Here is a 71624-nt window from a genome sequence, read left to right on the forward strand (position 1 = left end):
AATGTGAGGATTGAGAGCGTAGGGTATTTTGAATGATTATATAACTAAGATGCAAGCATTTGGTTTGCATAGGAGTGAGGTAGAGCCAGCCTTGAGCTAAATCTTGTGTTGCGGTCACTTTAGGCTTCCAAAAAATTCTGAATTGTAAAGGCCCCTCCTACTTTTTTATCCCTTACTATAGTCCAACAAAAGAGGTCTCATTTTTATTTTCGCTTTAAACCTCTGAAAAGTCAGGGCCAGCTCTCATTAAGGTGCATGGTTTTTGTAGATCTGTCTTTTCAAAACCAAACACTCACCATTGTAGTTTGTAATTTTAAAATTGCTAATGCCACATCATTTTCGTGCAGATTTATGTACACCAGTTCTAAACGCATTGTATTTTGCGATGGCAGACCAATTTGGTATGTCACTATGTATGCATTTCTTGTATGCTTTAAGTTGGTTATATGTGTGTGAAGCCAAAAAGTGTAATTGGGTGAATACACACTCAAATGTACACACAGCAGGGCAAACAAGGCTTTCCCATTCCACTAAGGCTGCGTCCTTAAGAACTTAACTTAAACTTAACTTAAATTTCGGAGTTTTGTCTTTATTTGAATTTTTTTTCATATTTGTTAGTTCTGTGCCAAACTTTTGTGGGTTATTGATTCGTCTCGACGAGAGGAATCGAAAAAGTAAAAAAAATTTACTTTTACCCAAGTATTTTGAGAAATAACCACTTTTTAACAACAATTTTCTCGTCGAGACGAATCAATAACCCACAAAAGTTTGACGCAAAACTAACAAAAGTGAAAAAAATTCAAATAAGAACAAAACTCCCAAATTTAAGTTAAGTTCATAAGAACGCATCCTAAGGGAAGTAAGTACATACTTTTCAAATAAGTACGTATTTTTAAATTAAAGATGATGTATTATGAGAGAATAACCTATCTCGTAAAACAGAAAATAGGTACTTAAAAAATAAAAACTTTAGCAGAACAGGGTTCATGGTGATGAAAAACATTATTCCTCTACTTTCTTGTCCAAATATAGTTCCCATCGTTTCATTTGGAATTGACCCGTTCGTTTTGAGATTTTGGATTTGTAGGTAATGAGTATAGAGAGAAATAGAATAATGATTGAAAATAGGGGTAATGATTTGGGAGAAAAATGAGAGTAATAATTGGAGAAAAATAGATAATGATTAAAATAAAAAATTCAAAACCCTTAAACGAACAGGTCAAGAGTTTTTGTTTCTAAAGGGGGTAAAACAGATCGTATTACTTGAACAAAACAAATAAATAGGAACAAATTAATCATTGGCTGTTAAAAAAAAATGTTACCTTTGCTTGTAATGAGACATGAAAGAACAATAGCGATGAAAAACTTGGAAGGAAGCCCCACCGTTGCATGCAGAAAGAGATACGTACTTCAATAATAGATCTGGTTATTAATACACTATGTATGCATATGGAATTAAATTCCATAATCAATTTCCAAATATGTACTGATTATCTGCAAGTATTTTTTGAACGTTAATTGAATGGTTGAAAAAGATAGAAACAAAAGGGTAATGACGTCGTACAAGCATTAGGAAATACAAAAGGTATTCAAAGATTAATAAAATCTTTTTTTTTCTCTCTATTTTTTCGGTTTTTCGTTTAGACTTATCCAAATTCTTACTATCTAAAGGCTATGTGATGGAACAACTAATTAATTGCATATTCTATGCTGATTTTATTTCCCAACGGGCAAAATGTTTTGGTGACAAAACAATTTCTTTTAAACGTGAGAAGACTTATTAGTTTAGACCAAATGAAACGTCGATAAGATTCGTAAACTCTACTCCTATTCGCGTTACTAAAGGGACAAGATTCGTATTCAAGCGATGTCAAGTTCTATCGACTTCTACTGCTCTGGAGCATGTTCAATTTACGAGATTCGGGATCCACATTTGAGAGGAAGGTTGCTTATAATTGTGTACCGCCATTACCTCTCGTTGATTCTGGGACGAGAGAGTACTCTTCCATTGTGTTGTAGTTCAACAACATTGTTAAAACATCACCAAAGTTGAAAACCAACTTACGAGGCAACCACTGGATGAGAATTCTCTCAGGGATGTGTTTTAGCTTTGAATCTAAAAAGGTGGATCACTCGTGAGTTTTAACTCTCATTGTCTCTAGATCTTTTGGCCTGTTAATGTCATGGCATATGTTGAATGAGAGGTTACTGTTGGAAAAAATTCGGCAATAACCAAAATTCTAGAGAATAATTTCATTGATAACGTTACGATTACATGATTGAAACAAATTACAAATACAGAGATACAAACAGATTTACGGGAATATGAACCGAGTCCTGTGTGATACCACAGTCTCCTTAAGAAAGATTCATCGCCTACCGAAGATGTTGTAGGATTTGTCGGCGTCTTTCTCCCAGGTTTGGCTGGGCTAAACCACAAACCTGATCCAGAACACCTCCGTCGACTACCTTGACGAACTGAACAAACTAAATATTAGAGAAACTTTAGGAATTCGTGACCTTGTGTATCACTTCTGCAAACGGGATACAAAATATATGGGTTCGGCTCCTATCCGGTATTCAAAGGTCCATTTTCGTCCAGTAAGCGGCTAGGATTAGCCCTACGAAATCCAAAGATACACATCGTGCCACGTAAAGTCTCAGAGTTTTGTGCTCAGAAAGGAACGGATAATGTTAACGGAAGTCATGGCAGACTAACCCTGCAAAATTCCAAAACCCCACTCAAGCCAAGTTTCGCCTCGCATATTACATCATGCTGACACTCATTAATGCAAAAATTAATACATTTATAATTGAATGTTCGATTATTCAACACTTAGGCCCGTTCTGCTTAGCTTTTTACACTTTTTAGAGGTTTTGTCTTTATTGATTCATCTCAACGAAATAAATCGAAAAAGTATTTATACCCAAATATTTTTTAAAATATCCAATTTTAAGCCCAAAAAGAGCCAACTTTTTTTACTTTTTATGAAAAGTTGTTATTTATCAAAACTATTTGGGTAAAAGTATATATATATATATATATATATATATATATATATATATATATATATATATATATTACTTATCAGATTCCTCTCATCAAGACAAATCAATAATAATCCACAAAAGTTTGACGCAACAGTAACTAACACAATTTTTTTTGAATAAGAACAAAAACTCCAAAAAAACACTTTTAGTGGAACACCACCTTATTTTTAGTTCAAGGTCTGGTTGTTTGGTGGGTTTGCCTGCACAATTGATAGATTCTCGAGGTTATATAGTCTACAAAAAAAAAGTATTTTTTTTTTGTAAATTGTTTAGTCTCGACATGACTGGTTTGTCTTTGACGTATCGGGGAGAGAATAAGTTGATGTGCGCAAAAGCGGCCCGAACATCCCTAACTGTCGAAAAATAAAACATGTTTATTTGTGTTAGATGTTCAAACTGATTAGGGTGTTTGGGATGAAACATACTCCTAGTGATCCTGAATTCTGAATGAAAAGTTGAGAAAAAATAGATCAACCACTTACACATGTTTAATTCAACTTTTTTTTGGCAGGCTGGCCAACTCAAAAAATTACTCTCCGTCTCAATTTAATAGTCCCTCGTTCTAAAATTAACAAATGAGATTATTCGTGTGGGACCCAAAAATGGTCCCGTATGTGCATTTTTGGGGCCTCTATTTTGGGGTTTGGAATTTTGCAGAGTTAGTCTGCCATGACCTCCGTTAACATTCTCCATTCCTTTGTGAGAGCAAAATGTGAGACTTTAAGTGGCACGATGTGCATCTTTGGATTTCGTTGGGCTAATCCTATCCGCTTACTGGACATAAAATGGACCTTTGAATACTGGATAGGAGCCGAACCCAAAATATATAGCCATATAGGTGACTATAGAGCTGCACAAATAGGATTCAATTCTGTAACTGCTCAAGTTAATTCCGTGAATGAATTCTGCCATCAAGGGGTAATAACCATCTGATACCGCTGGAAATTCAAAAGGCTGGTCCAGATACAATGAACCAACGAGAGGTCTTTTCGGTTGCTTCGGGAGACCCTTCAAATGCCTCTATTTTCATTCACAATATCTGGAATATTTTCAACAGTTACATGTGCTTACAGGAGCTAACCGGGGCGAAACTCCGATTACCCTTGTTACTGTCAGGAAGGAGATCTAGAGAGGACCAAAAAAGAAGAAGGTCCCTGCTAGGCCAATAAGGCAAGTACTGGTCCTCTCAAAAGGTTAATGGTGAGATGGGGATTTCTTGCTGTAGCTCGATATTTTTTTTTATAAGTCTTGCGCATGTCTCGATTAATTTCAAAAGTCAACAATCAGGCAAATCCTCCAGTGGCCCCAAAGTTTGGAATGCTAGATCTCTGTGGAATTCGAACGTGCGACGTCATGGAGGACTAACATAAGTATATTAGCTATACCCCGATATCACATGTAACTAGTGGTTGTGGCAAAAATATTCTGAAAAACCAACTTCTTGAGTAGTTTGTTGTAAAATAACAAGTCTAAATTCATCCAAATATACTAGCCTATATTGGACTGGTATTTACTCTTTTCTGTTTGCATATCACTCCTCTGCTCAATAAGAGCAAGTCCACCTACTCTTCTAGATCTTTTTCCTCAAACCTGTAATTTGCAAAAGGTTCTCGGGATTTCCGATTGCTATTGTAAGATCCTGGGATTTTCGATTGCTATTATAAGATCCTGTAAGGTATATATATTTTCTCTACTGAGGCAAGTATATATTCAAGGAGCCAGTTCTAAGCCCACAATGCTCAATACCAGATAGTCAAAGTCAAGTTTTCTCATACACAAAATTTTAAAAAAAATTGGGTACATAATATGATGGTTTAGATCGATTTTAACCATATATGTCATTTGGTTCCAAAGTTATTTTGGTAGGCTGCGATGGCATTTTGTAAAAAAAATGACAGGATTGCTCCATGTACCAGTGCTATTTTGGCTAAACCACCTTTCCTTTCCCCCTTTGCAACTAGCTTTCCAACAATTATAATTTGAAGGTGCTGTGGCTAATTTTGCAATTGCTAAATTTGATTCCAAATTTGGAAGTGAGAAAGGCGTTGTCAAAATTTGGCGTTGGACGCAATTTCCCCCTTAGTAAGTGTTTTTTTGGTAATGCAAAATTTTCCGGACGAGTTTGCATGCACCTTGTGCTAAACTCTCCAGCCCCTCTTACAACCGTCTCACACGCCTACGCAGGGGACGAGATGGCTTTAAGATTTGCCAGCAAGAAAAATCGAACCTGAAAATAGATACAAAACCCGTATCATTTTAAATTCATGTCTACCATATATTCTACATTCAAGGGGTTTAACAATTTGAAAATAGAAGAAAATATCACCTTTTCAAAGTTGGAAATCTTTCTATCAACTCAGCGGAAATCTGATTCAACAAAATAAAAAGAAAAAAATTAATCAAGAAATAAAACAAACTTTCTCCTCCAACTGCCCAATTTTGTGAACCTAACCACCATTGCCTGTTACTGTGAAATTACAAAAAACCCACCGACATAGGTTAACAGCAGGGGGAGTTGAGGATATTCAATGTACATCTACTAGCACATGTTTTGCCTGTACAAATTAAAGTGGGCTCGGAAAAAAAAAACTTTTTGGGGCAGAAATTTGTATCTCTGTCAAACTTTCTTTCTTTGGGTATTAATAAGTAATTGAGATGCCTTTAGGAACCTTTATCTACAAATTTATCATTGCGACATAATCACTTTAGACTGAAACATTAGTGCCCTACCAATAATAGTAAGAGAAACGTATTTCCGGAGCAGCTGGAAACAGCCTATTTATGGAGCCGTGCAATCACAGCCATCTGTTTCGGCAATTAAAGGTCTGGATTTTTAAAAAACTATTCGCATGAATAGTCTTTTTAAAATCCGGACCGTCCAAAACACTTTTGGGCGGCCGAGATTGAGCTCCGTAAACATCTGTTTGCAGCTGCTCTGTAACACAAGATTTTCTCTAATAGCAAGATTCATATCAATTATGTCACGTTTTTCGGTCATAAATACGTAATTAACATATGACAGAACACTACTACCGATCGAACACACTACCCCGTGGTTTTTGAAACCTGTGAGATACAAATACTGATATTTTAGGATAGGAATTCATATGCACAAGGTTTGTCTGCAGTTTAAATTTGGACCGCAGAGGTGTGGTCCAAGTGATCGCAACTGTCAAATACAATTTTTAACGGTTCGGATAACTGATTTGAACCATTAATTGTCAATATAAACGGTCCTGGTGCCCTCTTGCCTCCATAGTTAAAATGGTGTCAGCATGCAAGTGGAGGGAGAGTGGTTGGACAATCACAACTTATGAGCAATTGCAATGATTCCAAAGGAAAAACTATATATAGGTATATATCTTCAGTAATTCGGAATTCAATTTCTCCAATGATAATCATGTGTCGCGTGACCGCACTGTTAATCGGAACCCTGTTCATAGAGTTAACCTTTGTTGCTTGGCAGCCTCCCCAGCAATGTTGTCACGGCAACAAATAAAGGTAGGAATGGTGGATGCTGCAACCCTGCAAAGCGGTGCATTGCAATAGATGGTTTAGATTTGTATACGGTATGTGTGTGCTCAAATTTGATCCGAAGCGGTTGTGTCGAAATGAATGACCGGATCGACCGCTCTGCACCCATTCGACAGGGAGTTGCCCACCATCATCGACGGTCCAGTATCGCCACCCATTTATTTACTGAAGCTTCCTTTAAAGCTCGTTAAGCTTTTTTGATTTCCGGATATCCCTTTGATGTTGGATAATAAATGAGATTGGTTGAGTGAAAAGGAAAGGAAAGGAAAGGAATCCCTTTTGTGTGATTGAATCAGCCCCATTCAATTCAAAAAGCTGATCTTAACCGAACAACATTAATCTCTTTGACGGCAAGGTAGTTGGGGCTTGCACTTATGGCATACCATATAGGAGTATTAGTTGATGAAAAGACTATTGCATCATTATTGCATACATACCCATCTTCGTGGTGAAATTAGGTCTTCAAGATTAATTGCGATGCGCACAAACTGACCATGACATTTAAACTATCAAACAGGGCAATTAAAATGGCTTTTTCCACCATAAACTTGCTTGATAATGGAGTGACTTTGTGCCGAATGGACATCCGATAAAATTCAAACGATACAAAGAAGATTGCACGACGACGGAGTAACTTTCTGCATTGATTACTCACTTTTTGTGAACAGAAAGCATGTAGGAGTTCTTGAGGCAAAAAGGCCTGTTTGGAACGAAGGATAAGGTGTTCTAAAGACACTGTTTTCCAGTTTTATAACACTGTTTTCCAGTTAAACACAAAGAATTATATAATTATCTATTGGAGTGGGCTTGAAAAAGATGATAAGTGAAAGCTAACCATAATGTGGAAATTTCCTCTCTGTTTATATTTCCCGATATACAGTGGATGAATCAAACACCTTGAATACAAGGCATTTTGTAACACAAAAAAAGAAGTGTATTCAAGAAAATTACGGGAGCCCACCGACAGTCGTTTTCTTGTTTATTTGTAAGATGTGATTTATACAGAATGTATTCAATTTCTCAAGCGTTACTTCTCATGCTAATAAATGCACTTTGGACCTACTCTGAGGCACAGACGGAATTAGGATTTCACATACGAGAGGGCCATAACATAAACGGTTCTTTATTAAATCATATTTTGAATACAAATCAGTTAGGGGGACAACATGTAAAGGTTTAAAAGTAAAACAAAAAGAGTACAAGATAATTATGGGGTTTCCCAGATAGGAGATGGCCCTAGCCTCCATAAGCCAACTCCTGGTTCCGTCTTTGCTCTAAGGGATCTTAGAGTTTTGCTTCGGAACGTGACCTGTTATAATACAGGCACTCTAGATCCATCCTTACACTCAGGTTGCATTCTTGTAAACTCTTTCTTCTTCTTCTTCTTCGTTTTTGTGTGTTTTGTTCGTCTTTTTTGAAATTCTTGGTAGATTTGCGTTATAATATTTTTCAGTTTAATCATTCGTCTCGACGATAGGAATTTAAAAAGTAAATTCACTAAAGATGAAAAATATGAAATAGCTGTTTTTTTTGTCTAAAGTGTCATCTTATACGAACTTTTTTTTAATATTGGTCCATATTTTTATACTTTTCTGACTCGTCTCATCGAGACAAACGATTAATCTCAAAAACTACTACGCTAAACTAACCAAAAAGTTACGGAAAAAAAATTACCGAAAAACGTTATTGACAATTTTTTTTTACAAGAATGCAACCTCGCTTGTGTTCAGGAAAATTAGAAGTGGAAATACTGGCAACATTTTCCTCTTATATAAGTCAACTCCCAGAAGCATTCCTCACTTATATATCTCAGAGACTACTATATGGAAGCACTGATTGGCAATGTGTGTGCAGGAGGCCTTGTTGAAGCCTTAAACACTAGGGTTTATGGAAATGGAACCCAAACCCTAGTTCTCTCTCATGGGTATGGCTCGGACCAGAGTGTTTGGCACTACCTTATCCCTTGCCTTGCTTTCTACTTCAAGGTGGTGGTTTTTGACTTGGCATTCTCACCAAATGTCAACCCCAAATTCTATGATCCGAACAAGTACTCGTCCGGTGTTGGATTTGACTCTTATGCCCATGACTTGATTTGCATTCTTGATCAGCTCAATGTGACCAACACTGTTTATGTTGGTCATTCCATGTCTGCCATGATTGGATGCTTGGCTTCCATTAAGAGACCTGACCTTTTTCAACACCTTGTCCTTCTCAGTGGCTCTCCGAGGTACTCTCTCTCTCTCTCTCTCTCTCTCTCTCTCTCTCTCTCTCTCTCTCTCTCTCTCATCAAGTAGTCTTCAGTAACCATATATCGGTTTGCTTTTGATAACTGAATATCCGGGTCAGTTTGTGTGGATGAACCTCAGCTAATCCTGAATTTCTGAAGTTAACGAGTAATCAAATCTCTAGTGAGCCCAAAATTTGAGAAACTGTATATGTATGTACATTAGATTAGAGAACATGAAATGAAAAAACTTTACGGTCAATACTATTATTTGATTTTTCTCCTCTCTCTTGAATAAAACCCGTCTCTTTTAAAATATATACTATTATTCTACACCTAACATTTTTGTAATAAAGGACGTTACATAGACAAACTACTTATTTTAGATCTGAGTGATAGGTTTGCAACCCCGCTATTAAGAAAAAGAGATACCATTCTCAAGAATTTATGCTTACGAGTTTTTAGTGCAGAAATGATGTGATTGGTGACATTTTGTAATAAACGGTACATTGATCGACTATTTACTTATTTATTTTTAGTTTGACGGTCAGGTGTGTTCCGGCCAACAAACACACACCTCAACTATTTGTTTTGGAGTCATAGGTTTGCAACCTTATCTTAATTCTCACTGTCAGTCTTACTATTTATTTTTGTTTTTTTTCATTTTCTCCGAATTCTCCTTCCCTAATTTCTTAATAATCACTTCCAAACAAGAAACAAAACAAAAGCATAGGGGCAATACTTCTCCTTTTGAGTTTCCTATTCTACCGTGTTATTTAGGTACCTCAATGCTAGTAAATATGATGGAGGCTTCAACGAAGAGGAACTCAACACAATCTTCAACACCATACACAAAAATTTCTCAGCATGGGTTCGAGCATTCGCCCCAGTAGCCATCGGCGTCAATAACAGCCACGCCATTGCTGAGTTTGAAACCAGCTTAGGAAGAATGAAACCCGAGATCGCGTTAGGCATTGCGAAAACAGTGTTTTTAAGTGACCTAAGAAGGGTTTTGCCGCAAGTTCATGTGCCATCCACCATAATACAGTCCAAGAAAGACTTTATTGTCCCCGAGTTTATTGCTTATTACTTGAAGAAGAAGCTTGGTGGGCATGCTAGGGTGAGAATACTGAAAGCAGAAGGCCATTTTCCCCAGCTAACAGCTTACTCTTCGCTTTTACATGTTTTGAAGAAAGTTCTTGTCCTTGATTGAGTGGGAATTTGCTCATCATCTTCCTTCTTTTGAGGAATGGGAGTAGTTGTTTGGAAAAATGTTGTACGAGCCCCGAACAAACTTGAAATCAATAGTGGTGTCGAGTTCCGATTCGCAGTGGCAACTCTGGGAATTTTGTTTGATGGGGTCAAAAGTTAATTTTCACCTATTTGAAATTACATTTAAGCGCCGTCTAAAATGGCACGACAGACATAACATTTTGCACTAATGGCCTGTTTGCATGACGGGAATAAGAGTGAAGTTTGAATGATAGGACTAGTAGTGAAGCGATATATAATCACATACGATATGTAATCTTGTGAAATAATAGTACCAAGACTAATAATACTACCATGCCATGATGGTATTATTTGCACTTTCTTTGAGAGATTATATATCCGATTGGTAGTAGAAGTTTTTAACCAAGCACCTAATATTAATTTCCCTTCAATATACAGTCCAATTCGATGCTAATCAAAAACTCACTAATCAGATTGTTGAGAAATGAACAAGACTTGCAACAAGAAGCCAAAGCTTAAACCAAGTGGTAGGGCTAGTCTTTCCCCGAGCTAGGTCTTTAGTAGGCCCGATAATAGACCAGATCTGACATGAATCCAATCTGTATCCGATTACCAAAATTATCAAAAACCGGTCTGATAATTCGTTCGATCAGAATTCCAAACTCCGATAAATTAACGGAGCGGATTCCTAAGTTCTGAGCTTTCACCCACCCCTCTCCTAAAACACATTTCATGAAAACATCGAGGATAAAGAGCGCAAATGTGAACAAATGCAGACGTATAGACCTGAAAACACCCAAACCTGAAACCTGAAACCTCCATGTTAGCAGGTACACAATATGGAACTATACCTGAAAACACCCAAACCTGAAACCTCCATGTTAGCAGGTACACAATATGGAAGAGGGAAAATTGCGTGATTGCATTATTCCTCAACATGATTACATAGTTTCACCAAAGAAAAACAAGCCCCAAGGAACAAAATTGATTAATCTATACCCCAACAACTAACACAAAACTAAGAAAAATACATTTCACATCTGTAGCTTCTATTTCTCTCTCCTGAATCACCCAAACCTCAATTGCGACCAAAGTTAATAAATAGAAACAAAATTTCGCGCCATTTCTCTCCCGTTGTGGTTGAGACAAGACTATAATTATACACGGGTCTCCCACTGCAGCGCTTTTCCAATGGAATAGATTCTCTCAGCAGTTCAATCAGAGTTCTTAAGCACACTGGGACTTCAAACTACTTCAGACTGCATCAGGGTAAACACTTGATTCTGGTTCGTTTGCATCAGTGGGGAACTCACCCAGGAAAGAAATATAAATCAAGCAAGAGTATTCTCAACATACTCCATCGCTTTCCGCTTAACAGATTCAATCCTTTCTTCATCCCCAAGAGAATTTTCATACTCAAGATACTTTTTGAATAAGAACTGCATTCACAAAAACCAAAGCAGTCACGTGAATTGTCAAGCCCGCCGCTGAACGAATCTAAAATGTGTGCAGCAGAAAGAAGGAGCCAAGCTCCTCTGTACCCAATTCCGTATGTTACCTACCCATGTACCAAGGCCATAGGAACATGTGGTAATCTCAAAACATGGGAATCTTAAAACATACTCTTCTGTCCCCAGGTGTGGTCCTTTCTGAGTAGTCATGTCAATAATTCAATTGAAAAAAATAATTGTATATTCATCATTTAGTTCTTTGATAGAGTTCAGAAGATCTCAATCATAACTTTTGAACAGCATATAAACATTCAAAATTATTCAACAAAATACATCACTTTTTTTCTTTATTATTGTGGCACGGTTACCAAAAAGGACCAACAATTGGAGATAGACAGAGTAATCCGGTGGCTGAGAGCCTGAGAGTGACATGGTACATGCCTACGTGGGTACATATAGTATCAGTTGCGGAGGATCCTTGACCTACAGGGAGAGAAGTGGAATAATGGATCAAAGAATCAATCAATTGTACAAACCTTCATCTTCTTAGGAGGAAGGGTCAAACTTATTGCCCTCTCAAATAAGGCGCGAATCATATCTTCATCACCAACTCGAATCTCCTGTTATGTATAAAAACAAACTTTACTGACACTTCAAAATGTTCGATCAAATGTTAAACAAGAGAAAGGGATTTACCTGATCAAGATAAATGCTCCACAAATCAGTTCTCTTTGGATATTCCCGAAGCATTCCCTCAAAGATGGATCGCCCTCTATCAGGAACCCCACACTTGAACTCAAGGATAGCTGTTTGTGAGAGGAACTTAATGTGCTTATGGCGTGGAAGGCATAGAACAGCACGTTTTACAACTGATTGGACTTCATCCTTATTTTGCTTCAAGAGCCACTGAATGCGCCGTAACCAAACCTAAAAGATTGCAAAACAATGTATTATTTCAGAAGTAAAGCTCGATCAGTTGATGGCATCCCTTTAGGGTGGGTACCCATGAATAATACCTTGCACGAATGCTTGAATTTTCTCATCATCTTGTTGAGAAGCTCATCAGTTAACTTGTGTTGTTCAGTCCTTTCATACATTCCCAATAGTGCCAGGTGCACCTTCTTGGTATCACAATACTGCAGAGCTCTGTGAAATAATTTCTCAACAGCCTCCTGAAGAAAAATTAAAACAAGGAACTCTTAAAACTATCTGAATGCCAATGATGAAGCAACTATGATATAGACGCAAAGTACAAAAAAATTATCTTTACCTCTGGAGGATTTCCATATTCGTTCTCCAGATTAAAGTAAGCCACCCATATATTCAACTTCTCAGATTCTTCTCTGATGTTTATTGTCTTCAGAGCCCTTCAGAATAGAAAAACAAAAGATGAATTTAAAGGAAAAACTGACATAGTTCAGAAGATAAAAAGGCAATCTCAACTCAACCTAAACAAGCCTTTTTCCCAAATCCCAGTTATTCTCAAGTCAATCTCAACAAGTGCTCCTAGTTCTACTGAAAACAATCTTGTTAGAACACCGATGAAAGAAGAAAATCACCCCATTAATAGCATTTTCCTTCTCCCTCTCCGTTTTTTCCAGTTAAAATGACACAATGTCATAAAGAGGCTAATTACAGTTCAACCAAGCCTGATAATGCTTTCTTACAGTTTCTTTTTCGCAACATTCCCCATGAAGATATAAAGTGACCACCAAAATTTATGTTTTGGTACAAAAAATTCTCATGAAACGAGAATTTCAAAAAAACAAAGCACAGCATTCAATTTGTTTTGAAATAGAAAACTGAAATCAGAGAAATAAGAGCTACAGTACCTCTCGGCAACTGAGCGAGCATTCTCAACATCGGCCAAAGAGAGCATAAAGGCCATGTACTTTATCCAAACAAAGCTGCTATTGGGGGAACTTCTAACCATTTTCTCAAATTCATCAGCACTTCTCGGAATATCTTTCTCTACTAGCCTTTGTTCAGCAGCACTAATTTCTCGCTCCCTGTGCAGAACACTTCCATTTTTAGTATGAAAACTGTGAACACTGGAAAATGATATCTGAAAATGAAATTACCTTTCTTCGTTCGCTTTCTTTTTTGCTCGTCTCTTGCTCTTTTCATCTTCGGTGTCTATAGAATCTACAAGCTCTTTATCATGAGATAGAACGTCATCCATGCCAGAGCTTTCTATATCATCAAGAGGGACCTCAAGTGGAAGAATGGAAGCCCTTGCTTCTACATCAGCAAGAATGGGATGCTCCCCATTGCCAAAATCAATAGCCAAATTCTGAATCCCAGATGAGCAGCTCTCTGGCAACAAAGTTAACCGATCGAACTCTATGTGGTCATTTCCGACCACCTCATCATCAGAGTTTTGCTTTGAAGGAGCTTGAATCTCATCATTGCCCTCAAAATATGAATCCTTCATCCCAAGAGTAATTCGATGCTTCTCCTCATCCACCTATCATCGAGTAGAAGAATAGAAGGAAAATATAATCAAAACTACAGCTTATGTGCTGAGAGACAGATGCTCAAACAGGCAGAAACACTGCGGTAGCTGTAACTTTTTGGTCATTTAACCAGAGAAATTATTCATTTATGGAGGTATAAATCCTCGAAGTCTAGAATGCTAGAAAGAGGAATAACTCCCAATTGATTGACCGTGCAGTTATAGAAGAATATACTGACAAAAAATAATACTTCTCCCTACGAGTCTTTTTACATGAAATGTGTGTACCTTCAAAACCATTACGGTGACCCTCTCCCCAGCTTTGTATTTAGATTCAATGTTGTCAACATGATCATCAGAAAGCTCTGAAACATGGCATAATCCAACCTAGGTAAAAGAACAACACAATCATCAAACGCAAACTAACATTCCTTCCACTTCCTTAGCATACTATCATATGATGTAAAGCCTATAGAAAAGGTGTGAATCCACCAATAAACAAGTCCTATAGGCTAGATTGGTGGATTCAAACAAATGTGATGACCATACTAAAACGCTTAATACGATCACACTAAAAGACCAGATGTTGAAATCAATTAATTGAGTTCATTTTTGGCTCATGAAATCTCAGGAAAACCCCAATCAGATTCCAATTCACAAACATGACTGGTTATCGCAAGAAACTTTTCTACGTAGAATTGTCAGATTACTTACCATGTTTGTGTTATCAATGGTGATAAACAGACCATATTTCTCAATGCGCTTAATACGGCCACAAACAATGCCTCCAACTTTGAGACTCTTAAAAAATTGAGATTTTTGTGCATCGCTTGCACCTGGTGTCTTAAGGGTGATTTCAACTCGCTTAGACAGAGGCTCCACAGATGCCACCCTGCATGTGTGCTGTCTCAGAATACTTTATTAACTAATATCCATCCAAAAGTATTAAAACCGCATATCCTTACTTGCCAACAAGAAGTTTCCCAATGGGGAAGTCTTTCTCGGGATTCTTGACATAGCCGTCTGACAAGTTTGAGAGAAGGATTTTCGCATCAAGCTTCCGCGAAAGCATAATGAAGCATCCTTTTGGCGTAACATTCTTAACATATCCCTGTTTGAATCCAAGACAAAACAAATAAAAAAACTAAGGTACTAAACATGCATATTTGAGAACAGGGCAAGTACCAATAACAATAGACGGAAAATAACACTGGTCAGCTAAGACATAACACTGCTAAGATTACGTAAGAAATTAGAATGGATACTTAAATGCATTGTTGGAACATGAACCAGCATACAATAAGAAAAAAGAGTAAATCCAGATTCGAAATGTCGCCATCTGCCAAGATATGTATAGCTGGACCTTCTTTGAGAGGCACTAGCATTTGACTTCCTAAATAAAGTCTGCAGCCAGCACTGGGAGATAGTCATGAGTTTACTAAATATGTTGCTAAGCTTTTTGTATTGTGAGTCATGCCCTTAACTCTTTAAATGAATGATCTTTCCTTCCAGTTCCTAGCAGAATAAGTCATGGCATGTTAGACAGTACGAGCTGTCTTAATAGCACCCAAAATGTAACAACTAAAATGTTCTATCACGACTATTTAAAATTGAAATGAACCTGATATTCTCTACAAACCAAACTACGAAGCTGGAAGGACAGGAAGAAAAAGACTGGCGAAACATAAAGCATCATGCTGCCTTTAAACAGATAAGAGCATCTCCAGAAGAGGTTAGCAAATGTCAAAAATTAAGAGATTTGAAGGTTCAGTCATGTTTTACGAGCCCCAGCACCCTCAAAAGTCAACCTTCAAATTTCTATCCTCTACTTACAAATTTAAAGGTTGAGTAATGTTGGAGTTTGTCACATATCGGTTAATTATTTCCTCCAAAACTAGTATATGAGCATGGGCGGCCTCTCCAATCTTTGCCAATTGGTATTGAGTTGGATGCCTTAACATGGTATCAGAGCTAGGGTATCGGATTATCAGAGGTTTTTCCCCTTTATGTTGTAGTTGCACATTATTTCGTTGTGATCCTTACGTTCCAAATCCTTTGTTGAACTCTCCACGTGCGAGTTGGGAGTCGCACATGCGGGGAGTGTTGGAATTTGTCCCCCATTGGTTATTTATGTTATGAGAAAAAAGGAAAAGTGTATGGGTGTTGTGTTCACTAACCCTAATACAATCAACTCTTATTTATATAATGGGAAATCATAACATAAGACTACATTAACCAATGTGGGACTAATAGCAATACTATATTCTAACACTCCCCCTCAAGCTGGAGACTCTCTAGCTTATTACATATCAACCAACGAAACAATTACCTCAACTACTAACATCAATAACGAAAAACAACCAACTTGTTAAAAACAATGGAACAACATTCAATAGCAACGACTAACGAACGACTTCAACGAACGAAACGACTTCAACGACTTCAACTTCAACGACCAATGAATCAACAAACGAATTCAACGAAATAATTTCAACGACCAACAAAACCAATTTCAACTACCAACTTCAACGACCAATAACAACCAACTTCAATTACCAACCAACAACCACCAACTTCAACGAAATAGACGACAAAATAAGATATGTTACCATGCTCACCAAAAGCATGGCCAAAAAACCCGACCACAATACCCAACAATATTCAACTGTATGATTGTTGCTATTACAATAAGTGCAATGGCGAAGAGCACAACCACGACTACGACTGTGACCGACTTCACCCAGTATATGACCACCTCGACCAGAATCACGGCTAATATTAGGGCCGCCATAACCAGACCTACTACGATCATCTCTTCTGGACTTCCAAAAACCATGACCAAAGCTACGGGAGAACGGGAGAAAGGACTACCCGAATTAGGAACTGAACTAGAAGCCATTCCAAATCAATCTCAACAATGCACCAACCAGCAGTTATTCCAACCATCAATGAACGAGACTAGAAACAGCAAAGTGAACCAAAATACCAACATGTAGTGTTACCAGCGAGTCATAGCATGCAAGGGAGCAGACAGCAAAGCAAACCAAACAAAACTAGATCCGAGAACAAATCAGAATCAGACCCAAACGAAGTGGCTGGAAAAGAACTGACGAAGGGTTTGAAGGCCTATTGGTAAGTGGGTTAGGGTTTTGGATAGGGGTGGCAAATTGGACCCAAACCCATTAATCAACCCAGATCCATCCACTAGAAAATAGACCCAACCCAACCCATTTATTAATTGGGTTAGAATGGGTCTGACCCATCTAACCCATTTACTAATTGGGTCTTAGTTGGGTCTTAATTGGGTTAACTTAAATGACCCAATAAGTCATGAACATGACCTAGCTAATTTTAACCCTTCTCAGTCGATTAGTCGATCTCCTATTAATGTGCACTGACTTTCCTCGTCATCTGCTCCACTCTCTCTCTACTTTCCAATTCTTTCTCTCTCTCTTTACTTCCCAATTCTCTCTCTCTCTCTACTTTCCAATTCTCTCTCTCTCTCTAGTTTTCTACAAATTGTTTTCCGTTTTTGGGTTTTTTCTTGGGTAATCGAAAGAAATTTATACAATCAAAGAAGTTTCCAAATTTTATACGCGTCCCAAAATTTTCTTTGTACCTGCACCTTGAAATATGTTTAGAGAGAGAAAAATCAACTTATAAATGGAAAGTTGGCTTGTTCGTGGCTTATTTTTTTGTCCTTATTCAATTTTTTCCGCATTTATTTGTTTTTCGATAATTTTTTTTGGATTATTGTTTTGTCATGACAGGAGGAATCTAAAAAGTAAAAAATTGAAAAAATATTTTTTCGTCAATTTTTTCGTCTTTATTCAAAAAAAATATGAATTTCGATAGTAATTTTTAACTTTTTAGATTCCTCTCGTCATGACAAAGCAATAATCCTAAAGAAATGGACAAAATAACAAATGCGAAAAATATTTGAATAAAGTCAAAAAAATAACACACTTGGATACGTTGTGATTCGGTAATTAAGAGCGACCAATATGGTAATTAAGTGTACAAGTGTAATTTGGTCATTTTTTAGTAGAGGGTTAGTATGGTAATTTTAGTGTACATGGTATTTTAGTCCTTTAAATTTACGGGGGTAATACGGTTATTTTAGTGTACATATGTATTTTTAGTATATAGTATGTAATTGGGCTAATGAGCGAGGCGGGTTTGCTTTTAAATAAATGGGTTGGGTTGGGTATGGGTAATTAGACTCATAATTAATGGGTCTAAATGGGTCAATGACTCATTAAAGACCCAACCCACTTGTAACTTACCCATTTTGACCCAAACCCGCCCATTTGCCACCCCTAGTTTTGGAGATCAGACGAGAGTGGAGGGATTTCTGGTACTGTTCACGACTGTGAACACTGTTCACCACTACTGTTCATGTCAACAAACACTGTTCACTGTGCTATGGTGATGGATATTCAAGTTAGGGTTAGGGTTTTGAGGGCTGTTGGTCAATAAGGCGGCGGCAGCTGGCTATGGTGGTGACTAACTATGGCGGCTAGTGGTGGTGTCTATCGTGGGGTTAGGGATTCAGTGGGATTTTAGGATTAGGGTTAAGAACCCGCTCTGATACCATGTTGTGAGAGAAAGAAGGAAAAGTGTATAGAGTGTTGTGTTCACTAACCCTAACACAATCAACTCTTATTTATATAATGAGAAATCATAACATAACATAAGACTACATTAACCAATGTGGGACTAATAGCAATACTATGTTCTAACAATTTATAACCTCCAAAACTAGTATATGAGCCTGAGCGGCCTCTCCACTTATTATCAATTGGTTTTGAGGTGGATGCTTTAATATGGTATCAGAGCAAACAATAGATTCTGTATTGGAATCTCACCGCCTACCTAATGTTAAAATATTTACACATGTTTAGTCTGCTTATGGAGGAGACTAGGAGAGTCTGGCTACATGTGATGGGGCGTGTTGAAGGCGTAAATAATAAAGTTACCCCTCTCTAATAGCTTAAGCTTTTAGTTGAGTTGGTAGCTAACAATTTAATATAAACTATAGCCTATTGTTTCGGAGAATTTGTTCCCCTCGTTTGTGCCTTAAGTGCACCGATGTTTGTTGAGATCCTTGTGTTAAGGATCGTTTGTTTACTTCTCCACGTGCAAGTCAAGGGTCGCAGGTGCGAGGGAGTGTTGGAGTTTGTCCCGCATCGGTTAATTATTTCTTCTAAAACTAGTATATGAGCCTGGACGGCCTCTCCACTCTTTGCCAATTGGTATTAAGTTGGATGCTTTAACAAGTAACAACCTTCAAATGTTAAAGAACAAATTTTTTATTCTTTTAATGATTACTTTTTATTTTTCTTTGTTATAATGTTGGTTTGCTTCACGTTTTAGGCTTACTTAAATTCTATTTGATTTCACTGAAATTCCAGAAAAGAGTTTGTATCTTCTCATGTTGACTGTTGGAAACTGGTACAATTTGAATGTTTATCGATTAATTATTTTTATCCTTTTGTCACTTATATTGCCTATACATAGTAATTGTTCTTGGGTTTTTTCCCCACTAAATTTTCAAAACTTTTTCCACTCTCCCATATTTCTTTTTATCTCAACATGAGTTCCACAAATGTTTGAGAAAATGATTTTTATATTTTATACATTTCCCTTTTTACATTTATAAATGGAAACAACAGATTGTAATATCCGAAAAGGAAGGTCAATCAGTTCTTAAATTATTAAAGATATAAAGTGATAAAACCCGAGAATTTGTAGAGTCTGTTGGAGTGTACACTACTAACTCACCCTTCAAATTATGTAGAAAGGTAGCGAAGTACAGTTTTGAAGCTAACTTTTATGAATTCTGCTCAAGACAGTCTAAACCAGAGTAGGGATAGGGTAATGTTTAAGTACATTTCAATCCAATTCGCAAAAATATACATTTTCTCTAGACATAGGAAGAAAAGAAATAAATAAATGATGTAGTCACTTTTATCTTGTCATTAGCATTTTAGTAAGTGTCCTTAGTCGCATGATTTATAGTAGGAGCACTATTGTCGTTATGTCATTTTGTGTCCTTAGTGCTAGTGGGTCTATAAATAGGTGTCTAGAGTCTTCATTAGGTAGATTTATCATTTTAAAGAAAGAATATCAAGAGCTAGACTCTTTTGTATCCCTTTTGGGAGTGTTCTCTCTTAAAAGTTTATCAATGGAGTATTTGGTTTGCACCAATGAATAAAATTCCATAGGTAGGAGAGCAAAAGAACTGCAACAATGGAGCTTGTTAGAGCTTGTCCTACATTAATTAATTATAACCTCCAAAACTAGTATATGAGCTGAGCAGCCTCTCCACTCATTGCCCATTGGTTTCGAATTGCTATCAGAGCTAGGCTTTCAGAGGCTTTTGGACAAGACTCTCTTGATTGATTTGTCCCACATTGGATAATTATACCCTCCAAAACTACTATATGAGTTTGGATGGCCTCTCCATTCATTGTCAATTGGTTTTGAGTCGGGTGCTTTAATAACAAAGCTCTAAAATCACGTCTTAGGAGAAACAAGATTCAGATTGCACTATTATAAAGGTTCCTCCATCTTTTTTGGGTGGCATAGAGATGGCTGTAACTACACAGGAGGAACAAAAAATATGAGGTAGTTACCTCTTGGGGAGGGAAGGAAAGAAAAAGGAACATTATACTATCCAATACCTGCACAGTCATATTAGGATGAATATCTTCAATTCTTTCTACACGTTGGCAGGGAGAATACCTGCAAGTCATTGAAGATCTCAACTCAAAAGAACATTAACAAAGAGCAAGGTCAAAACAATATGAATAAAAGGTAATATTCAACCAGGACGAGATTACATGAGCTCTAATAGCCGCCATCGTGTGTACCAGTAAATATTCATCAATCCTATGCTCGAGCCTTCCAATGATGGAGGGTCAAATCTTAGTTCTTCGAACAATTCTAATAAGACTACTAGTATCGATAACAATCTCTAAGCAAGAGACAGAATGATGAAGGGCCAAAGAGTTCAACTAGATTACCAGAAACAAAACCCACAAAACCCTCTGATGCCACTGTAGGATTAAACTACATTTCCCCGGTAGACTTCTACATATTACAATATTAGAAATATAGTTTTTTCATAAGATGCATATCCAGCAAGACAATCTTGTTTATGAAATTAGTCATATCAAACAAATGCCTAAGAAAAAAAAAATTTCTTTCATATTTTGTCTTGCAAAAGCAACACTCTCTCGATTTTTCAGTTTAAGATTACTTTGTTCCTCATCAGCCAAAAGCATAAAAATACTAATAGGACAATATTTGGGGGTTGGTTTGGATTGTTAAATATACCGTTATGGAAGTTGTACCATATTTTGGATTGTGTCACTAAGACACGAGGTCTAGCACTTTTTGGTAATGCAGAGTTGCACTAGTGGTGCATCCTTAAAATAATAGAAGACAACAGATCTATCACAAATGAAAAATCAAAATGCCAACAAATCTAAAAAGCTTGACAATTATAGCATAAAGTCTTATTTAACCAAAAAGGAGAAAGAATAATAAGACAAAGAAGAAACATTGACATCAACTAGCTCCTAATCTACTAAATGTGAAAGTAATTACAATCTTAAAATTTATAATATATGCTTGGACAACACAGACAATAACCCCTTCCATTCACTTGCCTAAAAAATAACCAGAAGAGCCTGACATAAAGAATTGACTTGAGGTTACGTCCGAATTATGTATCTAAAGAAGTATCCCAACTAAATTACATTGGAGCATAAATCACTCAAAAAAGATATTGTTAAATTGAGTAAATATACTTTCACAACGCATGATCGACATAGCATTATGATTTAAAAGGCCAAGTGATTTCTGGTACACTTTTAATTCACCGTGAACGCCTTATTGACCCATGCATTCTTTTTCCATCTTTCAACATGAGCCATTAAGACTATGATTACCATTATCAGGCAGGTAGTATTGTAATGATAATCGCTACAAAGTTCTCCTTCTTGCCAGGGAGCTTCATAAAAGAGTCCAGTATTAGAGTACTATAAAGTAACTATGCCACCACTTCAAATTAATTTGTGTAAGTGGCATCAATATATGAGGAACAAAAAATATACAGCGTGTTTGTGGTAAAGATCCCCCCATTTCCTTAGGAATTTTAGATATTAGGGTAAATTACAATGACCTCCCCTGAGGTTTCTCACAAATACATTGACCTTCGTGCTGGTTCTAGAAATTACACACCTCATTTACTTTATGGTGTTAACTTTGATGGGTAAAATACAAATTACCTCAACATATAGATTAGATTGCATTGACCCCCCCAATAAAATTCCAATACGTTTTTGTCAAATTTCCTTCGTCTATACAACTAAAAACAATATTAAATTTTGTCCAAAACCAAAAAAGAGTAATTTAAAGACAAGATTCATAGGCTTTACGTATTTTGTTACCTTTATTTATTCTTCTACAAATATGTGATTCATATTAAATTTACAAAATTAGTCCAAATTTTGTTTTCTTATCCTTAGTGAATTGTTTATGGTTATTGACCAATTTCTTTTGTTCTTTCGGTTAGTCTCGATGAGAAACATAAAAAAGAACATTCAAACTAAGTTTTAATAAATATACTAAAAGTCTATTTCAACTTGTTAATACTGATTTCACCTCTCTTGAGGGATTTTTAACTACCAAATATGGAGAAAAAAGTTAAATATGTTGATTTCTCCTATCTTGAATTTTTTATATTGCTTATATTATATAGCGATCCATAAATAAAATAGTCTTTTGTCATGTTGATGCTAAAGTAGTATGTGCTCAATATAGGGCATGGGAGATGAATGCAATCTAATCTAGTCTTAGTTTAATGGTAAGCGAGGTATGCGTACATTAGTATGTAAAGTAAGGGAGGTGACTGTAATTTTTAGAACCAGAAGGGAGGTTAGTTTACCCTAGATATTAATTGTTTTGTGTGTCTAATTCATAACTTTTTAGTAATTAATACTCCCGCCGTCCCTTTTTAAATTTCTACGTTTCTGTTTTGGAATGTCCCAAAATAAATATCCACTTTCTAAAAATAACCATCACACCATGTCAAACTTTAAATATTTGATGCAATCAAAATATGAAAGGGAATCCAATATTCAAAGAAATGAGCAAAATCTCATTCAAAGGGATAAACCCCAAAGGGTAGAGAGAGAAACTATGTCTCAATCAATATATTCAATATTCTTAATAATCAAAAAGCTACCTAATGAGCACTCTAGACTCCTATTTATAGACCCTTTACTACAAAGGACTCAAAATGATATACAAACCCTTAAACATATTGCATCAAACTCATCCTCTTTAAAAAAAACTTGTACAGACACTAAATAAAGAAAACATAAAGCATGCAAGCTTCGGGTTAGGCATGTAGCCGCATTTTATTGACCATCATCACCCCTTATGCCAGTGTTCTAAATGGCGGCCGCTAGGCGCTTGGAGGTACCCCGCCGCCACGCCAATACCCCTTGGCGTTTGATTTGGCGCCCAAAGAGATTTGGCGGTGTTTGGCGGCTGCCTTGGCGGTGTTTGGCGGCCTTGGCAGACTTGGCGGACCTTGGCGGGCTCGGCGGCGTCTTTGGAGGCCTAAATTGTATACTATTAATGTAAAAGGGCTAGGATCAAAAATACAAAAACTAAAAGGGCTTATTATGTAATTTTACAAAATCATATCTATATATATTACAATTACATTTACATCCTCATTCAACACTCCACACTCCAGAGCTTCAGAGGCAAGAGGAGACGAACGAAGCGAAGAATTCCAGTTGACACCATCGTCCCTCTCTCTCGCCGGTATGTCTCTCTCTCTCTCTCAGTGATCATATACCTGATTAAGTTTTTTTGAAATTTATGTATTTCTGATTTGAGTTTTTATTTTTTATTTTGGTATTTAAAAAAAAAACAGATTGTATAATGACAAATAGATTGTTAAAAAAAATGCCGAATTGCTATTTTTATTTTGGTATTTAGAAATATAGAATATAGTTTGATTGGATAATGGTTTATTAAAAAAAAAAAAAACGCCGAATTGCTTGGCGCCGCCTAGGCGGCTTGGCGCGTGGAGGTGGGTCTCCGCCCTACTAGCGCCAAGCGCCATTTAGAACATTGCCTTATGCAATAACCCATCTTCAATATGAGCATCAATATTACCCTTAAAAAGTACAATTTCTTCCCAATTAGTTTGTCCATTGTTGATATTCGTGTCATTTTTTAATTGTCTATATCTGTCAATTCAATTTATAATACTTTTCATGATTTTAAAAATTTTGAATAATAAAACTACTTGAGGTCTATCAAACAAGATCATATTGCATATTTTTTTTAGTTTCGTATTGAAAGATATAACCAATTTAATACATTTACTTAAGTGCACAGTTTTAAAGGTTAATTTTGGAAATCTAAAGTAATAATTTGAACTCCTTAAAGAGTTGGATTCCCCGTAGTGGACATTTAAAAGGGACGAAGGGAGCATCTAGATTCAAGAGAGTACGTTTTACTAAGTTGTAACTTAAGAGGTAGCCATTTTTGGAACTTGAATTTCAAATTTGGTTAAAGTTTACATATTCTATATTATAAGGGAGAACAGTTTTTGAATCTTATGTCCTACATAAATCCTAAACATTAATTTGCCCCATAAATCCTACGGCTCTCCCTCTCCTTCTCTCAAACAATGGTAATTGCCTATGTAGCACGGACACAGATACGGACACGGACACGAATACGGACACGGGACACGGCAATTTTAAAAAAATGGGGATACGAACAAGGCGGGGGACACGCCACGTGTATAAATAAATATATATATATATATACATATATACATATATTTTTTCTTTTCTTCCACTGTTGATGAAGACATGTCCTATATGAATGTATAAGATTACCATGGTCCAAATAAAGGCATAGTTACAATTTAACCCAAATATTTTTTAATAATTTCATATTAACCCCTCAAAATTAAAAATATATATTACATTTTGACATTCAGCCGTGTCCCGGTGTGTCCCCAGCCGTGTCCCCCATCAAAAAATAATAAAAATTATTGGACACGCCACGTGGCGTGTCCAATACGTATTTGGGCGTGTCCCCGTGTCCAATACGTGGACACGGCGCCCTTTTGAAGTGTCGATGCTACATAGGTAATTGCTCAAGCTCCCACCATTGTCCAATCTATCACGGGATTGTTTAACTTTGGGTTAAGGTTTGATTTTGCAACTTTGTTTTGATTTCAGATTTATTTACATTATTGTAGTCCTCTATGATCCCCCATTATTGTAGTCCTCTATGATCCCCCCCCCCCCCCCCCCCCAAAAAAAAAAAAAAAAACAAGACCAACACTTCAATAATGTTGCAAGTAGGGCTGCAAACAAACCGAGCAGTTCGAGAACTGTTCAAGAGTCTACTCAGTAAACGCTCGTTCGAGCTCGATTCGTGACATTCGTCTACTAAAGGAACTGAACGTGAGCCTCAATTTTAGGCTCATTTCATAAATGAGCCGAACCTAAACCTGGCAGTATTCAACTCGATTTAGCCTCGCGAACCTAGAGTATATGTATATCACTAGAATTTCATACAAGAACTTGAATGTGTATTAACTTATACATGTACATAACAAACTAGAGCATGTATAAATGTTAACAAGTACGATAAGAGAAATGATAATGCCAAAACTGTTTTTGTGTGTGCCAAAATTGTTTTTGTGTGTGTAGTGCACATGGTACAAGGGTTTTATGCACTATAGTTTTGGCACAAACAAAAACAGTTTTGGCATTAGCAACACCCATACGATAAATTTACTTATGGTTATGTTTTTATCATTTCTGTGTCAACTTATTTATGTCCATAATACTCCCTCCGTCCCAATTTAAAGGTGAAAGTACATAAACACCCCCTCAATTATAACTTTTTCTCGTAAACACCCCTTTACATTTAAAAGCGCCCATGGAGACCCCCTCAACCACTAGAAATGAAAAAAATGCTAACTCCGTTAACGGAATGGAGGAAATGACCAAAATACCCTTTTCTATTATACCCTTAAAGGAAAAAAAATTTTAAAAAATCCTGAAAATATTTACCCCACCGGCAAAATTGGAGGAGAAGGAGGAGGGTCCGACACTAATATTTACCCCACCCTACCCAAATGGCCTCCGAGCACAAGTGGGTGCGACGCTAATAACGATTCCGTCGGGTCAACCCAATTTAGCGGCAACCCCGTCGCCGCCGTCTTCTTCTTCTGCTCGCACGTGCCTCTGTTCTCCGACGACCCACCCGGGTTTGTTCCGGTGCAGCCTCCACAGGAACTCCGGAAGGGTTTTCCAGAAGACCCCAAACCCAAAATTCTGATCGGGGATTTTCAAGAATCCAGCTAGCATTTTTTGGGTTTACTCCCTATAAGGGATTTCTGAAGCATCTGATAATCAAGATTCTGTTTTTGGCTATATAGAGATCAGGGTTTTCAAGAAGACCCAACTAGCCAAATTCTGATTTGGGATTCAATTTGGTTGTTCTGATGAAAAATGAATTTCAGAAGCATGGAAGAATTCTGGGCTTTCTATGTGAACCAACACTCAAAGCCAGCAACAAGGCGTTGGCATTTTGCTAGAACTATCATTAGTATTCTCTGCTTGATCTACTCCTTATGCTTCAATTGGTGGTGTGTATTTCTTGTGCCTTTATTTGGCTATGGTTTTGCTTGGTACAGTCATTTCTTTGTCGAAGGGAATGTCCCGGCCACATTCGGGCATCCCTTCTGGTCTCTCATGTGTGATTTTAAGATGTTTGGATTGATGCTTACTGGTCAAATGGATAGAGAGATCAAGAGGCTTGGTAAGAGGCCTATCTTGCAGGTGTGGATTGTCAAAGGGCATTTTTGTCCAAAAAATACCCAATTTGCTGATAATGTGACCTCCCATCAAACAGTTCTGAGACAGAAGGGTGTTACTTGGGTAACGGGAATAGGTGAGGAGGTCTCCATGGGCGCTTTTAAATGTGAGGGGGTGTTTACGAGAAAAAATGATAGTTGAGGGGGTGTTTATGTACTTTCACCCAATTTAAATGTCTCCTACAATTTTCCGTGCATTTTAGAACCCCCCAAAAATTATACTTCTACATATTATTTCTTTAATTTTCGTACACCAAATTAAAGTGCTCGCACTTTAATTTGAGCACTTTAGACCCCGTTCATTTTAGGGTTTTGAATTTTGGATTCTAATCATTATTCTATTTCTCTCCAATCATTACTCTCTCTCTCTCTCTCTCTCTCTCTCTCTCTCTCTCTCTCTCTCTCTCTCTCTCATCATTACCCCTATTTTCAATCATTACTCTATTTCTTTCTACACTCATTACCTACAAATCTAAATCCAAAATCCCAAAACGAACAGGGTCTAATTTTGTGTACAAAAATTAAAAATATATATATATGTAAAAGTATTTTTTTATTTATTTTTTTTGTTGGGGGGGAGGTTTGAAAATGCACGGAAAACCGTAGGAGACATTCAAATTGGGACGGAGGGAGTAAAATTTTATTTGCAGCTCTAGACCTGTATGGGAGCATAAATACCTGATTTTTTTTTTTTTAAGTTAAGGCTCGTAAACAAGCTCGAGTTCGACTCAAACCTAGGCAAGCTCGGCTCGTCAAATTTTTATTGAGTTCGAGCTCGAGCTAGGCAAAACCTTAACAAACAAATTTGAACATTCTAATATTCAGCTCATTTACATGTTTTGGGAAGTTGAAACACACCCATCCTACAACGACAAGATGAAGCCAGAAAACATCAATTAGGTTAACTAAGTTTGTGATACATAATTGAATGTCTGCAAATACTTACCCATTGTTGTTGAGTTCATTGTCGCCGATTACAATAGCCTTCTGAGAATGCATGCCATCTAAAGAAGAGCGTAATGACAATTCAACATGGAGAGTGCTCTTGACCGAATGGCTGATTTCTAGGACTTTGCATTTCACAAACTGCCCCTCATGGTATCCAGACAATGGATTTGAATCCCATGAGTCCGTCAACTCAGTAAAATGGACCTTTCCATAAAGGCGTGGATCTATTTGGATGAGCATTCCACCTACACCTGGAAAAGCTTTGGAAATCCTCCCACCCACAACATCACCTTCATGAATGTGCAAGATTGCATTCAAGGGACTGTTTGCATCATCCATATTAATATTTTCATGGTCAAGTTTTCTATCAGCAGCAGCAGCACAAAATGGATGCAGCACCAAACGTAACATCTTTTTCTCCTTATTGGCATTCAAAACATAACCACATATTGCTTTCCCCACATTGTATCGCTTCTGGAATTCCTGAATTTCAGTAGGTTCACATGCACTGTCCAGAAGATACAGCTGAGCCTTCACATGACGTGATATTGTTAACCAGGCCCATTCCTTATCCACTTTGTATACAAATCCAGAGATACGTTGCCCAGTCGAATAACTGAAATCTTCAGTCGTAAGTTTGTCTCTAATTTCTTTAGAACCTGGATAAGTAATTGCAGTGTAATTGAAATTTTGCTTCGTGTTACATAAATCAGTAAAGAAGTTGTTTAGATGGTTCTGCCCATGCAACTTGGATTAAAGAAAGTGACTAATGGCTGATCCAGAACATATTGAAGGTAACAAACATGCAACAGGAAAAACCAAGGACAGCATGGGTTACAGTGGTGGCCTTAGCTTTATCAAGGATCACTTTGACCAGATCACCTTATTGAGAATTTATCTCGGCACTAATGTCATGCTAGATTTTCCTCAGTTGAACTCGTATTAAAAGATCTAGCGTAGAAATGCCAGCATCATGTTTTATATCTTCAGTTGCTTGGATGAACCTAATTACATCATCCATAATATGCCAATGTATATTGGCATGTACTTGCCAATATACAAATCCAACAGAAAATAAAAAGCAAAGGGGTTGGGGATTGAAATGATGGCACAATGGAGATTGAAATGTTGGCACAATGGAGAGTAAGCGGGTAGTCATGGCAGTTAATTGTTCTTCATTAGTCACTACAGCAAGAGAAAAATCCCTACATAACAGTCAGAGTGTGTGTGTGTGTGCACGCGTGCGCGCGCATTTGCAACATTCTCAAGCGTAAGAAGAGCTATGTATAAAATAATATTTGATGTAAAATGTGTATCAGTTTATGAACATATATACAGTTTCAAAGATTTTTTTCCCATCAGAACTTTAACATGTGCCAATGAGCATTTAGACACGTTCGTCATCGTGTGGAGAGTTCGGCTAAAGGTACCAACTGAAACAATGAGTAGAATAAAGCATGCCATGGTAAAGGACTTGGCGTAGTTAAGGACAAGGTGTGGAATGCGCATTACTGGGACAAAGATATAGTCCTATTGAGAAGGATGAGCAGTCTGATATTGCACCAAGAGTAGAGATGAATTAACAAACTGCACCAATAAAGCTTACAGCTTATACTCAGATTTGAAAAGGGGGGTTTAGGAGTGAGGAGGCTTTCTATTTTCAACCAAAGTTTATTGGGGAAGTTGTGTAGATTTGCCTGTGAAAGGGATATATGGTGTAGGAAAGTGGCGTGTGCTAGGCATAGTCTTTTAATTTAAATTTAACGAGGCTTATTGGAATTGTTTTTTTCATTATTTAGGCATAGTCTTTTAGTTTAAAATTTATATAGACTTACTCTATAGTTGCTAGAGCTTTTTTAATATTTTTGCTGAATTGAAATTTGAGACCGATGTCTAGTTGTGGCTTAAGGCATTTTTCAATGTCATGATTTGGCTGATTTTATCGTTTTTGTGATTATGATGGTATTGAAAATGACTTCAGTTTTTGTTATTGAATTAAGTAGTTCATGAACAACATTGGAAAGCATATAATTTATGTAAATATTAAAAAAATAAAAGGTTCTTAATAGTGTCAACCCGAACACGACACAATTTTAACCAAGTCGAGTTATTGTCAAGATATTTGACACGTTTATGTTCACAGGTGTTTTGACACGAACCCGAAATGACATGACACGACTAGACAGAACACAATGCCCACACTTACATGGGGCGGGTCTTTGGAAAGGTATTACGAGAGGGTGGGGTTAGTTTTCAGACATACTAGTATGAAGACAGGGACAGGGATTAGGTTGAGAGAGCCCTTCTATATTTTAGTTGGCGGCAAATGGGAATGCACCGGTGGCAGACTATCTCAAACTGGATGGGGAGACAGTGCGGAGGGATGTTACACTTCGCAGGGAGGTACAAGATTGGGAGTTGAGGAGTTGTGGGATCTATTTGGAAAACATTGGGGAATGAGGGATGTGGGAAGAAGAGAGGATTATTTGAGGTAGATCCCCAACCTTTCCCTGGAGAGCCATTTGGGGTACTCGTGCGCCAACCAAGGTTTCTTTTTTTGCTTGGTGTGCAACTAAGGATAAGATTCTCACTCTAGATAATCTTATACAGCGTCGGATGGTTATTTTTGTCATGTGTCAAAGTTAGTTGGAAAGTCCAGTGTTGCATGTGCTTGAGAGATGAACAGTAGGTGGCACATTTGTTTATTCATTGTCCGGTCGCCAAGGAGCTTTGGAATGTGGTTCTTGTTTTGTGGGGCATGTTGTGGGTTTTTCCTGCGACGGTGGAGGAGCTTCTTCAAGAATGGTATCGGGCTAGAATGGGTAGGAGAAGTCGGAAGCTATGGATTATGATCCCGCTGTGCTTGATGTGGTGAATATAGGGAGAGAGGAATCGTAGACAGTTTGACGGGGAAGAAAGGCCATAGTTCAAAATTAAGAGTCTTGATTCTATTTTGTTTGGAGGGGAGTCAAGGGAGTACAACTACAAACCTACTTTGATCAATACTTTGACAAGTTCGATACTTTCGGAGTTTAGAGGGGCGTATAGGTCCTTTTATAATTTGGTATTATCTTTTTTATTCCTTGTTTTCTTTTGCACATGGGTGGCATCCCCTTGTGCCTTTTCAATAAAAATTTATAAAAGATACCATGGTTAATATTAGGGTGGCAAAATTGCGACGTCTATACAAAAGAATATGGTTGAACTTAAGGAGTCGGCTTGGGCAAAGAGTAAAATCGAGGAGAAGATGAATCAATGGAGCCAAGTTTTCAAGTCAGAGGTGGCACTCAAAAATACTAATATAATTAATATAAAGAAAATGTACACATGTTCTGGATTATTTATTCTTAATACAAGCAAAATACACACAATGCTTTTGTGGGTCGACTTTGGGGTCTCACACAAAGTATCCGAGCCATTCTATAATTTCAAAATTATTGTTTGAGTTGTCCTTAAACAAATCAGTTCAATTTATAAGTATTTCATCCAATCTTTTATTTTTTTTCATTCAAAATTTAAGATCCTAAATTCTGAATGAACTTTGAAGAAAATTAGACAAACAGGTGCCAAGTATTCCCTTGATATGAACCGCAGATATTGTAGGGCGTGTTGAGAAGAGCATTAATAAAAAAAATTATCTTGATTAGACATCCATAGGTATCTAAACACAAACATTATTTGAAAGTTATGAACTGTTTTGATATATATCGATGTCCGATCAAGATAATTTTTTTATTAATGCTCTTTTCAACAAGCCCTACAATATCTGCGGTTCAGATAAAGGGGGTACCAGACACGCGATTGTCTAACTTTTCTTCAAAATGTCATTCAGAATTCTGGATCCTAATATCTGATTGAAAAATTGAAAGGTTAGATGAAGTACCTAGAATTATCCAATTGAGATAATTTTTTAAACAACGGCCACCTGAACAATTATTTTAAAATTATTGAATGGCTCAGATCATTTAGAAGTTTTTAAAAAAAGTTTTTGTTGGCAGTGCCACCCCGCCCCCTCAATAGCTCCCCCCGAGGTGAATCAAGGTCATACGAAGAGAGTAATGTACCAAGATGAGGAAAATGACCCAAAACAAGTTGTCTATCCAATTCAACTACTTTGAACAATGACAGCCAGTTCAGGTGGATAAGAAGATATACAGAAAGAACTAGCATGCTGGAACCCAGTAAGGAGAAGAATCAGAAGATTCACAACTACAGAAACTTTAGCTGACCAAAAACAAATACAGAAACTTTACCTGTAACCAATGAAGGTCTGACGGACAATTCCCACTGATAGTTCTTTCGATTATTTTCTGACTTACTGGTCTTTGAAATAATTGCTGCAGTCACAGTCTGTCCAATTCTGAAGCCTTCAAAGGGATCTTCAACATTATCATCAGTCGCCTACCAAAATACATGCTTACTTATTATATTAAGTAACAGGAGCAGATTGGAATTTAGAAGCGGTGATCGCATGGACAACTGTACCATGCCAAAGCAAATCATCAAAAGATATTCACCTCTGTTATATGCACCCTCCCATGGAAACCAGATCCAAATTTCAGTTTGAGTTCAAGAGGCTTTATTTCAGTAACCTGGAAATGAGAGAGTTATATTATAATCTGCAAATCCAGGCACAAGATAAGACCTGTCCACTTAAGCTATTAAACATCAACACCGATATCTGGTTCTACAGATAATCAACATTTCTACCTCTGCCTGAACAAGAGCTCCCACATCAAAGCTGGAATTCTTTTTCGCCCTCTTTGAACTTGATGTCTCTGCAACATCACTCATCGATTTAAGTACCAGCAGCAACCTCCCAGCTGTTGCAGGGTTTGGAAGAGCCATGACGGTGGCAATGACACTACACCGCATCAATAATATAAACTTGTCAGTCCAGAGAAAAGAAATATACATTAATTTCAAACCAGAGAATGACAAATTCTGAAGGACTCTCGCCTAGAATTGACTAAATAATGGCTTGAATATTATATCTGATTACTGCTCATTTGTTTTGAAGTTTTTGCAGAAGGGATACACAGGATTATACTATGGAGATCTATTTTGTCTTTTCTCTACTCAGCTTCTTTTTGTTTTCCAAGGCTAGACTCCCAAATTCAAGCCAGAATCCTTCGTAGAAGTAGTGTAGAGGAATTGCTTTGAAACCCTGAAACTTGAGGACTAGGTTGACTAGGTGAGGCCAATTAGAGAGTTCCAGAGGGATTTCCCAAGCAATGGCATTGGAGAAGAATTCAAATACCATCTCATGGAATCAGATAGAGTCTGCAGCAAGGAGTTATGTGAAAGGAGATTGGGATTTTAATAAGACATGGTTAGGTCAATGGCTATGGAGATTCACTTTTGAAGGAGACAGGACTTGGAGGGTGGTGGTGGCAACTTGCAGTGGTAGTCGGGTGATTCCATTTCTGTGCAGCGGAAGTGTCTTGCTCTCACAATAGGATCATGAATACAACAGAAAGGATCCAATGAAACCTTTCACAATTAAGTTCATAATCCGTCCAGCCTTATTTCACGTTATTATGGTTGATATGATGCTGCTTCAGTTTAATGCATCTTCTGTTTTAGAAGCCAAAACTTATTGACATATTCAAATTTGCCAGAGCAGGGCTGAAAAGATGTTGGGAATCAATTTTGTTTAAAGATGTTTTATAGGGTCCCTATACCTGGCTTCTAGTAGGTACAGACGTGGACGTGAGGTAGGTAAGATAAGTAGCACTAGTCAGACGAGTCAACTTTAATGCTGCTAGCTTGCTACTTTGTTCTACGCTAGAAGCTTCTCTCAAACCCTACATTCACCGAACGGATTTCGGACCAAAAATTCAGCAACCAACCTGTGAAAAAAACCCCTCAAACCCTCTGCAAAAGCATACCTGTCCAAAAACCCTCGATGCAAAATCGTACCATTACCCATGTCACCAAGTATTCGAAGAATTGGGGGCCACCGACTGACACTGCTCTTAATGTCCAACAACATATGCCGTATTCAAAAGAAAACTTAAATTATCATCACCATTTGCGTTCACCTTTGCCCATTAACATATTGTCTTGGAGGGAACTTTTGAGTGTTGTAGTCAGTCAGTGAGGCATATCCGATATCAAAGTTACATTCCGGAATTGAAAGAACCTGCATCACATGCAACAAATAAGAAGAGACAGGTCAAAGGAAAATGTTATCACCCACAGCAGATTGTCAGTCCAAAACAAATAACAAATATCAAATACTTGCCAAGTAATTCTCTTTCACAATCTCCACTACTGCATTTACAGTTTGTTGCACCTCCAGTTTTTTGTTTGCTTCCTTTTTGCGTTTCTGGGGAAAAAAAAAAAAACTAGCATCATTTAAATGTAAAAAAAAAAAGAGAGAGAGAGACAAGGCAGAGAAGGGCACTCCAGATAATCTCATCAGTACAATAATGGATGGGAATCTCTATAGCAGAACTAAATTAAGATGTGAAATATCAATCGTACAAACTTTAAAAAGTGAACTATAAGTGAATGGTGAGTCCCTGACCAGCAAAAGTTGTACGTAATAAGCTGCCAAGCACTAGGTGCCATGTTTTCCAGAAACCTTCACCACATACAAAAGTATATGGAGAGAGAAGACAGTACGATGATTGAGGAAGAGGAAGGACAAAAAGCTAGGGAACAGCCAGCAAATAGTATTCTAAAATGAAAATAAAAACCAAATCTAAGGCCAACCTTCTTGTTAGTTTCCATGCTAGATGTTTCTTCTCTCAATTTATCAACAAATGCTGGCTTCACAGACAATTCCACAAGGCGTTCAATCTTGGCAACATCAAGAACCGCAGCTTGAATAGTGGAGCCAGTTTTCAAGCTAATTCCACCCACTGCAAAAAAACAAAAAACTGTCGTACCTAAATATCACTTCTTGAGACAGAATAATTTTTCTACCGATTAGGACTTACACTGGTGGTGTGTCACAAAGCCGAAAACATCATTATACTTTTCAAAGCTGACAACTACTCCACTATCCTTCACGTCATTAACTTTTCCTTCAACAACATTGCCAATACTAAAAGCTTCAACCCAATTCAACTCGGGAATTTTAGAGTTCAATACTTGCAGCTTAGCAATCTGCATCATAAAACACGATCAGTCCAAAATTAGGATAAAGAAGGGAAAAAATTATCAGGAGATCTGACAGTGGCATGAAAATACACGTGGCATGACCGCGGAATGAAATACAAGAGCTTAGTTTCTGCTCATGTGTATAAATAGCTCCCTTGACTCCATAATCCACATACACATGCATCAAAAAGTCAGTAAGGGGTGCATCACAAATAACATCTACTTAAGGATTCTCAAATACTACATCGATAGAATATGTTGACACCTAACAATAATGGTCTGGTTGAAGTAGGAACAAGAAAGTGAAACTTTTAATTGTTTCTACATGAGTTTACCCACAGATTATATGAGCAGTTTAACGAACAAAAAACACGGAGAAGAATGTAACAATAGTTTTCACATAAAAACAAAATAGTTCCACCAAAACAGCTGAACAACAAAATCAACAAAAAAAGCTTCAGTAAACGAGTTTCTTTAATAGTAAGTTCCAAGGAAGCTGTATTATATGTTAACCACAAGTGTTTTACTTCCACTAATTTAAGCTTTATGAAGCAATATGACACCTGATGCAAGTGTACAGACATGGATACTCGACTGTTGATAAAGTCTCGCAGCCATGACTGACATTAGGAATGGCATCCACGGTCTTCCCGGCTTCAAATGCATACCAAAATGCTTAGAGAAGGCATCAAAAGGGTATATCATGTTTAAGCAATCACTGAAGCCAAACTGCTGATACCAGTTCATTATTACAAAGCGCTTACAAATCAGGAAACATTTTGAGATGAGACATTGGAGGGCTCAAAAGCAGTTTTTGTGCCAAGCGGCTACATGTTTCCTTGTAGTATTAATCAATAGCTGGCACAATTACTCCAAGTTTCATGGTGATTTTCTGGGATTAATGTACGTGTTTGCTATTGAAGGTGGCCTTTCTTTACACTCTTAGGGCTGGAAACTGGTTCAAGGTGGACAATGAAGTGACAATTTTTTCTTTGGGGTACTTCATGGTCGATGTGATCTGACATCAATTGTGGCGTGTTCCGTTCTTTCAAAACTTGAGCTGTCAGCTCATCCCGTTGAGTCGTTGTGTCAGACAAGATTACAAATGCGAACTGAATTTGGTGATAACAACTGAGTGCTTGTGGTATTGTAGTTAAAATGCAACACTTCCCCACTAATAAGGAATGCCTACTTGATGTAGAATCTAAAAGAAAGTCTGTCAATTAGATTTTGCCGACATACTTTGCATGTCCACTAGGCATTTATAGAAGTGGAATGAGTACACATTGTAGCGTAGCAAATAATTAGCAAGTCCCTGTCAGATAAGAGTTGAAGACCGTTTCGCCCACAGTATCAAACTTAGCAGTTGTCTCTCTATAAGAACAAGGAACAAAATAGAAATTTTGAAGTTTCTCAACAAAAAATAAAGAACGAAATATTCATACATATGAGATCTATTATTCTAATTCTGTGATTGAACAGAGAACTAAGAAACACTTTCTTTTCCTAGGTTTGGATTCCTATTAAAGAAGCAAAATATGGAAAATACGTCTATTGTCACCATTGATTTGGGACTTAAATGACTTACCTTGTCTTCCAAGAGAAAGTGTTCTTGAATAAAGGATGCATCTGTTGAACTGCATAATGATTGCTTCAAAGAAAGTGTCACTCTGCCAGTCTCACTACTAACCTGAAAACCACCAAACAAAAACTCATACTAAACTTTTTCCACGCGTTGTAAGAGAATTTGCTCTCAAAAAATCACCTACATCCATTACGTAAGTGCGAACAGATTGTCCAATGTAGAAGACTTCAGAAGGATTAACTCTTCGATCATCCATACCCTTCAAAAAGAAAAGGGGAAAGGAATAAATTACTAAATAAACAGCAAAACCTGAAGAGAGAAAAGGCAGTTTCTGTAATTAAAATAACCATTACCTTGCTTCTGGGAACAAAACCAGTTAAACGGCCAACATATCGGACAAAGCAACCAGATTCAATTAAGTTACACACATATCCCTGGTTCAGACATCAAAAGAACTAGTAAGCTCTAAACAGTAAAGTTCATCATTAAAACATCCGATAAATTGATTAGCGAAAACTATTGAAGCTATGCTACTGTTTGGCAGCATTTTGTATCCTATTAAGTTTCTAGTTTCCACAGGCTTCCTCAGTTTTAGGAAGTTCAAGTTGTTGGAGGTGATTATCCAGTTGTTAAATCACCTTTTATTTGTTTGTGTATTCCCTTTTTCTTGTTGGGAAAGGGATATGAAAAGAAAACATGATAGTGAACATGGGAGGTCGGCTATTAGAAAGTATTGTATGTATCACAGCGAAACGGTGGGCATAACAGAGCAGAAAGGGATGTGAAAAAGATCATGACAACATTTTTTGTTGCCTTTTCGGAGAACTTTTGAAGTTAGGAAACCAATTACAATAGGAAAAATGCATACTCTCCAGCATTCAAAAAGTGCACAGGAACACAGCCTGAATCAATACTTGACAAAGCATTCCTACACAGATTTAAAAAAGGACAGAAAAACTATAAATGCTCAATTTCTTACATGGACTACAGTATGAGGACGAACTTGAGAAACTTCAGCAGGAAGCTGCTGAGCAGAGTTAATAAGAGAATGCTTGGCAGTGAGAATTAAGTTGCTGCCCTCAACATCTACATCAACAAAGAAGATAATTTTAAAAACTAGGACAAAAAATTCACTGTTACGATACTTTTCTTAAGTACAGCATATAAGCTGAGAAGGAAGCAAAGGAGAAAAAAAAAAAAAAAAGGAGGAAACATAAAACAAAAATGACAAAGTGAAGAAACGCAGTGTAAAGTTACAAATTCCTCACAAAGAAACCAAACTGTGCCTGAACAGTGAACAAAATTCCCTGAAAACAACCCCAAAAAAACAATTAACAAATGTAACACAAAAGAGTAGCAAGAGGGTGCAACTCCAGCTCAACTGTTTCGTTAACACTAATTCACAGAACCTCAACCCCTTCCCCGTGCTGGTTTCCTTGTATGTATTATTTAGTGAAAACACTGCTATGTTTTCCTAAGGGTCCTAACTCTATCTTCTCTCTAATTTTTTTCTCCAGGTATGAAGTTTGTTATCTTTCTTCTTTTCCTTTGGACTGCTAAACCAGACAAGCTGGAGAAAAGAAACGTCAACTTCGAAGTTAGATTCTTGTGTTGACCCTTTCCTGAACCAGAACTGGGGAAGGGTGAGAGGAAAAGGGTCTCAAAATGTGCCATCAATAAAGTGAGGGCCTTCTGGACCTTCCCCACCCCACTCTTTCCCCATACTACTGACCAAAACAAGCTGGCTGTTCTAAGTTCCGGGGTTGGATCAGATAGGACCAGACCAAATCGGATCTGACTGTAGCTCGAGTACTGGCGCCGTACAGCGTCTGGACCAGAAAAGAGGGGGACAGGGAACCTCCTGCTAAGAGGCCAAGATTGCTAGCTAACGCTCAGCCACTTGTTAGAAGGAAGTGCAACTTGATTGTCAGGGTAATCAAAAAAGAAGGTAGATTCTTTGATTCTATTTCCTGATTTGGTAAGGATTGCCTTTAAGTGATAGGGAATGTGATTAGAATGCATCTTTTCGTTGTTTGTATCACCGAGACACCCACCCGAAGGGCTGTCCATATGTACCTTGGGAGGCCTGCCGCTCGCCCCATTCAAATAAAAATGGAACGAGCAGCTACGACTACGGGTAAAGGAATGTTGACTACAGAGGGAGATACTCTTCTAACACGAGGGCAAGTGACAGGTAAAGTCAAAAAAAATTGTGTGTGTGTGTGTGTGTGTGTGTGTGTGTGTGTGTGGGGGGGGGGGGGGGGGGGGGGGGGGGAGCGGGGCGGTTGGGGTTCTGCGATAGTTTGAGCCACATTCAAGCTTTCCGCCATCTTGAACGTAAGAAGAAGACTTGTTGAGCCCCCTTCTAACAAAATCAGACGAAAGTCCAACTACAATTCTGGCTGACGCCTTAAGGGAAACAACATAAGAGGCGGCAATCAAAAGGGCAATAAGCAGGCAGCACAATGAAGCCCTCACACTTTTAAGTTCAACTATCACAACTCAAGAAAAGGCTATGACTTGATGACAATCATCAAACTTCAGAAGAGGCTGAAAACTGCATGAGGCTCCATTTCAAAGACCAGAGTCACCAGACACGTCGACTCTCCCAGTATCAATGAAGATCCTTTTTTTCATCTGAATGAAGATCCTCAACCAGGGTTTCTACCTGAACGCTTTTCTAATTTTTTCCTGTTCTGGTTTTTCACCATATCAGTATAGTGACAAACTTATGTCCAGTAACATATAAAGGCTTTGTGCTACAAAGTAACAAAAGAAAAAACCAGGCGGGGGTATAAACTTACTCAAATTCTGACCACTAAATTGATTTTCAAAATTTGACAGACATATACAACATATCCATGTCATGAAAGGGATCCTAAACAAAATACTAGACTTCGTAAATTCTCTAGACATGTTATCGGATCTTTGACATCTAAAGCGTTCATATACATTTACACTCCAACAATCATTTGCAGACAAACCAGTCTTTGCAGAACCAATTTCAAGATGACTAGACCTGTTGGTTGTAAATACAGTATCATAAATTGTTTTGTAAATAACCATGCAATTCACTTAAAATACAAATGTGAGTACACAAACAGAAGAATACTCTCAGAAAACAAATTCAAACAAAGGAGGATAATTTACAAGAAAATAGGTATGTCCTTCATTCATGTTCTTTAAAAGAAAGACATTGTGAGTACCAAGAACTAATAGTTGATCAAACTCATATCCTGGCTTCAAGGCTGACTTCATCAAAGCAGCAAACCCTGTATGAGTAATGCCTCTAAAGTCAGAAAACAATGAGGAAAGCAGCCATGGCCAACCATTCTCCTTGATGACAAAGAAAAAACTTACCCTGGTGATCTGCCAAATGTTCCGGATTTATTGTACCCTTGATATTACCTAGAGCACGTACATGGACTACTATCGCATGAGGGGTGACTCGTTCAACAACTCCAGAAACAATACTCCCCAACTTGATCATATCATCTTCAGTAACCCTGTCAATATTAAATCTCAGTTGAAATTAGTGCACAGGTGTTTCCATCACACAAATACTGCACTTACAGGAAAAGATCGTGGTACTCTGCCATCGTTATTTTTGTCTTCATTTTTTGTTCTAAGATCATATACTGAAAATGATAGGAAGCTTGAAGACGCAATCATTTTCCAATCGGTTTTGATCCTTTGTAACTCATTGGCTGTTTCCAGAAAATTCTTCAATTGCAGTTTCCCCCACTCTTTTACGTAATGGAGGGTCCAGGTCATTTACTAATGATTTTGTGAACACTACATAACATTTAAAACAAACAAAAAGAAATTTATTTCAAGTTTTTTACCAATATGTGTGTGTGTGAGAGAGAGAGAGAGAGAGAGAGAGAGAGAGGAACTTGATTAAGCTACTCGACAATTGATGCATTTCAATTACCAAGTTGGAAAAATTCCATTGATAGTTTCCTAATCTATGTAGCACTGACACGACACCGAGATGGAAATTTTTAAAATTTGGATGCCGCTGCTCTCATTATAATTGAAACATAGTCATGTGTTATATGATAATGATAGCAAATCAAAAAATAAGGCTCTAATTACGATTTAAAGACCATACACAACTTTATTCATGTTATCATTAGATCATTCACTAAAGAATTCCACCAAAAAGCATGTCATAATTCACATATTGAATCAAGCATCATCCAAAGGAGACCTCCCTAAGTTTTAATGGAGCCTACCGCTCGTCTTCACAACTACCGAAGTAACTTGTGAGTGTCGAAGTGAAAAAAAGTTGAGAAAAAATAGGACACCTTTGATTTGAGTGCCACGCACGTGTTTAGAGAATCAGTGTCCAAAAAAAGTCCGACACCGGTAGATGACCTCCGAGTCTCCAACAAAGTGTTAGTGCTTCATAGACCATAACAATCACTTACGGCAATTAGAAATCATCTCCCAGGTACATATAACATAGATACCTTAACCAACCATGTTAGAGATTACCTTGCAGGTGTTATAGTGAAACTAAGGTTGATTCGCCGTGAAGCTGGAACAGAAGTTGTAACTCTGCATTTGACAACTTCTTCAACATGGTACCCAGAAACTGGATCGCAACCAGCTTCTAATCCAAGCTCAGATCTGGATCAGAAAGAACAATCAGTTCATATACTTCCTTAATCCAGTCAGACAATGAAATAAAACAGAACCCACCAATAACACAAATTTTCCCGGGGACAACAGTTATTCAGAAAATCCAATCACTTACCAACTGGCCAAGATATGATTAAGAGTGCAAACCTAATTGCACCGATAGACACAAAGAACTCTAATAGATTTTTCATCTTGAGCCAAAATGACTGCTCTTTTCTTGATATAGACTTAAGAAAGTCTCCTAACATAGGCTGAGTCTGGGAAACATTTTCCTACATTATGTGAGCCCAAGATTGATGCATCAGAATTAAGCGTAGGCATTCGGAGTTTGATCTAAATGCCCCTTGAGCTAATATGGCAATTTCATTTTTTTGAAACAAAATAGTGAAGGTTTGAGAGAAAGCATTAGGCATCTTAGGGTGATATCAAATCTGGGCTCGTGGATTACCAAAACCTGGACTAGGCCTTCAATGCGCTCACGCATTGGTTGCTGTCAAATGTACGAGAGCAAGCCCAAAACTGGGCAAACCAAGGCCTGCCCAGAGGAAATATGTCTCAGTAGTCAGTACTCCTGACCATAAGGGCGAGAGGCGCAAAGATCTCTTGGGGCCTAGGCGAGGCGCACCTAGGCAAAAAAAAAAGGAAAAATAGCATACACCAATATAGCCTAATACACACACACACACAAAAAGTGTACAGTTTCTGAGAACATAAAATAAATAAATAAAAACTTTTTCGTTTTCATATGCAGTATAGTAGATGTTACACACACACACACATCAATATATATTTCAAAAAACATTAAAAAAAACAGTATAGTATATGTTGACTATATACACGTAGAGAGAAGATCGACTGATGATCGAGAGAAAAAAGATGAGAGGAGAGAGAAGATCGACCGATGATCAAGATGACACGTGGTATTTTCGTTTCTGGTGATCAAGTGGAGAGATTTACGATCGAAGGAGTGAAAGTAACACGTTTAACCTAGCTTTGATCCTATTGTTGTGATTAAAATGAAAGAGGCGCGCCTTTTCTCCCCTTTGCGCCTTTTCTCGCCTTTGTCGCCTAAGTGTGCCTTGGCTATGCTTCATTTAAGGCGCCTCGCCTGGGCTCAGTCCAGGCACTAACCCTGCACCTCACACCTAGGCTCGCCTTTGACAACTATGCTCCTGACCAAGACAGTCAACCTCTGCCAAAGTTCTCTCTCCCACATCTCAATAATATTCTAGAGAGCCGTGGTCTATAGTGCTCTCAGCCAATCCACCATGCCTCAACTTAACTTTTTGTCTTGGCCAAGCTACCTTCATTAAGTAATACCTCAAAAGTTTACAACGTAACACACCTGGCTCTAGAACATCAACACCATCCATACCCGCTCCAATTCGACCATCTACTTGCAGGCTACAACAAGCCACCAATGATATCCTAGGCGCGAAACCAAAGGAAACATGTGGTTTGGAGGCTAGAGCGAGGAGTTTGCCAAGGGGGTTGGGCTCGCCCTTTACAAGGCAGCTCCAGCATGAGCAGTCATAGGGAAGGGGTGTTGACCAAGACATCCGACACCTCGAAGGGCATATCATGCCTACCACTTAACGCAACCTATGAGACATACTGCCCCATATCATGCAAACCCCTCTGTATTCTGGAAGTCCATACAAGAGACAGCAGATCCTACACCAGTACTAAATAAAGTCTATGATTCTTTGGATTTTTATATTAATTAAACAAATCCATATTTGGTTTGATATATGTTAAACATAAAACCATACTGATGCCAACAGACAATTGTCATTTAGCCAAAGCATCAGTTTAAAACCATAAGTACAGCGAAGTAAGAAAGGTACAGATATAAGATAATTGTCACATTTTTACGAATAAAACTAAATACTCTGTCCATTGAACAACCTTATCAACAATACCTACAGTTACGAACAGAAAGTGATTGGGACATAAATTAGAGCAGCTCATACAATGATACTAGGTGCTAACCTGGGGGCAAATCCTTGTACTCCATTGTAAAACCGCACAAAGCAGCCATGGCTTTCGATCTTGGCTATCCATCCATGTGTTATTAGTCCCTCAGTTGCATCAGTGTATGAACTAATAATTCCAAGCTTTGATTTAACCTGAAAAGGTGCCAATTAGAGCTCTAGATTAGAGAATGGACTACTTTCACCCAAAAAGGTACGAGCTAATTTACTAATGCTCTAGAGTAGACAATAAAATAAGGAACTTATGAAGTATGGGTATATGAGCACGTTGATGCTGCTTCCATTCCATTGAAGAATGTAATGGCATGAACAACAAAATCACATTACATATATTTGTGTGTGTGTGTGTGTGTGTGTGTGTGTGTATATATAGCCGGTTCCCCTCACACAAAAGTTGACACAAAACTAACCGGAGTTTCACGCAAATGATAGGAACCATTCAATTCATTTAAAATAGGTTTTAAGAGTTTCCATAAATCAACTCATTCCGATATCAGTAAGGGCTTGATCAGTTCAATCAATTTTATCCTGAAAAATTTGACAGAACCAACTGAATGAACCAATTAAGCTGTTACAATTATCCGACTGAGTTGATTTTTTACGGGAGCTCATAAAAACATGTTTTAAATAAATTGAACAGCTCCAATCATTTGTGTGAAGGCACCACGCAAAACTTGTGTCAAATGTAGTGAGCAGAACCGGCCCGTGTGTGTGTGTGTGTGTGTGTGTGTTCTCCGAGATCTGTTTTGACATTCTGGGAAAACTACACGGTTTATTCTTTCTAAGATGTGAGGATACAACTTAAACAAAATTAAGCATACAATGTTATTATACAACTTGTGCCATTTCCATCCTCTTAGATTTGTTCCACAGTCTGCAGCCCTCAATTCAAGTACGAATACAAGATCAGATTAGACCTGACAATAGTCAGAAAAGCTAAAGGTGGCACCCATTCAAAATGGGTTTAAATGCAGGTGCCTGGAAGCAATGAGTGATCTAATATTCGTTGACAAGCACAAGAACAAAACATTGAGAAGAACATTGCAAGGTCCAAAAAAAGAAAAGGAAAGGCATGATTGTCTGAAGAAAATCCTACAATATCTTTAAGCAGCAAGATCAGAAAATAAGGTTAGTAACATCAGTCTCAAATCAGTAGCAATCAAGGCTCATCCAAATTTGCTGGGTGCAACAGAGGAATCATTTTCCACAGATAGGAACTTGTAAGGCCCAACAACCCATATTGACACTAATAAGGTAAAATTTTAATAATTCACTTCAAGAACGTTAAAACCAGACATAAAGCAATCAAAGCAGTGCCAATTTTGAGGGGTTTTTAATGGAAGTCTTAAGAGATGTTTTATGCTGGTGTAAGAGTATTTAATAGATAAAATGCCAAGCCAACAGGAAAACCAATGAAGTCTGAAAAAACCTACAAGGGTTTTCTTGTGTGTAACAGTGATTCTTTTGGATTTGCATCCAAGCACACGAAACTGTAAATCAGCTCCAACCTGCACAAATGACCAGAATCCAACGTATTAAACCAAATAAACCAGAATTAAAAAAATTCTCTTTCAACAAGGTAGAAAAGAATTATCTCTGCCCTCTGAAATACTTCATGAAGCAGAACAAACAACCAGCAGAAAATAAACGTATTCTAACAAAATAACCTGGAACTTCTTCCTAGGCTTTGATATTTCAAACTCTGACATATGTCGAAGAGGACAAAGCGCCTTCACACCGCTGGGAAATTGAACAATGGCCCCAAAACTATCAACAATAATTACTTTAGCTTTTACCACCATTCCAGGCTTGACATCCGAATGAGTGAAAACTGAACCTTCAAAGGCACTAGTCTGTTGAGAAGCAAACCACAAGGATAAGAACATATGGCAGCACCAAGCCACATATTGAATGCTAACCCGTAAGCGAAAAAAACCGTAAGCAAAATAAAACAGCAATTTTTTTCGCTTTCAAACGTATGTTAGAAGATACCAGTTCACTAATGAAATTAAGACTTCTGCACAAATACATTACTTCATTTTTCAAACTGAAACATTATTCCTTCTGCGTTACACAAAAATAACAAAATTCAACAGTAAAAGCACACTGGAATGCGTCATTTCAGAAATAATATAGATAGAATATATTTGCTAAACACTCGATTGAGAAAGTCTTCATCCTTTAGTTCATTTTTATCAAAAAACTTCAATCGGTACACGCAATGGCGTCCCATGCGAACAGCCATCTATTGCCCATAAAAGATCACTGCAGACAGTCAGCATGGGCTAAGAGATGTGCATATTTTGTGGAGACGGATCAAATCAGCTCAAGATATGACCAAAGATATCTGCGGATAATATTGAACAGTAATGAAAATTTTCCATAGAGACACAAATATCACTATGATAGCACTACCCACGAGCAATCTACCATTGATACTGCTCAAATGACACTCCATGACCAAATAAGAATAAAATATCTAAGAGCATCTCCAACCTTGACATCATATTTGGGGATGTCAAATTTTTTTCAAGGCTTATTTGTCAATTTGACATCTCTAAAAATACCCCCTCCAATCAATATGCCAAATTTGCTGTTTTGGTATGTTTTCACTTTAGTCTTGTTTAATTTTTTATTTTTGTTAAGCTTTTTAGAGTAAAGTAACTAAAAGAAAAGATTTCACATAACATGTCAAATTTTGACATGTAAAATGACATCTAGGCTATTGACATCTTGGTTGGAGTTGGCTCAAATGCCAATTCATCCACTTGCCATTCCATGTCAAACAGATATGCTCTTAGGGAGCTATTTAAATACTGAACAATCAGAATCTACATGAGCTCAATATGAAACATTCCCATTATACAAGTATAATGAAAATCAATAGAAGTATTCACATTGGAGACCCCGATGCACATATGATGTACACAAACACAAATTAGCCATGGATTATGGGCTACCAAAGGGAAGACAATAAACAAATTCTCAATACAAACCAGCTTCTAAATATTAAAAAAAAAAAACTCAAAATTTCTCAAAATAGATGCAATGATAAAAGTTCCAAGTTTCAACAAGTAAAGAAGAAATCTTCTACTTCTTCCCAACAACGTACCTTCCCATATGCCACGTTGTATAAAGATATGCTTTCAATGAGATTGAGAACCCAGAAGCATTGCAACATGCTCCACCAACAACAAAATAAAAGTACGGAGAAGTAAAGGTTTAGTTCATCAAAGAGAAGCCAAAACTCCAGCTTTTGATATTTGAAATGCAATTTTTTTTCTCTTCTTAAGCAAATGGTAACATCATAGACCTAGCAGAAATAAATATGTAGAGACATACACCCAAACACACATGTACACATACAAGATCATGCACCAAAGAGCCCAACCAATGGAACCAACACAATGGCAACAAAAACTATACTACTTCAGCCTACTCGGACTAAATTTAACACAAGATGTAACAGCGACCTTCAAAACACCCATAGCGAGCCCTTCCAAGTGCTTAAATCCAAGAATCCGAACACGAACATGGCTTCCTTCCCTGAAGGTTTTTTCCAATTTCTTCACTTCCTTGTCAGCCACATCAGATACCTACAAACACAAAATCAGCAACCAAGCTAAATCGAATCAATCCGCCCTTCACAACTTAAGCGGGATGAACTTACGCTGACATATGCTGGAGTTGGAAATGGAGCGGTAGGAATCTCAAGTAGAAGACCAAATCCTCTGTCAACCCTGATCACTTTGGAATGATCAAATATATCCCCAGCTTTAACAAGCTGCGTATCAGACTCAACTTCATCAACTTCAAAACTGAGCAAATCACATATAAATCTCCAAAAAGCAAATTGCATATCAACTTTCTATTGCCAAAGACAGGATCAACTAGTGGCAAGAGAAAATCAGAAAGGAATGCAAAGAGCAGAAGGCCAAAAATAGAAATTGAAGAGAGTGATAGAAAGAAAGAAGGAAGAAGAAATCTTTAAATTGAGCACAAGCTGCAACAAAGTCATCAGAAAAGCAATAACCAATTCCAATCAGCTTAGGCAATTTAACTATAATGTGCACAGAGCACTGCACACATCAGTGGGGATCTTAACTAACATGCATACAACTGTAAAACGACCATTAGATTTCTGAGCCTTTAGTGCATAGGGGCTGCCCAATAGAATTTTGTTTCCTAACATGTAAATCCTGAAGAAATGGATTCTGCCCCCCTTTTTCTATGTCAGATTCAACCCCAAGTTCAAAACAATGCAACTCGAGTTCAGCTCCTCAAGCCTTAACAAGTACTGAATCTTACTCCAAATAGCAGTCCAGCTTGTCAAATCGTGAATCGAATAGAGAATTTAAATGGTCCTTTTCCAATCGTGAATGAAACCGAATCCTCGATTGCTCCTATACATTCGTGACTTCTAAAACACATGTAAAAAAGTATATTTATGCATTGGGGCAACAAAAATACATTGTTCATATGAACTTTTTTGGCCTTCAATTGATAATTACGTGGTCCAATAGGTAAGATACTTCGGTTGTAACTAGCAAGAGATGCGAATTCATTAATCGTATTTATTGCCCTTTTTGTGGAAAATAATTAAAAGTACAAACGAACCCTTTGAAGGTCCTTACGGCTATTGTATGCAATCTTGTCTTCGCCTTTTTCGATTTTGAAGGTTCTTAAGGCTATTGTATGCAATCTTGTCTTCGCCTTTTTCGATTTACTCTCAAAGTGCGTTTTCTCCCTGTGGTCACTATTTTACGAGATGGGAATCTATTTTTGAGAGCAAACGAAAAACAAACACAAAAAAAGTGGCAAATAACAACACTGAAGACCTTAACAAAGTAATTTGAATACTTTGTCCTACAAGTCAAATTCAGCAAATCCAAAGCGGATTGACCGATTCATCGATTCACTTCGGATACACAACAACTTTCGACTCATGCAACCTATTCGTATTGATGACCAAATGATCATAACGAACTGCACGACGTGAATCGTAAATCCTATGATTCTAACAACTATGATAACAATACAGTAGGAATAAAATGTGCTTGTGCCAATTTTTCACAGCTAGGGAAGTTCTAGGCAATGCAAAGAATTCCCATCGAGTAATAAACTTACAGAAGGCGGAGACTTGTGATGGACAAGGTGAGGATTCAGGGTCAAGCCGATAGCTCTAGTAGAAGGATCAATGAATAATATCCGAGCATTAACCTAATTCCAGAAATCAGATATTAGTCAAAGTACCAAATGAAACTCCGGGAAATATGAGATAGAATAAATGGGAAAATAATGGCCAAGGCTTCTATGGATAAAGTTTTCAACACTTTTAGTCACAAAAATATAGGAAGAAGTGTCACAAAAATATAGGAAGAAGTGAAACCAAACCACCAACAGAAAGATAATATCATTCCAGCCTAAGCACTTTCCAAAAAGGTTAAGTGGCAACTATTAGTTAGTTCAGTAATATGTCTGCGAGCATTTCTTGATGGAGAACAAAAGTCTTTGTGCTGAAGATGTTAATTGCAGCAATGCAGCAGATACAATCAGTCTTTACATAATATTTATGATCTGCCTAAACTCGAAAATCAAATTGTGCTCTTGAACACTTATCAAACTTGTCCCTTTAAAAGTAGAAAATTTGAATCCATGAAATTATTCCAACGCCAAACTTACGATAGAAAGCATACCCATATAAAACAATTCATCCTAAAGTTGAAGACAGCACAACAGCAGTGAAAGCCCAGAGGTCAAAACAATCCTACAGTGGATTCCCTTTTAGAGTAGAAAAATTGAAGCTCTAAAAATATCAAAATTTGCACACAAGGAAGATCAAGGACCTTTTTATTTTGGTTGTAATCTTCCTTCCAGTTTGAATTGGGGAAAGTTGTTTGCATATGATACATATCAACCTGTAAAACACAAGAAACAAAAAAATCAGTGTTCGATAGTTCATAAACATGATCTTCATACTAAAAATATGACGCATCACCGCAAACTCACAGTTCCGGTAAAGTATGTTAGGAATGACAACATAATTCCGTTCTCAAGGGTTGATTGTACACGGGCATTAACCATCATGCCTGGAATGAGAAGATCAATTGAAATACCCTTAAGCTCCTTCGTCTGTGTACAACATTGATATGTTAAATAGCAGAGTAATAGGTGATCAAAAGAAATAGCAGAGTAATTGCATCAGAAAAAGAATCCTACAAGCAACAAGCAAAGTATACGATCAAGGACAGGAGGCATACCACACATTTAGACACCGTGTCAGGGTCAGAAGTCAAATAAACTACTTTACGAGTTTTGTCAATGCTTTTGACAACCCCTTGTAAAAGGTGTCCAGTCCTGATACTAATGGCCCTGCATTCTGCCAAAATGGAAAAAAAAAAAAAAAAAACAATAGATAAAAAAGGTGCAAAACCCTAGGCAACTAATGCAGCAATAGTACAGTAATCCAAAAGAACTACTAGAATGCTGAAACACAAGTGAGAATGCCCAGAAATCTACATGATGACTTTAGAAAATGGTAACAGTTGTGCAAACCTTTTTTTTTTTTTTTTTGAAAAGTAATTTTATTAACAAAAATGCATAAAGGGAATGCCACCCATTTTATTAACAATGGCTTTGATCGGGGCATTATCAGGCTTGACAATATCAGTATGTATATCTTCCAAAAAAAGATTGCAGAATGTAACAAAGATACTCAAAAATTGACACAGTAAGTTTCGAAAAGTCAAAGATCGCAATTCCCGTTCATTTTCCTTGTCTTTTTAGCCACCTGATAGAAGTTGACAGAAACCAAAAGTCAAAAAGAAAAAATAGGAGGTTAGGCCTTAAACCATACGATCTGGTTAACCAACAGCCAAAGGACGTCTAGTGCAGAAAGTTACTCCATTTACAATTCTATAGTCCTTTTCTATGGGACCTAAGCAGCAGATGAGGTTCTCAAGAACTAAACTGGAATCAAACGAAATACTGATAATATGGTATCTTTCCCGTAAATGTTTAAAGCAATGCAAATTGCAAAGTTATTCACAAAATTCATTGTGTTGATGTCCTAATGTTTTTCTATAGTCCTATAGGACTCTACATTTCCCAGCTTGTACCCGCAATTCTATGTAAATATAGTGCCTTAACTACGATAAGAGAGACGCTTACAATAGGAAAAGGGAGAGAGTGTAGTGGGCCGAATAAGACAGTACGGTCGCAATCACTACGCTCAGCGAGAGGCGGGGACCAGTCCCTAGGTCCTGCATGAAACAGTTGAGTTCCCAACTGGACTTGTAGGCCCGGTGACAGGGTTCAGCATCGGTAATGCTCTGGTCCTACAGCTGAGGGCTGTTGGCCCATCTGGAATGAAGGTTGGGCCAGGTGCTGAACTCCTAGGTTCTGGCACCTGGTTTGGCTATGTTGGTGCTCAGACAGAATAAGTTCATCTGTTGAGTTATATTGGAAACGACGATCGGCAGTCTTGGCCTGCGTCCGGACTGCTAGGTCCGGCAGAGACTCAAGCATGCCAGCTCATCCGCGTGCATGTACCTGCCTTATCCAAAGTGACGTGTGTGACATCACCCGAAGCGGATGTGCAACGAAGTAATCATGAGCGCACATGGGGTGCCAGCTCACGCACGAGGCCGTTAACCACCTTATCTGCTACGTCATTAGTGACGTCAGCCAAAGCGTGCCTGGCACATGACTGAACTTGGAGAGCAAGCAAGGACATTTATATAAAGGAAGCGAGACAACCCTAAGAGGTACACACTATCTTCTACCTCAAAACCCTAGTACTTTCCTTACTTGCTCTGCACTTTCTGATCCCCATGCCGGAGGACCATTCTGGAGTCTTGCTGGTGTGGTCTGTTAGTCGTGCTTCCTTGTGCAAGCTAGGTGAAGGTGTTAGGTGAGAACCCAGCTAAACCAGAGGCTAGGAAGGTTACCTAATCTGAGATCTAGAACCCCACAGAAAGAAAACAAGAGAAAAGCAGATGACATATTGATTCAACTGGACAAAAAGGTAACAAGTTAAGACGTGAGCAATAACTATAGAAGAATCTTTAGATGGACATATGGTGATGTGATGCACATCTTGAAACTTTTCTAACACAAGGGCACCAGAATCCCAAGTACCACTCTTACAGAGGCAACAAGAGGACAACATGAATTCGAAAGACAAGAACTTAACAAGGACTAACTATAGCATGGGGTACGGAAAAAACACATAATTTGGATTATTGATGATTACCAGCCTGACTGCTATTTGGCATAAACCCAGAAAATGAAGGTGATCCAAAATGAAGTATATAACCATGGTCTTCAATGCTTTTCACATATGAAGTGAGAACCTTTGAATAAACACCAGAAAAAAATAATTAGTGATTCAAAATTTCATATCAGTTCATCAGGATAAGAGAGAAGCATAACAAACGTTTGGCTAACTGCAAGTGACATACGACATGCCAACCACAATGTTATAACAACCTGATTCTTGATGAAGCCCAAATGGGTAGTTTTTCTGGCTGACAAATAAAGTTACAATTTTTGGGACGCGATCTAAACTAGTAGAAAAACGTATATACAGTTGCTTTAGTATCAATTCGGACATGATATAGGGAAAACAATTTTTTTAGTAACAAATTTAAAAAAGTACTCACCTTTTCGTAATGATGAAAGAAAGGTTAAATATGTATTCACTCTTTTACAATTTAAGAATTTAAAGTGGTTCTCGCATTTAGTAAAGCCAAGCAAGGGAAGATTGAATCTCATCCAGTCTTCATCATTCTACACTATATTTTTCGATTTCTGCTTAGACAAAATCAAGGAATAGCTTTTTGCATAAGTCTAGCATACTTGGGCTGCATCCCTTGGTGCTTGTTTCTTTTCCAAAGTGTAACAAAAATACTAGTAAACAGAATAAAACAATGAGGATAACTACCCAATCCGATAAAATGAGACATATGAAAATTGCATACCATTCCCTCTTGAATAACATCCAAGCTTAAGCCCTTATGCAACAAAGAAAGACGCAAAGAAAGCCAGATCTTTGGTTTCCCCTTCTCTTTCTTATCATCATGATCATCTAATTGCAATACAATGCAAGCAACCAGCTGGCCAACGTAATACATGCTGGAAAGGGAATTACAATCTACATCCTGGAATAACAGAAGATAAGAGCTCTCAGACTGGAATTACGAAAGCAAAACAAATTTAAGCACATCATATATGTAAGAAACGGAAAAGGTATGATGATTAGTGATGTATTCCCACTTCAAATCAGTAAAAGCGGATAAAGATGAAAAATAACCCTTTCAGAAGTTTAAAGAAGAAGTAAATCACCACCTTCATTTTATTATCCGAAAAATGATCAAATGCTTCACTTGCACGAACTAATCCACGCAACCCGCCTGGAAGACTTATTACAATATCTTTCTCATTTACTTCTGAAATTACTCCCCATAGTTTCATTCCAGGAGAAATATTCTGGAAATTCAGACATGAAGAATAAGTTTTAAGTCAGTCATCAGTCAAACAAAAAAGCATCCAACATCCAAAGGTTTAAGTATGAATAGTCATGGCATAGCAACTAAGAAAGGAACGTTTACGGTATTTTGCAAAAAGTACACAGAATTCTGTTTACCTGACTGTCTTAAAAAAAAACAATCAGTACGTGGAAAAGTTGCATACAATCCCAGAAAAAGGGCGGGAGGTGTTGTTTAAGAATAAGGGAACACCAATAGATTTCCACATCTGGAAATATAGCAGCTTAAAGTCTTTACTTTAGTTTGATGAAACAGAGACCAAGCAATGTGATCACTTAATATCTTACTTCCATAGGCCCACCCCGACGCCCCAACCCACCCACCCCAAACCGCATTCCCTGCTTGGCTTTGCCTTTCCTCATGACAGAACAATTCAACACACGTAGAGATTATAGAGCTCTAATTCAATTTCTAGATCTTAGCGACTCACTGCTCAACAATCTCATTGACCCTACCCCCTATGAAGTGTTAACTGGTAAAAAAGTAGCCAATTCCTGAAGTGTTAAGCCTTCGTTTGTGAAGATGCGGAGTGTGTAATTCAAATGAAGAGATTTAGTGTTCAATTTACCAATATCATAAGAGGTTCGGCCACATATGGATTGCAAAACTAGAAGATGAACTACATATAGAAGAGAACTACTTGATCGGGATCCTTGAACAACTAAAACGTAAAATCCTTAACATGAATTATTTCAAGACGCTCATGACAAATAGATATCGGCAAGGCATCGTGAGAAAGCTTCTAAACCCAGTGTCGAAATTCATTGACAACCTCAATGGATAATTGAGATAAAAATTCAACTAGAATAGTAAGAATACACACAGTGGTGCAGGCACGGGCCAGGCAACCTCAAACTTTTGACTAATCTCATTTTTTCTACGCATGCCTTGGTATTTACAGAAAAATTCAGTGTGATAGCCCCACCAAAATATCATGCTTTTACTTTAGCCCCTCCAAATATTCAAACTTTTCTATCACAAACCCTCCAAACTTGAGACAAACATTACCTATTCATCAAATCTTTGTGCCCCGCCCCAAATGAATACACATGTTCAAACTTAAGCCAGAAGGTTCGGATACTCTTAACAATTACTTGACAGAGTACAGAACCAATACCCACATTATAACTCAACAATATAAACGGAATTAATAGTTTATACCTTCCATGTGATCCTATTAGCAAACCTAGGCAGTTTTCCAGAAATCCCAACACCAAAAAGAGAACCCAAATCATCCTCCGCTGAATGGCTGTGCTTCTGCACCCTCTTCTTCTTATTCTTCTTCAGCCCCCTCCCCTCCGCCTCAAACTCTGCATCCACTTCCGCCCGAACCTCATCGAGCTCCTCCCGGCTCAGAGAACTTCCCCCACCTACACATACAACCCAACAAAATTTAACCAAGCATCCACACACACACACATACATACATATATCTAGATAACCCCAAGCGGTTGGCCGGTCAGTTTTGAAACCTTTGACTTTAATTGGGATCTTTTTAAATACGAAATACATGCAAGCTTGTAGAAATCGGTACCTCTGGGGAAGTCGGGGACGTCGTCTTCGAGCTGCATAGCCACGGCTCTAGACTTGGCGGCGGGGGCGGCGTCTGGTTTGGTTTTGGGCTTGAATGGTTTTTGAGATGGCTTCTGGAGTTGGTTAAGGGCGGGCTTAGGTTTCTGGCTCGGGGTTTTCTTGGAAGGGGGTGCCATTTTGGCTGGGAATACTTGTGAGTGACTAAGACAGTGTTGTTAGGGTTTTGAAGAGTGATGCCTTTGTTGTCGCCGACGGTGGCGGTATGCGGCGGAGAGTTTGGAAGGGTTTAAGGGAAAAGCTTTCGGGCCTTCTATATGCACGAAGCAGTAGGCTTTGTTTGTTTGGGATAAAAAGTAGAAGCGGTTTTTGTCTTTTGTCATTTTTTTCATTTTAGAAACAAATATAAACTCGAATATTTTATTTAAATAAAAATATTACTTAAATTGTTTGGAACGTGGACATTTTAAAAAAAAAATTATTGAGAAATAAGTTGAGTTAGGTTGTGTTGGGGCAAACTGTTTTGGAATTATTGTCACTATTTTTTTTTTCAAACTTTTTGTCAAATTTGCTTCAAATTTTTTTTAAATTAATCATTTGTATGAAAATATCTGAAAAGTAAACTAGTATGAAAAAAACCTAGTAAAACAAATTAAATAGTGAATTAGTGTGACAAAAAAATCCAAAATAAATCATTAAAAATGGGGAAAAAAATACAAGAAGACAGTTTTTATTGTTTTTTATCCATCTTATCTAAACTTTTTTCCAACTTTTATCTATACTAGTATAATACTTTTGTGATCTCACGTTAGGTGAAGACGGTTATTCTTAGGGATGGCAATTCACCCCGCCCCCACCTCATCCCGATCAAGGTGGGTTTCATCAAATTTTCAAGTACCAGGGCGGGTTCGGGGAGAGATATTAAAAAAAACAATCAAGTGGGGTAGGGTTCAGGTTGATGTTACCCTGCCCCGATTTTTATTTTTAAAATTTGATAATTTTATTTCAATAGTTTTATCATTAAACTTAAGAAATTATATTTATACCCCACTCTTTTTCTCATTATACTAAAAATAGCTATTTTTTCCTTTATATTTCATAATAATATTTTTTTATTATAATAATAATAATTATTATTATTATTATTATTATTATTATTATTATTATTGTTGTTGTTGTTGTTGTTGTTATTATTATAACACACTATTTTCTTCTTTTTCCCCTTAGTTTTGAATATTTTTTTCAAAATTTTCAAGGGGTGGGGCGGGTAAACCTGACCCCCGAACGGAGCGGGAACAGGGACACCCACAAATAACCCGGGTGGGGTTAGGGTCATGCCATAATTCTTGGGTCGGGTTATGCCAAAACCCGACCTGTCCCATTGCCATTCCTAGTTATTCTCCTTCTATGCAAACCGCCCCAATCTTGTTTGGAAGGCTGCCCAGTATCCTTTATGTTTCCAAATATTTTTACAAACACGCTAAACAAATTAAACAAATCAAATAATTTATCCTGATAAAAGCTAAACAAATTTTTATCTAAACATCAATATTATCCATTGTCTTAAGCAAAAATTAGGTTAAATCAAACTTAGCGTACGTTATTGTCGATGATCAAAACGGTTAACCTTTTTAGAACTCGTTGAGGATATCAACCAGCCTACAAGGAGCATACTCCAGGAGGGGAAAAAAGGGGGCAAACCTAGGCCAAATGGCTACAAGTAACTATAATGAAAAAGTAAAAGAATTATATCACAGCCTCACATGTCTCTGAACGCCCAAGCATGAAATCCAAAAAATGTTGAAGTAATATAGACCTATTTTGATAGCAATAAATAACAAGATTTAGTTGAGTTTTCAACTTCTTATTTGAAATTTCTTGTCTCAATGATCGCGATCCTTAATACTTTTAGTGTTAGAGCTCAAATAAGGTGTTGCAGGATAAAATTGAAAACTAAAGTTGAAAATCGAAAAATTAAGTGCTGAAAAATGATTGTTGATTTTTTTAAAGTTGAAAAGCTGTTTGATCAGAATGTCAAAAACTGCCTCAAGGCTATTTTGCAAAATCGTTAATCAAGAGCGACATTACAGACTCAGTGGGAAAAGACACCCAATTAAAGGGAGATAATTTTCCTTCGCTAAGAGCATCTCCAATCCAATACTCTATTTGAGAGTATCAAAATATTTTATTTTATTCATAAAGTAATTTTAGAAAAAATTACTATTCATCTTTACTCCAACCATAAACCCTCTATTTATTCATAAAGTGATTTTAGAGGAAATCCTTCATATTTTCTCTCATCCTCTAAATATGGAGGATCAAAATCTCATCCTCTCAAATAGAGGAGACTTGAGAGGATGGATTGGAAGAATTCCATACTCTCAAATAGAGGAATAGCGCATGGATTGGAGATGCTCTAAGGCAGCCACCCCTGGGCTCCTGAATTAAGCAGCACGGCGAACCCAGCTAAACGAAATATCACCCATCAAAGCAAACTCCCTAATATCTTCCACCAACGCACCCACCTTCCATGGAGGGACAAACAAGGAGACACTCAAAGAAATGGCATGATGATTGTCAGCTTCAGTAACCGCTCCTTTCAGACCCAAAGCCAAAACCATTAAAAAGCAAGCCTCGCGGATGGCCTTCAATTCTCCCTCCAAGCTTGAGAAAACACTAGCAGATTTGACCACTCCATCTATCAGCTTCCCTTTCCAATCTCTGAGAATGACAGCCAGTTTACCTTCACTGTTGTTAGGAGCTACCGCCAAATCACAGTTTACCTTGAAAGTGTAAAGAGTCCGGAGCCTTCCAACTAGAATTAGCTTCAGGGATTGGAGGGTTATCCCTATGGACTTGAGTTATCCCATAATTATTTAAAAACTCCAATTTAGCACAGCAAATTTTTGCTACTACTTCCATTGGGTCCACTTTAGCATGTCGAAAAATTACATTATTCCTCCCTTTCCAAATGAACCAAGCCGTAAAAGCAACCGAACTTAAAAACTCACATGCCTCTGAAGCTGGTAGGGATTCACAATTTTCTGAGGTCCATTTGATGGCAGAGCATGGATATCCAGATTCGTTAAAGATTTGAATATTGCAGCCAAACCAAACCGCTCTTGCCCAAGAGCAGAGAAACAAGAGGTGTTCAACAGTTTCCAACTGGGAATCACAGACAGGACAAGAGCTGGATGGGGAACACTTGCGTTTGGAGAGATCTTCCTTTGTTGCCAAGCTGTTCTTGCACACTCTCCACCAAAAGCTTTTAATTTTGTTAGGGACCTCGAGCTTCCAAACCATTTTCCACAGATTCCCAACAGGTTTGAAAGAGGATCCTGGTTCGTCTCGAGGGGCTTCCATCTTCTATCCGAAAGGCAAGTGGTAGCCTGATTTGACAGTGTAAATGCCAGATCAGTTTGTCCTTCCTCGAAAGGATTGGTAAAGAAACCGACGAGACAGCATTCAGGTCTTCTTTTTCAGTATATACTTCAAATTACTTATGAGGAGTACTCTTTAACCAACTATAATATCACAACGCAGTGGCAAACTCTTAAACAAAAAAGAAAGGAACACAAAGACCGTTTTGGTAATGCAGTAGTCTCAGGCAAACCATACGGCCAAGCCACACAACATTCGAATAATTTCTCTTATACAATTGACAAAACAATAAAATAAAAGAAAGGCAGGGAAAGACCTAATAAACACACCATCTTCCCTCTGATTATTGCAAAAATAAAACTATTACGTTTCATTAGATCTCAGTATATACATACACGCAATCTAAATACTTAAATAGTTGTCATAAATATAAGAATAGAGGAAATCTGAAAGAACCATTCTCTAAGACTCCCAAAGTAGAAAGTAAAATTTAGATACCTTTGAAACAACACTAATCTTCGAAGTACCGAAACCCAGGGCCGGCTCATAAGTTTTGGAGGTCGGAAGCAAACCTTTTGAATGAGGCCACCCTATATTTTTCATATAAAAATGGTCTACAAAGAGTCATAAAAATAAAAAAAACCAATACAAAAAATTTACCATACCTCAAAATTCATTATTTGAAAATTATTTTTCTCGCACTTTTTGCTGCAAACGTATTGATTAAAGTCTCCATAATCAAACTTCTTCTCCAATTCCTTCTCGATAGACAATATAGCCAATCCATTTAATCTTTCTTGAGACATAGTTGACCAAAGATAATTTTTGATCAATTTCAACTTTGAAAAGCTTCTTTCCCCCGATGCAATTGTAACCGGTATAGTCCACAATTTGGGCCTATTTTGTGGCCCTTAAATTTCAATTGAGCCTATTTTGTGTAAAGGAGGCTAGTGTAATTTTTTTGTGACCATATATACATATATATATATAGGAATCCTAAAAATTTGGGGGCCCTCGTTTTTAATTTTTTTCGGGGGCCAGAAGCGCCCGCTTCCCTCGCCTTGGCTATAAGCCGGCTCTGCCGAAACCACCCTTTGCTTTTAAAAAATGTGTTGATCTTTAGGCCAAAAGTAGTCAAACAAACATAGAATCATGACCTCGGCAAATTCATAACTTCCTTAAACACGTTAATTGATGAATGAATTGATGAATGAGAGGCTGGGCACATTCGATACGTGTGCAAGCCGTTTTTTGACAAAATGCACAATAGCTTCCCGCTTATATTTTGTTTGATCAAGTTTTGACAAAACATGTAGAATTTGATTTGCACATGCATCGAGTGTGCCCGGCCTCTAGTTCATACAAAATAACACGATGAAAATTTGGAAGTGAAAAATATACCGGGAAAGTAAAGTTCAATCTGGAGTATGATCTAATATTAGAAAAACTAAACAAAAAAATCAACATCTACATGTTGGCATTCCACTTTTTATTTTGGGAGAATTATCAGACAGAAGTGTACGAAAGGCTTAATTGCCACTTTCATGGGCTACACTTTCGAAATGATTCATACATGGTAGGAAGCCTTTGAATGACAAATACATGGTAACCATAACCCCGGTGGAACAGTTGGGACAATTTTGCCTCTGAATATAAAACGGCACCGTTTGTAGTCAGAAGCCCCAACCTTATTTGGGCCAAAAAATGGCAAGTCAATATATGAAACATATGTTTTTATTATATTGAAATAGACCATAATTGTTATTGATAAAGGCCAAGTCATATCGAGTTCAATGAATGTTATCTCTCATTGAAGCTCAACCAACCTTACTTGGGCCAAAAAAGAGCAAGTCAATATATGAAACAGACTTTTTATTATATTGAAATAGACCATCATTTTTATTGATAAAGACCAAGTCATATCTCGTTCAATGATTGTCATCTCCCATTCAAGCTTAACCAACCTTCTTTGGGCTAAAAAAGGGCAAGTTAATATATGAAACAAATTTTTTATTATATTGAAACAGACCATCATTTTTATTGATAAAGACCAAGTTATATATTGTTTAATAAATGTCATCTCCCATTGAAACTCAACCAACCTTAGTCGTCCAAAAAAGGACAAGTCAATATATGAAATTGATGTTTTATTATACTGAAATAGACCATCATTTTTATTGAAATATGTCATCTCCCCTTCTCCCGTTCCTCTTCATCGCCACCAGGCCCACCACCATCCCACCATCTTTGGTAGGACTGGCACCCCTCAACTTCCATAACAACCACCACCCCTAGCCATACCCACCTCTCTCTCTCTCTCTCTCTCTCTCTCTCTCTCTCTCTCTCAATCAATCAATTTGAAAACCCTCAATTCTCTGTCATTCACAAACCATAAATCCCTTACTCTCTTCATTGCCACCACCATCCCCCATCTCCGGCACCATCACCCCTCAACCCCCATAGCAACCACCACCAATTTTTTTTTGAAAGGCAAACCCAAATTAGTTCCGATTTTTTCCAAATCAAACCCAAATTGGTATTGTATTTTCCCAACCAAAACCTAAATCAGTGGAGGTAACACAAATTCACATATTTTGATTGAAATTACAAGACCCCATGATTCAGTTCATATAAATCAAACCCACAGTGGATACCCACGATTTTCAAATATCAATTCTTGCCTTCTTGGAGATTTGTTTTCGACTGTTTCCACTATAGTTCATATAAATCAAACCCACAGTCGATACCCACGATTTTCAAATATCAATTATTTTCTTCTTGGAGATGTGTTTTCGACTGTTTCCACTATAGAACTCATAAAGTTTGGCTGATTCGAGAACACAGATATGAGTTGCTCCTTTGGATATATATGATTGGAATAGATGGGTTTCCATCAGAACTAGAAATGGGGTAGAGAGAGAGAGAGAGAGGTGGGTGCAGTTGGTGAGAAAGGGAGAAAATGCTGATTGTGGGAGAAAATTTGGTGCTAGGGCTTGGAAGTGATATATAAAGGAGGGTATAATTGACATTTTAACTTGGCACACCATGTTTTCGTGAATATTTTACCTCTTGTCATGGGATGAGTGATTTCAAGAATGGAGACCATCAATTATTCATGGGATATGACCTGGTCCACACCTCTGTCCGGTAATTCTCCCAACCAAAAATCAAACGATAGAGGAGAGAGAATATATCCCATGTTGTACCCGCTCAGTACATCCGATTCGTCCAATACACTTTTGGATGACTTGAATTGAAACTCTATCTCTCCTTTCACCCCAACACACACACACACACACACACACACTCACTCTCTCTCTCTCTCTCTCTCTCTCTTCTCTCCAAATTCGAGCCGTCACAAAATGCAATAAACAGCTTGGATGCGCCGAACAGACACCGGGTAATACCCACCAGCACTGAAAAATTAATTGGGCAGAATGTGCTTAGACCCAAGTTTTAGGCCCAGGCCCGTTTGCAAATAAGGCCGGACATTATCAAACACAAGTCTTCCGAGTTACGACGTCGTTGCACTTTTGGAAAATACAAGGCCCCAGAAACTTCTCAAATGAGCTATAAACCAGATAGAGAGAGAGAGAGGGAGAGAGAAAAAAAATCGGTTTCCCCAATTTAGAGAGAGAAACGTTCAAGCTAGAGCCTCAAATCAGAGAATCTCTGGTTCTGCGTTAAGAGGTTACTTCTTTTTCCAAGCAAATTTCTATACTTATCTGTTTATTTGCTCAATTTCCTTGCGTGACATCGGATCGTAATTCGTTGATTACTGACGAACTTGTTGCGGGTGTTATTTCAAATCTTCTATTTGGTGATTAGGTTAGTTGCATATCCGCAACCTAGCTCTACTTGCTCTGGATATTTTGAGTTGGATAATCAACTCAATTTTCAAAGATTTTTCTTTTTCTTTTCCAATAGTTACACTGGATTTGTGAGAATCTTGATGGAAATCTGAACGAAAAGAGAAGAATTCTTATTAATTTAAATGTATCCTGTTGTTAATTTAGGTGTGCTGTGATATTTTGTTAGTTTACTTCTAATTGTTCCGCAATGTAATTTGTTGATAATTGACGAATTCATTGTGTTTTTTCTTCAAATGCAAAAAGAAAAAAGTAAGAACAACTAATATTTTTTGTACTTTTGGCTTTCAAAGAAAAAATTGGGATAAATGACTCGACTTGTTCAAGTGTAGCTCTGCCCTTTTTCTTTTTAATAGTTTCACCGGATTGGTGCGAATCTTGATGGAAGTCGGACGAAAAGAGAAGAATTGTTGATAATGATTCTAACTTGCACTTTTTTTACGATTAACGTGGTTCATTTTGGAAATAGGACTGAATATTGAAGGAGAATGAGGGGAAGAAGTTATAGTTACAGTCCCTCACCACCAAGAGGGGGGTACAGCAGAAGACGGCGAAGCCCGAGTCCAAGGGGTCGATATGGGGGTCGTGATAGAGATCTTCCCACCAGTCTTTTGGTCCGCAACCTGCGCCATGATTGTAGGTATGTCCTTGTGAGATTTTGTTGATCGATGTTTTACTACAGTTAGTAATGTTAAATGCCGCCTTTGATTCTCATAGGAAACATTTTTTTGTCTCGTTGAACTTAAATTGGGGTTCAGATGGTGTTCCATGTAAGATAGGGTGTCAGAGAACACATGCAACTGAATTTCTGGGAATAATACAATACACCAAGATATGCATATGATATCAAATACAATTGGTAAGGTTTGGATGGAATGCATGCGACACCCACCACACTCCCCTGTCAAAGTCTCAAGCATTCGACAAGGGCGTTTAACTTATTTTGCAGAGTCCCTGATATCAAATACCATTCGTTTTGTGCTGATGCCGTACAGTGTTTTTACCGTGGAGTACCCCAACTGTATTGCACCATACAAAGAGGTTGATGGGGATCTAAGATACAAAACCTTTTTTAGTTCTGTCAAGTACTATAATATTTTTAACGCGTGAAACTTAAGGTTGTGGAACTGAGTGTTTGTCGGGCAATTTTTATGAAAGGTCTACTGTGTTCTAGATTTAGATGTCTTTTCTTCTTGAATTTTCATTTTTGATGCTAGAGGGGTCATTTTGGTTGAAAAAGGGTTAGGCTTCAAGTAATTTTAACAAATTTGACTGACTAATAATACTGTTGTTGTTGGATAAATTCTTGCGCTGCATGCATAGTCTATGGTGGCTGTTTTGTACTTCCAATTTTCTAGAGCATGACTACTGAGTTTCTCTGCATGACCAATCCAACTGCTAGTCTTGTAAATCAATTAACAAGTTTACTCTGGATGCAGGCCAGAAGACCTCCGTGGGCCTTTTGGGGAGTTTGGTCCTCTAAAGGATGTGTACTTGCCCCGGGACTACAATACAGGGTGAGCATATCTCGATCTGGAGTTGTTCTAGGGCATTTCTCAAGTTTGATGTCATCTAGTTACTATCATTTCATGGGTTAAAATTTTCAACAGAGAGCTTGTTCTATTGCCAATCAGCTCCCTCCTCTTTTCCTACTACTATTTCTGATCGGTTCTTGCTCTATTGTCAACATTTGTTTTATGGGAATTGGTTGTATTTGGTTGTTTTTATTTTAAGTGTTGAAGAGAAGAATGAAGTAATAAGAGTTGTTCAAGATGATCTTAATGTACTTGAAGATTGAAGGAAGTTGGGTTTGAATACTGTATGAAGACGCTCAAGTTTTGAAGAATTTCAACTCACATTTTAACTTTGACCCCCACAAGGTTAGCAGCCTTGGAATTGCTTTACTTGAGTTGTGTAAAGTGTGAGCAGAGTCATCATGCCCCTCTTAGTATTCCTTATTTCTCAGGAATCATTTTTTTCATTTTGGTAACAATTGGAGAACATTTTCTGGTTTATTTTCATGTGGAATTGCAATACTCATGTAAAGTTCAAATCACCTTTTGACCTGAATCATTTCTGTGGTGTAGGGAGCCACGTGGCTTTGGTTTTGTTCAGTACTTGGATCCTGATGATGCTGCAGATGCCAAATATCATATGGATGGTCAAATTCTTCTTGGTCGAGAGCTGACTGTGGTATTTGCCGAGGAAAATAGAAAGAAGCCTGCAGAGATGAGGGCAAGACAGCGTTCCAGGTAATCTCTCCCGTTTTTTTATATTTGACACCAGCCTAATTAGGGGGGAGCACTTCTAAAAAATAAGAACAACTCGGAGCGGAGCAATGTGCCGGACAGCAGGGTCAAATACCTTAGAGTCGTGTTTTGGCAATAATAAAAGAGCAACTTTTATGATAATTTTTCTTGCTCTCTGTGGGTTCAAATGGGTGAACGGTAATGAGGCCTATAATAGCAAATTTTTCCAGCTCAACTGGGTCATTTGACGCTCCCACCTAACCTCCCCCCCTCTTTGAGCATAATGGTCTTGGTTCGGATTTCTGATTATCTGATTAGAGCAACATTCTCTTGCAGCGGCAGGGGGTCTGACCGGGGGAGCTCCTTCTCTCGTTATTCTCGATCACCGCACCATGGAAGATCCTATTCGAGGTATTAAGTTTGAAGTCATCCATTGTTCTTAGATCGTTACTTATGATGGAGGTATTCAAGTTATGGTTGCTAATGTCTTGTATTCTTGAGACAGGTCGAGACATAGAGAGACGTCTTACTCAAGGTCTCCATATGGCTCAAGGTATAGAGAAAGGTCTTACTCAAGGTCTCCATATGGCTCACGGTATAGAGAAAGGTCTTACTTGAGGTCTCCATATGGCTCAAGGAGCAGGAGCAGGAGCAGAAGCCCAATTAGGAGTCGGAGTCAGACCCCTGACGGTTACTAGAAGCAACTTGGCAGAGAACTGTTTAGACTTTCGAATGTATTGGGAGACCTCTTAGCTAGGTGTTTGGACAATGAACTTGTGATGTGTTCTTCGTGTAGTAGTTTAAGGTGGTACCTAGTTTCTGGAGATACATTTAGTACTGAAAGTATTGTCGCAGACATTGTGTTTTTGTGGATATTGTACCTCATATGGTTTTAGCCGTGTTTTAGCAGATGTTGCTACCTCGCATGTTTTTTTAGAGTATGGCAAACAGCTTAAGCGCTTCAGGTTGTCTCCTTTTTTTTGTTTTCCGTAGGATGTGTGGATTGGATAAGTTTTGCTCCTATACCCGCGTCTAGCCTAGACAACCTGACAATCTGAGAGGAGATAGATAAAACAATTCTCTCTCTAAAATCCCTTTGATCCTTAAATTTCCCTCAAAGCTTAATTTCATTTCCACCCTAGAGAAGATGACCTTGTTATGGGAATTGATAGCGTGTTGGTGGAAGTCGTCTTTCAAATCAAGGACTTTGTGAGCCTTTTTGACGGTCGACGGATAGATTGATGCAGAGTTAACTTGTGACCATACTCGGATGGGATTTGGTTGACATGCAAGCATATAGAATCCAATAATGGTGTAGAACGGTCGGTGGCCGGTGTCATCAGTGTCTACCAGCCAGTATAATCAGTGTTGGCGTGTAGCCACGGAGATGATGTTCAGAGAGAGAGAGAGGGAGGGATGCAGTGGTTTGGGGAGATTAGACCTTTTAAGGGCGCAAGAGAGTAGAAGGGATGCTTGCCTTTTGGGACGGAGAAAGTAGCAAGTATACAGGAGATTATGACTTTTGTAACCTAAAACAGACCGTATCTAGTTTCAAAACCGACCGATTGGCATCGGGCCGGACCGGGTTAACCGGGTTTCTCGGTTGGATGCTCACCCTCAGTGAAATGGAGTATGCATTTTGGAAAAAAATACTCAGTGTAAAGTTTGGATTTTTGCGAAGATTTGACCAATAATAATACTGTATAAGCGCATCGAAACTGAACCCTGTTTTGGGGTAAGATATTTTTCACTCTCTTCCTTCTTGTTTTGACTGGATAAATTAGAGATATTCTCATTTTCACCGCATAGGAAGGGAATATTATTCTCTCTCTGATAGTGTGTATATGTGGAGTGACGTTTGTTAGGAACTAACTATGGATGGATTTGAGGCTAATCCATCCCCAACCCTATGCCCCTGTTTGTTTGATGGCCTCTCCATTCATTGTTTGGTTACATTTTCTGAGCAGGGACAGAGAAATAGGACTGCAAATGAACCGAAATGCTCGCAAGCAGCTAGGGGATCGGCTCGTTTAGTAGCTAAGCCAACCTCGAGTTTTAGGCTCATGTCATCATCAACGGCAGCTCAGCAGTCTAAAGCTTGATTGACTCAAAAAAGCACAACTCGTTTAGACCGATCGAACGAGCCGCGCTCGAGTTTTAGACTCAGCTCTTTTACCCCCCTCCGGAGTCCAGACAGGATATAAATCCGTCCGGAATTCTAAATCTCCCAATTTTGATCAAACTAGAAGCAATAAAACAACTAAGAATCAAAATCCTCACTCACATAACAATAAGATTAATGAGCAGCTCGAGGATCGGCTCGTTTAGTAGCTGAGCCTGAGCCGAACTTGAATTTTAGACTCATGTCGTCAATAAGCCGCTCAACATTCTAAAGCTTGGCTTGGTCGATTCATTTAATAAATGAACCGGGCTTGACTCGTTTGATTAATGAGCCGAGCTTGAACTTGAGTTTTAGACGGGCTCTTTTGCACCCCTCCGGAGTCCAGACCAAATCCGTCTGGAATTCTCTTTCTCCCAAAATTGGAACCAATTTTGTTCAAACTTCATAAACAGCAAACACAACTGAGAATCAAAATCCTCACTCACATAACAATAAGATTACATAAACTAGAAGTTAATTTCAATCACAAGAACAAAACATGATTGAGGACTAAAACTTTTACAAGGAGAAACGAGTAAAACTCAAACTACATACAGAACAGAGAGAAAGAAAGAAAGGCATAGTTGCAAAATTTAACCAAGCCAAACATCCTTATAGACAGATATGTACAGAGAGAGAGAGAGAGAGAGAGAGAGAGAGAGAGAGAGAGAGAGTTGTTGGATGGAATATTTTAGTCGCGAAGACGGTGGACGTGCCAGCAGAGAAGCATGGAGAGACAGCGGCGGAGGATGTAGCAGCGAGCCCTCTGCTGCTGCACCGCCGTCATACACCGCCTCCAGAACTCCGATATCGGGTCTGTTATTGCCGTCGACGATGATGACGGTCCCTTGCTTCGATCAATATTAGTACTATCACTAGTAGTACTCATGTTTCTGCCTTAAGTATGTGATTATGAGAGAGAGAGAGAGAGAGAGAGAGAGAGAGAGATGGGGGCCGGCTGATTTGGGGTTAGTTGCAATCTCGGAGAAATAAAAAGGGCGGAGGAGTAGAAGGAACAAAGAGAGGAGGAGGAGTAGAAGGGACACAGTCTCATGACTCTTATCGGTACGCCGTTCGATTACGCAAACAGAGGTGCGCATAGGGTGTGCAAAAATCCACCAACCCGCCAAGAATATCCAACCCGAACCGACCCGCACCGAAAATCCCAGGTTATGTATGGCGGATTAATAAATACAATATTTAAGCGGGTTGATTAGGGTGTGGGTAAAATTTTCTTTAACCCGACCCACTATACCCAGACTTATTGAAATAGCCGATAGTGAATTTTTTTTTTCAACTTGTCTAATCTGCTGAGTCGAAATCGCATGAAATAATCAGTCAACCTGCTGGCTTTAGAGGTCGATGGGTTGGCAGCCAGTTAAAAAATTGTCGATGAGCCCAACCCTACCCACAGGACCGGTCCAAGAATTTATAGTGCCCAATGTCTAATAAATAAAATGGGAAAACTGATGGCTCAGGACATATTTTGATAATTAATACTCAGCAAGCACATACTGAGAACATTTGTTAATGCTGAAAATGTCCTTGACGGGTATTAAGCCGTCATTTTCCCAAAAAAATGTGCCCTTAAATTCGGGATTTGAGCTTCGCGTAACCCCACGTTTTGCCAAAAACAGAAGTACATATAACCAGTCCATTATCCATATTTTTTATTTGAGTTTCTTAAAAAAAGTCCTACTCAAACCTAAATAGGAAAAATATTTGAGTGTTCCAAAAACTTGGGATTTGGAAGATGCCCAAGGCCCAGGCCTCTTGGGCCTTGGGGGTGGGCCGGGTCTGGCTACCCATTTACACACCGTGCACCTTCGGTCTTGTCTTATGTCAATTGCCTCGTAGGGGTGACGAACAAGCCAAATAACTAGTTGTTCAAAGCTTAGTTTGAAAGCTTAACAAACTTCAAAATATGTTGAAGCTTAGTTTGTTTATGACACAAGCTAATCTCAAATGAGTTTTAATCGAGCCGATCTTGAGTCGCTTCAATTTCTTATACATCATAAGTGAAACGAGTCAAGAAGTAGTTTGTTCGAACTTGACTTGAAAACTTATCGAGTTTCAAAAAATATTCAAGCTTAGTTTATTTATAAAAGTGGTATGGGTGTGGGCGAGTGCTGTTGTTAGTTAATAGTTAGTGGATGGTAATGGCTGTGGTGGCAGTTAGTAGGTGATGTGGTGGGGTTCAAGCATTTTGAGAGTGATATTTGAGATGGTTGTTACTTGTGGCTGGGAGAGATGGTCCTGGATGATGGCTAGGATTTGAAATTGAAGGTGTGTACAATCAGAAAAAATAGGATAATTTGGAAATTAATGAACAACCTAGCCCTATTTTAACTAAAAATTTTGCACCAAAACTGCAATTTTGTAGTTGTTCATACTGAAATAGTTTTTTTTGAGTCCTAGTAAAAATAAATAAAAAATTTAGATATCGGTGAAGGCATTTACGAAACATCCAACTTTACTTCAGAATTCAGGCTTAGATTGAAATGCATGCACAACAAGATGCCCGACAACGGACCGGGTTATAATTTGATATGAAGACTCAATCAACAAGACCATACAATGCCCCATAAATTCCATCATACGTTCTGGTCTAAATCCAATAATCCAATGCCCATAAATTCCTCATTTGGAAAAAACCACAATCAAACGTGAATCAATATACACCCACCCCTAGGCAGACAACTTCACACAGAAGTCTCACAAGAATGAAATGCAATAACAAGGCTAACACAGAAAATATTACAACGCGAAAAGGATTAAACTTTTAAATTCCTCTCAAGGAAAACAGATTCTCCACACAATCAGAGACCCTTATTTTTTCAAGTCGAGCATCACGTCGTGGACCCATGAACTCTGAAAGAGAAAGCCCGGTGATATAAATCGTTCTCATACTACTCTTCTTCCGGTCATAATAACAAATATCAAACAAGCTAGGAGACGAACACAGGGCCATGGGTGGGCTATGTAGAAGGATCTCACCAGTCTGAATTGCACCATTCGTATGAAAAAAGTCCGCAAAAACGAAATTACATGGCGGCGTGATGATGACTTTGACCCAAACCCAGTTCTCATAGTCCTCTAGTATCCAAAGCTCCTCCGGTACATCTTCTGAGAAATCCTCACAAGCAGCCAAATGGCCTCCAAGTTCTCGCAGACAAGGCTTGGCTGAGGGTCCATCGGGCAATGGAATCACCCGAAATCTCTCATCTTTGAGGTCAAACGCCACTATGACTTCCTTATCAATAGTAGAAGAAGGTTTCGTAGATGTACTTCTCCAGTGTATAACTCCATTCACACAGATGCCCCCAAAACCAAATGGAAAGTACGGGGACGGGGGGACAACGTCAATCTTTCTCCATGAATGTGTACCCAAAGTGAAAATTTCATACTGGTAACAATAAGAGTACTCAGCAAACTCCGTATTCGCACTCGGATGTAGGTTACAGTATACGTTGAACACTTTGTATTGTTTAGTGGAAGGGTCAAACCCAAACGCTAACCTTGGGTGAGAAAAAAAGGGGCAATCGCCTGTTGGCATACTTGATTGGGGAAGGGTAACAACTTCTTTGGTGGTAGGATTCACTATGAAAATAGTTCTTGGCTTTATAAGGTACCCACATATTAAGCCATTGACAGATTGTTTAATATGATACCAACCTTTCTCTTGGGTCGGGAAAGTGAATAAGCGTTGGGCAGATCCCCTTTGTAACCGACTGAGAAAAAATCTATCTTATCAAAGTTGATGGCGGGGCTAAAAGAGATTACCAGGTAGCAACTGTCTGGTCTACACTTGGCGTGATTATGGTGCAATTCAGCAAACGTGGGGTCCTCAATCAGAGCGCGCCAATGCTTACAGATGCACTTGCACTGGCCTACCACCTTCGCTGGAAGTCTTGTCAGAATGTCAATCACTATCTCATGAGGCAAGCAGACATCATTCACCATTTCACCAGTATTGCAGGAGGAAATTCCACGGGTGCACTTCTTCTTCCTCATACCATTCGGTTACATTTTCCAAGAACAAACTTCAAGTAGGGGAGCTTGGTTTGGCAATGTCCATGTAGAGAACAAATGAAGAGCTAATGAAAAAAAACCAAAAACGAGTTTCATAAGGGCTTGATTGCAAAATGATAATACAGAAAAACTTACAAATACCTTAAACATTAGGAAGCACTTATCATAATTGGTGTGCTCATAGGTTTGTTTGGTTCGAGTAAGTAAACTAAACTGGTCAAAAGTTTTTTAATAGAGAAAGGAACCGGACATTTCAACTAATAATCTTCTTTCCTTAAGGCTAATCTAAAATAGATAAGAGAGAACAAATGGAATACCTAAAAAACAAAGAAAAATGTAGCATGATCATCAGGTTCTTGTAACAAATGAACAACCTCAATCTCCGTAAGTCTAGAATTTCTAAGCATAGGTTATAGCTAAGATAATAGACCAAAGGGTTTCCATACTTCCATTCCAAAAAAAAAAAAACAATTCACCATACCAAATCGAAGGAGGATGAAGAAAAATGGAGCCCAACCCCTCGAATTCCGAGATTCAGCTTCTCAGGAGGGCACTTAGCTATCCGAATCTACACTACATACTGAGCACGTTTATCCTACTTGAAAATATCTCTTTTTTCCTTAAAAAACAATGAAATCATACCAAAATCCACTCAACCATTTACATCTACACCTTTCCCATTTTACTCGCATCTCCTTCCTCGAACTGTCCTTTTCCATATGATTTTAGTTTCATTTTGATCTTCTTTCTCTGTTTGTTTCTTCCTATTATGGTCCTGAACCAAATTCCTTCAATTAAAATTAATTATCTTCCATTACTCATCTAAGTATGGTACGCTTCTCAATGTCACACCTTTATTATCTACTAACTCCTCGTACCAAATCCATAATTTTACCTTGTATTATTGCAAAATAGATTTAATGCTCTTGTTTTTATCACACGACTCGCCTTTTTTGTCCTTAATAGTATCTTAATTACATAATTAGTTACCCCTTCATTCGTAAAGAGTGCATCCAAAATTGAAGAATACAAAGGGGAATTTCAAAATGTTATATGAATGGTAAAAACAGGGTTGTTCACTTTTAAAAGGTTCGTGCTAAAATTTAGTTCACTTGATTTTATGCTTATTGACCAAAGTTATTTTAATTTGTACTAATATGTCTCCAACAATCTCTCCCTACTTTACCAAATTGAAATTTGAAATTCATCTGTGATAACATCCCTCCCCAAACCATAATACTAACATTTCGAACACTTTTTTACTCAAAAATTGGTTTCCAGAATCAAAATACATTGACTTGCTGTTAAATTTTATTATCGAAAATCACTTTTTCCGTAGTTTTTACAATCTATATTTGCCTGTCTTTCCGTAGTTTTATACGTTTGTGTCTCTGCACATAGTTTTCAGATCCCGTGAATCGAAAAGAGATTAGATTATTGCTAGTAAGATAATGTACAAGAGAGAGACGAGCAGAGAGAAATCGTAAGGGCTACATGGCTAAACAGTAATACAAAGATCCGAGAAGTAACGACTGAACCCAGCAGTTCAGATTTAGAACATAATTGATTTTTTTTTTCCAGAAAAAAAGAAAAGAATATTGTAGATATCTCTCAGAAAACAAGGGGCACATATTCTAAATCATCGCCGGGAAGACAATATTATCGAAAGCTAACCTTTTTTTAATGGA

At 37.9% G+C, this 71624-nt stretch overlaps 4 protein-coding genes and 1 pseudogene across 11 annotated transcripts; 3 read left to right on the top strand and 2 right to left on the bottom strand.

The window, feature by feature from the left end:
• Positions 1 to 8361: 8361 nt before the first annotated feature.
• On the top strand, positions 8362 to 10370 carry LOC131324462 (strigolactone esterase D14-like). The gene is made up of 2 exons (XM_058356427.1): positions 8362 to 8812; positions 9590 to 10370. Exons 1-2 carry the CDS (start codon positions 8409 to 8411, stop codon positions 10020 to 10022), a joined length of 837 nt encoding a protein of 278 aa, XP_058212410.1. The 5' UTR covers positions 8362 to 8408; the 3' UTR covers positions 10023 to 10370.
• A 518-nt stretch (positions 10371 to 10888) lies between these two features.
• LOC131324461 (rRNA biogenesis protein RRP5) lies at positions 10889 to 54579 on the bottom strand. Of its 3 annotated transcripts, none has more exons than XM_058356424.1 (40): positions 54249 to 54579; positions 53876 to 54084; positions 52512 to 52655; positions 52148 to 52327; positions 51421 to 51520; positions 49427 to 49545; positions 49176 to 49298; positions 49013 to 49084; positions 48294 to 48386; positions 46837 to 46950; positions 46640 to 46762; positions 44834 to 45019; positions 44600 to 44674; positions 43165 to 43301; positions 41026 to 41160; positions 39886 to 40031; positions 39732 to 39797; positions 37505 to 37611; positions 36879 to 36959; positions 36710 to 36784; positions 36529 to 36630; positions 34778 to 34946; positions 34551 to 34699; positions 34078 to 34161; positions 33875 to 33975; positions 32541 to 32694; positions 32348 to 32422; positions 32084 to 32231; positions 27829 to 28489; positions 20635 to 20695; positions 14914 to 15059; positions 14663 to 14840; positions 14237 to 14335; positions 13575 to 13960; positions 13326 to 13502; positions 12764 to 12860; positions 12510 to 12665; positions 12190 to 12420; positions 12030 to 12113; positions 10889 to 11481 (listed from the first exon to the last, which is right to left on the bottom strand). In XM_058356424.1, the coding sequence occupies exons 1-40, from the start codon at positions 54421 to 54423 to the stop codon at positions 11374 to 11376; spliced, it is 5826 nt and encodes a 1941-aa protein (XP_058212407.1). In that variant the 5' UTR covers positions 54424 to 54579; the 3' UTR covers positions 10889 to 11373. The 3 variants fall into 3 exon arrangements, with proteins under 3 accessions (XP_058212407.1, XP_058212408.1, XP_058212409.1); XM_058356425.1 differs by having other exon boundaries at positions 10941 to 11481; positions 52515 to 52655; XM_058356426.1 differs by lacking the exons at positions 51421 to 51520; positions 52148 to 52327; positions 52512 to 52655; positions 53876 to 54084; positions 54249 to 54579 and having other exon boundaries at positions 10941 to 11481; positions 49176 to 49255; positions 49427 to 49485.
• On the top strand, positions 25904 to 27041 carry LOC131324463 (uncharacterized). The gene has a single exon (XM_058356428.1). It carries the CDS (start codon positions 26518 to 26520, stop codon positions 27022 to 27024), a length of 507 nt encoding a protein of 168 aa, XP_058212411.1. The 5' UTR covers positions 25904 to 26517; the 3' UTR covers positions 27025 to 27041.
• A 6570-nt stretch (positions 54580 to 61149) lies between the features above and the next one.
• LOC131324464 (serine/arginine-rich SC35-like splicing factor SCL33) lies at positions 61150 to 64669 on the top strand. 6 transcript variants are annotated; one of them, XM_058356434.1, is made up of 7 exons: positions 61150 to 61315; positions 61964 to 62134; positions 62934 to 63011; positions 63582 to 63746; positions 64080 to 64154; positions 64249 to 64338; positions 64387 to 64669. In XM_058356434.1, the coding sequence occupies exons 2-7, from the start codon at positions 61983 to 61985 to the stop codon at positions 64439 to 64441; spliced, it is 615 nt and encodes a 204-aa protein (XP_058212417.1). In that variant the 5' UTR covers positions 61150 to 61315; positions 61964 to 61982; the 3' UTR covers positions 64442 to 64669. The 6 variants fall into 6 exon arrangements, with proteins under 6 accessions (XP_058212417.1, XP_058212415.1, XP_058212416.1 ...); XM_058356432.1 differs by having other exon boundaries at positions 64249 to 64320; positions 64363 to 64669; XM_058356433.1 differs by having other exon boundaries at positions 64249 to 64308; positions 64351 to 64669.
• Positions 64670 to 68423: 3754 nt separating this feature from the next.
• LOC131324465 (F-box protein At5g65850-like) overlaps positions 68424 to 71624 on the bottom strand; it is a 3290-nt pseudogene continuing 89 nt past the window's right edge.

This window comes from Rhododendron vialii, chromosome 4a, assembly GCF_030253575.1.
Source record: "Rhododendron vialii isolate Sample 1 chromosome 4a, ASM3025357v1".
NCBI lineage: Eukaryota > Viridiplantae > Streptophyta > Magnoliopsida > Ericales > Ericaceae > Rhododendron > Rhododendron vialii.

Excerpts from the sequence above, each read along its gene's own strand:
- LOC131324462 (XM_058356427.1), top strand. The coding sequence starts at position 8,409 with ATGGAAGCACTGATTGGCAATGTGTGTGCAGGAGGCCTTGTTGAAGCC. Across the intron at positions 8,813-9,589 it reads CTTCTCAGTGGCTCTCCGAG|GTACCTCAATGCTAGTAAAT; the intron begins GTACTCTCTCTC and ends CGTGTTATTTAG.
- LOC131324464 (XM_058356429.1), top strand. The coding sequence starts at position 61,983 with ATGAGGGGAAGAAGTTATAGTTACAGTCCCTCACCACCAAGAGGGGGG. Across the intron at positions 62,135-62,933 it reads AACCTGCGCCATGATTGTAG|GCCAGAAGACCTCCGTGGGC; the intron begins GTATGTCCTTGT and ends CTCTGGATGCAG. Across the intron at positions 63,012-63,581 it reads CCCCGGGACTACAATACAGG|GGAGCCACGTGGCTTTGGTT; the intron begins GTGAGCATATCT and ends TCTGTGGTGTAG.
- LOC131324463 (XM_058356428.1), top strand. The coding sequence starts at position 26,518 with ATGAATTTCAGAAGCATGGAAGAATTCTGGGCTTTCTATGTGAACCAA.
- LOC131324461 (XM_058356424.1), bottom strand. The coding sequence starts at position 54,423 with ATGGCACCCCCTTCCAAGAAAACCCCGAGCCAGAAACCTAAGCCCGCC. Across the intron at positions 15,060-20,634 it reads ATCCTAATATGACTGTGCAG|GGATATGTTAAGAATGTTAC; the intron begins GTATTGGATAGT and ends GGATTCAAACAG. Across the intron at positions 14,841-14,913 it reads GGGAAACTTCTTGTTGGCAA|GGTGGCATCTGTGGAGCCTC; the intron begins GTAAGGATATGC and ends GCACACATGCAG.